The sequence below is a fragment of the Hyaena hyaena genome, unplaced genomic scaffold (genome assembly GCF_003009895.1).
Source record: "Hyaena hyaena isolate Hyena2069 unplaced genomic scaffold, ASM300989v1 scaffold_46, whole genome shotgun sequence".
Classification (NCBI taxonomy): domain Eukaryota; kingdom Metazoa; phylum Chordata; class Mammalia; order Carnivora; family Hyaenidae; genus Hyaena; species Hyaena hyaena.
The window spans coordinates 4,774,191-4,846,279 of record NW_024080678.1 but is presented as its reverse complement, the minus strand read 5'-3'; the positions used below and the strand labels follow the sequence as shown (position 1 = coordinate 4,846,279).

General features: G+C 42.0%; 2 long non-coding RNA genes across 2 annotated transcripts; one reads left to right on the top strand and one right to left on the bottom strand.

Moving 5' to 3' along the window:
- Positions 1–45,732: 45,732 nt before the first annotated feature.
- LOC120230749 lies at positions 45,733–52,599 on the bottom strand. The gene is made up of 3 exons (XR_005528150.1): positions 52,554–52,599; positions 52,345–52,468; positions 45,733–45,914 (listed from the first exon to the last, which is right to left on the bottom strand). It is a non-coding gene; the product is annotated as an uncharacterized LOC120230749 (long non-coding RNA).
- Positions 52,600–54,907: 2,308 nt separating this feature from the next.
- Positions 54,908–57,533, top strand: LOC120230748. The gene is made up of 3 exons (XR_005528149.1): positions 54,908–55,064; positions 55,667–55,791; positions 57,433–57,533. It is a non-coding gene; the product is annotated as an uncharacterized LOC120230748 (long non-coding RNA).
- The last annotated feature ends 14,556 nt before the right edge of the window (positions 57,534–72,089 follow it).

Genomic DNA, 72,089 nt, shown 5'->3' with positions numbered 1-72,089 from the left:
GTGACTCTTGGGGTGCCTGAGTGGCTCAGTCGATTAAGCATCCGACCTCGGCTCAGGTCATGATCTTGTAATCTGTGAGTTTGAGCTCTTCGTCCGGCTCTGTGCTGACAGTTCCAAGCCTGCTTCAGATTCTATGTCTCCCTCTATCTCTCTGCTCCTCTCCTACTCATGGTCTGTCTCTCTCTGTCTGTCTCTCTCAAAAATTGATAAACATTTAAAAAGATTTAAAAAAAGAACATGTGACTCTTGATCTCATGGTTGTGAGTTTGAGCCCATGTTGGGTATAGAGGTTACTTAAATGAATGAATAAGTAAAAAGTTTTTTTTTTTTAAAAGGAATATTCTTGGGTTTTGATAGAGAGAGACTTTGTTTATTCACTGGGACTATTGCATGAATTAACCTGGCAACTTATACCTCCAAATTTTATAATTCAGTTTATTCATTCATTTATTCACTCATTCAACATTATAGTAGACATTTCAGGCCTGTGTTTCTTAAGTCCTCGCTTTTTGGCAGTTAGAAATGACTTGACAGTTACCAAGGAAAAACTGACCAAAATTTATTCATAGTTTTTCACAAACTTGAACTGTAAAAATAACTGTGGTTTTTCACAGAGATTCCATTATATTTTTAAAGGTTGTTTTTGCTACTGTTCACTTAACTTGACTAGTGTGTTTTCACCTCATTAGTGTTTACATTTGCTAAAATCTCATTTTCCATCATCATTATGTGGCTTTATATCTACAGTTCTTATAAATAGACCAGTGGCTCTAAAGTGATTTGCTGAATGCAAAGTTAGTGATAAAAATAGGTGTACAGTTACTACAGCTCAAAATAGTGTTGTAAACAAGGAATACGTCTCAAGTATAAATGTGGCTATGTCTATGTTCACACAAGTGGCTAGTGTGATAAGGTAATATGTTTTTGGCAGCCTCTCCTCCAGATGTATGCACAGGAAGAATCAAAATGGATATCTGAGAGTGTATCTTACTATGAGCAAATTATACCTAAAGAGTCTTGACTTTCAAGGTGCCTGGGTGGCTTAGTCAGTTGGGCATCCAACTCTTGATTTTGGCTCAGGTCATGATCCTAGGTCATGGTATTAAGCCCCGAGTTGGGCTCTGTACTGATAATGCAGGGTCTGTTGGGATCCTCTCTCTCCCTGTCTCTCTGCCCTTCTCCCATTCACACACACACTCTCTCTCACAAAATATGTAAGATAAAACATTAAAAAAAAAAAAGAATTTTGACTTCTGAAATGAATGAACACATGGATGAATGAATGAATGAATGAATGAATATCTGAAAGTTAGATTGTATTACTCTCTAGCACCCAGAATCTTACTTATTTTGAAAATTTGTAGGGAGGAACATATAGTCAACAACATATTCACTTAAATTTTAAACAAAGCCTAGTGGTATCACGTGCAAGCACTTGAGAGTCTGAAGAACAAGGGCAAAACAATGCTTTTCAGTACAAAATGGATGAGTCAGTTAAGGTTGTGAAGAGACCAAGGACCTTGAAGTATCATCCGAATTCATACTCCATGAAGCAAAACAACTTAGTCACACTGTGACCAAGACCATTACAAGACTGGCCTCAAGCTAATAAAAAAAGTATTATGCCCTGGAAGAAGTCGGGATGAAGCTTTGGCAAGATCCCCTCATCCAATGACACTTTTGGGCTTCTTCTTCGTGGTAGTGCACCATGGAGAGAAGTTGCGGCTACTTTATTATAGGAAGAACCTATTTATATGCAGAATAGGGACCAACCCTTAGTGTATTTTTGCAGGGTGTATATGAGGGGAAAGTGCAAGACAACATCTTGTTCCATTTAATTGCTTTAAGGCTCTGCAACAGGAGAAGACATTTTTCACGCGGTTAGTAGTTATTCTGCGATCCATGTGCAGGCTGCAGAAGTTTGCTAGAAGCAGGTGTGATGGCCTTACCATGTAAATAAAAGACCTTACGCCCAGGACCTGCACACACTCTGCTTGATTCATAGAGAACTCGCAGAAACAGCTCCAAAAAATGGTATGTACATTGTGCTCGAGGAATATGATGGCAGTAGTAACCCTCCCTCCCCCCCAATTATGCAACAAGGTGGCTCTGACATTATGCCACCTACTCTTGAGTCGGAGTTGAAAAAATTGGCGAGGATTCCAAATCCAACCAAACCACTCTGATGAGTGTGTGTCTTTCCTAGTCTTTATTATTAACTGAGCAGCAAGTTGAACTTTCTGCTTTTTGGCACTAGAGTATGCTGGCTCTTGAGGGAGAATGTGATCTTACAATTCTTCTCAAATGAAGGATGAGAAAAAAATGGTTTTCCGTGACACTAACATACCCTTTTTAAATAGCATTTCAAGTGGCTTTCTCAAGTGGACTGTCTTAATAGTATATACTATGTATTGGGTCCTAAATGCTGTGACTTTTAATGCCAAGCACTTAGATAATGTCCTAGGAACTACTTAAGAAAATCAAACTGGTGCAAACACTTCCATTGCTGGGAGTTTAATTCATTCCCAGTGCTTGATGATTTCCTTTACTTATTGAAGATAATTGCTGATGAAATGTTACCGGGCATATTTTACAACCACATCCAAAGATTCTAATACACTACGAAGAAATACTTTCAAGAGCAGAAGGCAACAACATGGGTGCATTTGGAATTCACTGACCAATAAACATCCCCCATGTTGAAAAAGGCAATTTTCACCATTTGGATAAGATACCCTTACCAACTAGGTATTCAAAACTACTGAACACTTGCCACCACCGCCCCAGCAAACTTCCCCTGTGCCAAACTCACATGTAAACTGATACATGAATAAACAGACATATGTTCTTTTCCTTCTCATTCTTCTTATTAACAAACGGATAGGATTTTACCATATACTTTACTCTGCTTAGCTTTTTATTTCTAAAAATATATCATGGGTAACTCTCCAAGTCAATAGGCACAGAAAATTTACTTAGAATATTCTAATTTTTTAAGTAAAGTAATACCAAGAAACCAACTGAATGTGGAACTTAGATGAACAGTTGCAAATGAATCCCTCATTCATATGAGAAAACCCTATTATTAATTTTGAAAGTTTATGTAAGCTGATCATTTAAAAACCAGAAATATAAATCAAAACCATGAGGAGATACCACCTCACACCCGTCAGAATGGCTAAAATTAACTCAGGAAACAGCTGGTGTTGGTGAGAATGTGGAGAAAAGGGAGCCCTCTTACACTGTTGGTGGGAATGCAAACTGGTGCAGCCATCCTGTGGATGTTCCTCAGAAAGTTAAAGATAGAGCCACCCTATGACCTAACAATTGCACTACTAGGTATTTATCCAAAGGATACAAAACTGCTGATTCCAAGGGGCACCTGCATCTGAATGCTTATAGCAGCACTGTCAACAATAGTCAATTTATGGAAAGAGCCCAAAATGTCCATCGACTGATGAATGGATAAAGAAGATGTGGTATGAATACACAACGGATTCTTACTCAGCCATCAAAAAGAATGAAATCTTGCCATTTGCAATGATGTGGATGGAACTAGAGTGTATTCTACTAAGTGATATAAGTCAGAGAAAGACAAATACCATATGATTTCACTCATACGTAGAATTTAAGAAACAAAACAGATGGATGTAGGGGCAGGGAAGGAGAAATACAATAAGATAAAAAGAGAGAGGGAGGCAAACCATAAGAGACTCTTAGCTATAGAGAACAAACCAAGGGTTGCTGGAGGGGAGATGGGTAGGGGGATGGGTTAGATGGGTGATGGGCATTAAGGAGGGCACTTGTTGGGATGAGCACTGGGTGTCATATGTAAGTGATAAACCCCTGGGTTTACTCCTGAAACCAATACTACACTGTATGTTAACTAACTTGAGTTTAAGTAAAATCTTGGAAAGAAAAATATACATACATACATATATACAAACCAAGATTTAAAAAAAATTTTTTTTAAATGTTTTATTTATTTCTAGGAGAGAGAGAGAGACAGCATGAGCAGAGGAGGGTCAGAGAGAGAGGGAGTCACAAACCGAAACAGGCTCCAGGCTCTGAGCTGGCAGTCAGCACAGAGCCCGACGTGGGGCTCAAACCCACGAACCGCGAGATCATGACCTAAACGAAAGCCAGATGCTTAACCGACTAAGCCACCCAGGCGCCCCCAAACCGAGACACATTTTTAACAGTTATTGACATATAGGTGACATACCATAAATCGCAAATAATTAAAGCATACAACTTGATGTTTGGACATGTGAATATACCTGTGAAACTGTCACCACAATCAAGATAATGAACATATCTATCGCCCTCGAAAGTTTTCTCATGTACCTGTGTAATGTCTCCCTCCAGTGCCACCTGGCCCTAGGCTGCAGGTAAAATTCAAGTCTGTTCCAGATGTCTCACTTGGACCAGCAGCCACATAAGGTATGCTCCTATCCTGGTGCTCGTAGTAGTAGAGCATATAAAACTTCTTGTATTATGACCAGACATTCCGGTGACCCAAACGAATCACATGGCAAAGCCTTATATCGAAGTGGTGGGAAAATGTACTCCCACTCATTCTAGCAGGATGTCCTGCATCATTACCTGGCACAGGAGATCGGTGTATTCATCTTTATCAGAGAGGAACTAAAGCACTGGGAAGAATAGCTCAGGAATGATAAACAGGCAGTTGAAAATATAGAATCGATGTTCAAAAGCTGGGAAGTAAGATCTGGTAGTTGAAGCCATCATTGTGTTTGACAGCATACAGAAGGAAGCTCACTGAACAATAAAGCTAATCCTGGAATTTCAGGCCATGCCACATTTAAGGAGTAAGTTGCAGTATAGAAAGAATGAGAAGAGCAATCGGGAGGTTGGAGGAGTCTCAGAAGTGCAAGGGAAGTGTCGTCTGAAGTCATCTTTCAAGCATTCAAAGGTCCTGCAAAAGTTTTAATGGTCCTAACCATAGGCATTTTATGATTTATTCTCTATGCTCTCAAACTTTTTCTTTCCTTCTTAGCCAGATAAGGGAATCGGATGATTTGTGGAGTCTCCGATCCCATTTTTTTTTGTTTAAATCACTAGATTTCTATTATAACCAAAACAAGTATTATAAAGGGGCAGAGTTAATTCTAGATTTCTTTTAAGCCTTTAGCATTTACACAATGAGAGGCTATTCGCTCTTCAAAAGCCTTCTATGTACAAATATATACATAGAGGTCTAAATTTAATATATGTTTACTATGAAGGGTCTTAAATATCACATATAAATATATCATATGGTCAGTCTTCTGGAATAATGCGCGCTACCTCATTTTCTGTGACTCATCACTTCATGAGTACTGGGAGGACCCTGACCGCAGCTGTACAGAAACTTCCATAATAAAACCATAATGGGCACTGCACAAATTGCCTTTTTTAGATTTGGGGTTTCAATGCAATTGAGAATGTTGGATGAATTTCCTTGAGGCTTGGCTTGAGGAACTTCCAGTTGCTCTTTGCCCAGTTCTGAATCTGGAATATAGCTTTAGGTGGAAAATATGCTCTAAACTCAGAGCTAGGTGTGGTGATAGTGTTTTTGTTGTTATTGTGCATGTAGTAGACTCTATAGAAAATTAAAATAACAATGTAATTATTTATGGAAAGAGCTACTTTTCCTTTTTGGGCATGGACTGAGAAGAAAAAGTGATAGTTCATTTAAAATTTTCTGACATGATACGTGAGTCACCAACTTATGTCCTCTCATTTCCCCTGTTTAACCTACCATATGGTTTCTATCTCCTGATTGGATCAAAACTACTGCCCATGGTACTTAAGAATCTTCACAAACTGACCCCAGCTCTCCCCTAGCTTCATCTCCTGTGCCTCCTCACCTCAGATTTGACTCTTGAGTCAAACCTCCTCACTCGTGTCTGGCCTGGGTCAGCATTCTCGTTTTCCTGCTTTTCTCTTCCTACACATTTTGTCTCTATCTTTTAAATCTTTCTTTATTTATTTTGAGAGAGAGAGAGAGAGAGAATAGGGGAGGGGCAGAGAGAGAGGAAGGGACAGAGAGAGAATCCCAAGCAGGCTCCGCTCTGTCAGCACAGAGCCCAATGTGGGGCTCCATCCCACGAAGTGTGAGATCATGACCTGAGCCATATCAAGAGTCAGATGCTAAACTGACTGAGCCACCCAAGTGCCCTGACACCATTTGTCTTTAAATACCACTCATCCTTCATACGTCAGAAAAGAAACTTTTCTTCTGGAAACCATCTTTTGAACCAGCCAACACTGTGTTGGGTGTCTTTCCCAAGTGCTCCTATAACCTGCCATTAGTACTGATCACTCTGTATTTTAGTTGCCAGTTTACTTGTCTTTCTCCCTGTGAAATTAGTCCCTGGAAGGTGTGGAGTTTCTATCTTTCCCCATTACAACCTCAGTTCCCAGCTGGATCCAAATCCATGCACCCAGCTAGTACCTCATACCTGTTTATTGAATGAACCTCTGAATGACAAGGTATCTACCTTCAGGAAGATCATAATCTACCCCAGGGATTAGTGCAAAGGACACTAGATGAACTTAAACATTTAACAATTCTCTAGAGATCCAAGAAAGCTTGGTGGAGAAAGCACCATTTAAGCTGATCTTTTAAAGATTTCATGAGAATGAGAGAAGGAGTTAAGGGTGAAGGGAACAGAGTAAACAAAAGCATAGAGGAGAATCCATTTGTGTTCTGCGCAGGAGCAAAAATCCAGCTATTCAGTTGTCTGGGAGGGTCAGGTGCATGATGGGAAACCCAACTGTGGCAAGAGAGTGTGAGTAAGAGTCTTGGGGGACAGACACTGAAAAGCCTCACAGTAGATGGGGGAAGAGTGGTTATGCACACATGCTCCAGCAAGTATCAGCATCACATGGGAACTTGTAAGGAATGCAAATTCTTACTCCACCTCACACAGCTACCTGACTCAGGGGCTCCGAGGGCGGGGCCAGCAGCCTGTCTTTTTATAAGCCCTCCTGCTGATCCTGGCATAGGCTGGGGTTTGAGAACAACTCTAAGGTATTCGGCCTTTTCCTCTGAATGGAAGCCACTGTTCCCGTGTTTCTGTTGACTATAGAGCATCTTCCCTGAACCTCTGGAGCGACACTGTACTTCGAGGTTAATTTACCCAGATAAATAAAGTGTGGTGCATTCTGCTGGCTTCTGGATCACACATCAGATATCCCCAGAGAAATCTGACCTCAAAAATCAGCCCCAGTCCATAATTTCTGCATTAGCACTTCACATCCTCTCTCCAGCTCCCAAGTTTATCAATGGGCACTCTTCCCCTCCCTCCAGACGTTGTGGGATTGCTCTGCCTGGGTGTCTCCAAGAGAAGAGGCCAGACTCTCAGGAATGGTTTGTATTTGTTTGTTTGGGGGTGGAGTCATGGGATGCTGTTCTTCAATCTGGTCCCTTAGTACAATAGTTCTCATGCCGATGTTCGCACTGCCATTTAGAGAAACGAGGTCATCTGTCCACAGAATGCACACTGAGGTCAGTTCTCCCCTACCCTCCCTGTGGAGACCTAATATCCAGGATTGTTGAGACAACTGTGTATTAAATCTTTCTTTCTTTCTTTTTCTTCAAAGAACCTCCTATTTTCTTCAAAGATGAAGTTTTTGCTGTGGGCATTTGGTTTCCTGAATAACCCAAGCCCATTTTCCTCTCTCACACTTTTTTATTTTTTATTTTATTTTATTTTTTTTAATGCTTTATTTATTTTTGAGAGAGAAATAGAGACAGCTTGAGCAGGGGAGGGTCAGAGAGAGAGGGAGGCACAGAATCCAAAGATAGGCTCCAGGCTCTGAGCTAGCTGTCAGCACAGAGCCCAACACGGGGCTCAAACCCACAAACCGTGACAGCATGACCTGAGCTGAAGTTGGATGCTTAACCGACTGAGCCACCCAGGGGCCCCAGCTTACACATTTAAAAAAAGTTTTTATTTATTTACATTGAGAGAGAGAGAGAGAGAGAACAAGTAGGGAAGGAACAGAGAGAGTGAGAGATAGAATCCCACGCAGGCTCTGAGCTGAGCTGTCAGCACAAAGCCCGATGCAGGGCTCAATCTCAAGAACTGGAAACTCGTGACCTGACCTAAAATCAAAAGTCAGAACTTTAACCGACTGAGCCAACCAGGTGCCCCTCCTCCCTCACAGTTTTATCTTCTTCTTTCTTCCCTCTTCTGTTACAAAAATCTCTTACTTGCTGAAACCAGGTATGTCTTCCCACTTATAAGTGCTCCTGAGACTGGGCTTTTTGTTTCTTTTTGAAGTGCTCATTATTGTTATAATTATTCAATACGTGCTTGGATTGTGAATTCCATGAAGTTGGGCATCATTTCTGACTTGTTCTCTGCTACATCCCCATGTTTTAAAGCAGAGCCTGGATCATGGCTAAGTGCTATAACTAAATTCTATAACTAAAGGAGTGATGTGGCTTTATTTTATTCTTTTTTAAAAAATTTTAATGTTTATTTTTGAGAGAGAGAGAATGAGACAGAGTGTGAGTGGGGGAGAAACAGAGGGAGAGGGAGACACAGAATCTGAAGCAGACTTTAGGCTCTGAGCTGTCAGCACAGAGCCCGATATGGAGCTCAAACCCACAAACAGTGAGATCATGACCTGAGCTGAAGTCAGATGCTTAACCGACTGACCCACCCAGATGCTCTGCAGAATGATGTGGTTTTATAATGTCGGTCACAAGAATTTACCTCTTGTGTAAATAGTAACCCCATGACCTAGAGTCATGTCAACAGTAGGCACTAAATAAATGATGGTTGATACTTTTGCACATACTATTTCTCTCTATCTGGACTGCCTTCCATCTGCTTCTATACCTACTAAAATCCTAGTCTTTTAAGGTTCGAGTCATGGTCACCATGTAAGACTCCACTGATTGTCCATTTGACCACCCCAGAACTGCCATTGACATAGGCTGATGTGAATGGCAGCCTCTGGAGGTGTGCAATATAAAGATCCCTCTCAGCTCAAATGTTTCCTCTATTAGGGAGCCTTCTGGTCTCAGGCTGTCATCCTCATGAGGACAGTGATTTTTGTCTTATCTAGCACCTAGAATAGTTCCTAGCAAGCTCATAGCAAACAGTGAATAAATATTTGCTGAATACATGAATAACCTCCTTAATCATAAAGAGGTATTTTTCCTCTATGTATTACACCTGTCCTGGCTTCCAGTTTGGCAATGTTTTGTGTGTGTGTGTGTGGGGGGGGGGTTGATGCTCATAAGTTCCTCATGATTATGACCAAGTTTTCAGTGATTCTGAGCCATGTAGTTTTTTCTATTGAATGTGAAGGTTTCAGAGAGTCTATAATTATAAGATTGAAGGCCTTATGCCACATCTATACACAGGTGGATCAACTCTCCATGGAAGTTTCTGGAAACTGTGCACACCCATGTTTTAATGTGGTCTGGAAGTTTTACCTCAGGGTGTGGTACATGCAGTTTAGGCCACAAAACATGGTTTCTGAGAAGTATGGTTTTGAGAGTGAAGGCTCTGGAAACTTGGATAGGAAGCATGAATAAGCCCTAATGAAGGACAGTTATACTTGGAGGTTGCCAGCCCAGCCCTAAACATGAGGTACAACCACTAGGCACCACCGGGCTTGAATTGTACAAATGGGTGGCGTCCCATGTTCCGAAGAGCTGGGGGAAGGGAGGGATTGTCATAAGCTCGGGTCACCAGAACTCATGGCTTTAGCAGAGCCATCTGGGACATGTTATTTCATATTCTGTGTTTTTCAGGGTCTTAGATCACACAGGATCATTCGTTCTCTACCATACACTGCCAAGTCCAAGGCTCTGTCTACACTTTACTGGACACACCTCACTCGACCTGACACATATGCAAAGATGTCCTGTGTTGGGCTGAAAAACATGTTGTCTAGTGTCGCGCTCAGGATTTGTGCCAGCAAATGCCGACCCTGTGTCAAATCTGGCCTGCATCCTGTTTTTATAAATAAAGTTGTATTGGAACACAACTGGGCTTATTGTTTACATATTGTCTATGGCTGCTTTCACTCTACAAGTTGAGTAGTTGAAGAGGGAGACCATGTGACACACAAAAATGAAACTATTTACTCTCTGGCCCGTTATAGTTTGCCAACCTCTGACTTGAGAGGCGAAGCCTCCCTCTGCCAGTAGGACATTGTAGTTACCTGTTATTTTAACTCTTTCCCTCAATAGATCCACATTCCATGATAGCAAAGAGGCATCTGTCTCACCCACTGTCGTTCCTCCAGGAACTGAGTGCTTATTAGATATTATTAGTCAAATGAATTAACTAATTAAGGAATAAATGGCTGAATACAGAACAAGGGAAATAAACTAGATCTTTGAGAGGCACAGAAATTTTTAGTCCTTTATGATTCCCATTGATTTCTTTGATACTCATACATTAACTTTTGTTGTTTAATTTTTAAAGATGAAGTACTCAAGAAAGGGTTGCACATAAGGTAAATGTTTGACTATTGATTCATATGTATCTAATGACTCTTGTTTTAATTTCAGAAATGTTTGCACAGAAAATTTTGACCTTTGATATATAATGAAAAGTATACTTAGGAAGCCCCAAATAATTTTTCAGGGGCATTTTAACATCATTGCCTTTGTTTATTGTATTAATTTTCTAGGGCTGCCATAGCAAAGTGCCACAGCTGAGTGCCTTAACCAACAGACATTTATTTTATTTTCTCACAGTTCTGGAGGCTGGAAGTCCAAGATTAAGGCATCAGCAGGTTTGGTTCCTTTTGAGGGCTCTCTCCTTGCTTTGCGGAAGGCCACCTTCTCACTGCCTCCCCACATGGTCTTCCTTTGTGTGGCATCTCTTTGTGTGTGCAAATGTCCTCTTGTAAGTCAGGTTGGATTAGAACCTATCCTAATGACCCCATTTTACCTTACTTGCTTCTTTAAAGACCCTCTCTCCAAATACAGTCAGATTCTGAGGCACTGGGGCAGGGGTGGGTTAGGGCTTTGCCAGGTGACTTTTGAAGGGACATGCTTCAGGCTGTCATGCCTATGTATCACTGTGTACTTTCTTCTTTTCTTTCTTTTATAATTTTTGTTAATGTTTATTCATTTTTGAGAGACAGAGCAAGACAGAGCATGAACTGGGGAGGGGCACAGAGAGAGGGAGACACAGAATCTGAAGCAGGCTCCAGGCTCTGAGCTATCAGTACAGAGCCTGACATGGGGCTTAAACTCATAAGCCATGATATCATGACCTGAGCTGAAGTCAGATGCTTTACAGACTGAGCCACCCAGGTGCCCTACTTTCTTCTTTTCTATAAGCTGTAAGCACTTATATAACACCACATGTGAGGTGACTGTCATGTCACAGAGCACCAAGGCTGATGTGACCTGTCCTGCTGGTTTAAGCATGTGTCCCCCTCTTCCTCAACTTTTCCATCAGAGAAATTTAAACACTTTCTTTGGTCAAAGGCTTACTAATGATCATTTTCCCCAGTTCATACCTCCAACTAAGTTTTAAGGTCAAGTTTCTCCCAGTGTAGAGAAATAATTTAAATGCTTTCACTGCACTACATATATTTAAACATGGGGGAGCCACTAAACCTAAATGTTCACCCACAGGGGACTGATTAAGTATATTACAATGGAGCCATAATGTGGAATGTGATGTAGTCTTAAAAGAATATGCTTAGGGATCCTGAAAGTTCTATAGCATGTTGTCAAAGAAAAAGAAGACAAGTTACAAAAGACAATTTATTCACACAGTTCATGCTATTTATTGAACACCTACTATGGACCAGTCACTGTTTTATGTTGTGGAAACTCAGGGATGAACAGAACAAAACACCTGCCTCCTTGGAGCTTAAGTCACAGTGGAGAACATCCACAATAAACACACAACTCTGTGATACCGTAGGTGGTGTCATGCACTGAGAGTAAAGAAAGCAGAGCAAGGGAACACAGGAGCAAAAAAGGAAGCAATTATATCAGCTCGTTGGGTCAGGAAGTCTTTTAGGAGGACAGGAGCTGGAGAAGGTGAAGGAGGTAGTCATTGGAATGTCCAGTGGAAGAACATTCCATGAAGAGAGGACAGCCAGTGCAAAGGGCCTACTGTATTTGGAGGATGTCAAGGGGGTCTGTGTGGCTGGAATGGAATGGAGCAAAGACTTTTACATCAGCAGCGGCATAATGTCAACTCTGCAGAGATAAAAAACAAATGCAGAGAAAGAAAGCTTGGAGAGGAATGCATTAGGATTGTGACAAATAATCTTTATTCCCTTCCCTTTGATTATTATAGTATTTTAGATCTTCTTCTACATGTGTGTGTTACATTAAAAAGGAAAACACAAACTCTTTGGTTAGAAACTTGCCATGGGGGTCATTATCTTTGCCTGGAAGCTCTCACTGATATGACAGGGCCTGGGTCTCCATAGAGCCACTTGGGCTGTGCGTCATTCCAGGAACAGAGGAGAACCCCTAGTTGTAAAAGCTGGAGAGAGGTGTTTGGCAGACACTCGCAGACAACCAGAGCAGCCCTGATTTACAGTTAGCGGTAAAGGTGTTAATGTCTCCTCTCAATGGCATCTCTGCTATCGATAAGTGTTGGCTGAGTCTAATGACAACCTAATTGGCAACAGAGATCAGAACAGATGTCTCACCTAATAAAAAGGCTTTGTGTCCACAGGCTGACCCCTTTTGGTCTTAGCCGAGCTTTGGTACTGTGCGTGATGCTTTCTGGCAATTGTCATTAATCAAACATGCTCATTGATTGCTATTCGCTGTGTCCCAAGTCTACCAGATAAACCTGGGCCAACTGATCATGCGCAGACCAGCTTTCCCTGAACTCTGACCTAGGCCTTGTCTTCTGTCACCTCATTTAATACACACACAGGTTAGCCTCGTCACCCATTCATTTGCCCTGTGAGTCCTTGGATTTATGAAGGCTCCTCCATCCCCCAGACGTAGGTAGGTGAAGAGATTGGGACTCGTTCTAAGTGCGTGGGGGTGTGGGATGAGGTGAGCTGGCCTGAGGTTCCATCCTATGTTGGAAATGAGACCAACTACTTCCCATGGAGGGAGGGAAGAAAAGAAAGTATGTTAGAGCACAGCTATCCCCTTTCCCTCCTCCTGAATGTACCCCAGACTAGGGAAGATCAAGACAATGGTTCTCAGCTTGCAAAGGCAAAGGCATTTTACCTTCCACATTTCTGGCTGAATTAAATATGTTGAAGAACAAAACATACCGTGGGTAAAAAGAATATCCTCTTTGCCTATGGAGGCCTGAACAACCAGCTAGCAGAATTAAGGAGCATTATATTCAGACCAAATGCCCAGGAAGCAACATTCAGGACATAAAGTAGAACCAAAAGCTTAAAAAGTGTATCTCCTGTAATCCTAATTCAAAAATTCATAAGTACTCAATGAAAAAGGAAAAAAATTCCACAGTCAAATAAACTTGGGCCTTGTTAAGTTAGACAAATGTAACCAGGTTGCTTTTCTACAGGACATTATCAGAGCCTTCTATGTAGAACGTAATTAATGGAAATGTATTACTTTGACTCAACCTTTTTTTTTATAAAAAGTTGTATTAGGCAAAATACAGGATAGTCTTTATGCAGACACTGACAGCGTATCTTTTTTCTAATTTTTAGTATTTGGTGTTTCACACCTTTCTACTATAAGAAAAAAGGTTGGATTTTTCAGCCTCCCTGTTAGTTTCACCAGTTCTAACTATACTTTTCTGAATCAATCCATAGTTTTCTGAATCAGTGAATGGACAGAGAGATGGATGGAATGGAATGGAATGGGATGGAATGGAATGGGATGGAATGGAATGGGATGGAATGGGATGGAATGGAATGGAAAAGTATAGCAGCAAAATGTTCTCAAGAGTCCTGTTGCTTCCCCTCCAGCTCTATTTTTATTATTGTGTGATTCTGGGCCATTTCCTGTTATTATTACACTTATTGTTGTCAGAGGAAGCCAATTCATTTTAATATTAGCCTGAGCAAAACATAATGAGGAAGAGAATCTGCTACCAAAAAGGAAACATGTATGCGCTACTTTGCATTCCAAAGCCTAGTACTCAGATAAAGAAAACATCCAAAGTGCTCTCCACACAGTCTCAAAACATCCTGCTAGACCAATGAAAAACTCAGTCACATCAAGGAAAAACTGCCTGAGAACCAGATGATTTACCAAACTCTTCGCTACTCCTATTTTTATTTTGGAAGAGAAAGAGGAGATGATGGAGAAGGGGAGAGAAAACAAGGGAGCCAGGGAGGGCACATCTTGGAGCCCTGATGTCGCCAAGGCCCCAGACTGAAGGGTGAACTGCTGGCCTTCTTCTTCCCTTAAGTCTTCCAGCTCATCCAGGGACACTACTGACATTTTTCTCCTTTGAACAGAGAGCCTCTGAGAACTTGCAAGTCCATCATATCCATGGGTCAAGACTTCTTCTCTTCTCTTTCTCCTTCTCTTCTTTCCTGTTAGCAAAAGTATTTCCTCTGAATTTTGTGTGATATACAAATCTTGGAAGGATCACTCTTTTCTGGGCACGCACAGGAGATGTGAACGGAAGAAAGGGGAGAGGGACAGAGAATCAGCAGGTGAAGAGCCCAACTCTGTGCCAGGCTGGCTTAAATCTTTTCATATAATTTATTTAATGCTCACAGTTAATAGTCTGGCAGAAATTATCAGTATCCCCATGCTACAGTTGAGGAAATCAAGATTTAGTGAAGCTAAGGAACTTGCTTGCTTAAGGTTATCATGCTAGAAAGTGTTGGAAGCTGGATTTAAATAGAAGCAGGTTTGTTGACTTTGAAAACCAACACTTTTAACCACAATCCCCAATGTTCTTCACTTAACATTGTCAGACCTTAGCATTCTCACTGATGAAATAGACGTTATCCCTGTGTTTGCCCTTGTCTTCCTTATTGTTTATTTTCTACACAGAAAGGCTGTACCAGCTAGTGCTAGGCTTGCCTACCAGAAACAGACACAAAATAAATGTCTGGAGGCGACTTGTATGGGCATGCTCCATAAAGTCCTTGGGGACTTCAGATTCTTCCAACTAGCCACTATGCCATCCAGCAGGGTGGCCCTTGTCCTCATGGTCCAATGTAGCATAAAGCTCCAATCACCACATCTGCATTCCAGGCAGAGGATTAAGGACAGAGCAAGATGAAAAAGGGAAAGAGATACAAACTGCCCATCTTTTAGGCATGATTTTCTCTCTTTTTAAATATTTATTTATTTATTTATTTTGAGAGAGAAAGAGAGAGCGCACATGCATGCACAAGTTGGGGAGGGGCAGAAAGAGAGGGAGAGAGAGAGCAGGAGCCTAGTGTGGGGCTCAATCCTGCAACCTTGAGATTGCGTCCTGAGCTGAAATCAAGAGTCGGTTGCTTAACCAACTGAGCCACCCACGCGCCCCAGCATGAGTTTCTGAAGCCCCATACCATACTTCCACTTACTGCCCCTTGGCCAGATTTGAGTCGTGTGGCTAAAACCACCTGCAAGAGATGCTGGGAAATACGGTCTTTAATTTTATTCTGGGATGCCATGAGTCCAGCTAACAACTTGGGCTTTCCATTATTATGCAAGAAAGAGGAAGCGGGTGCTGGGGTGGCAGTGTAGGCTCTGCCAGAGGAAGCCTTTTGAAATGTCAGTTGGATCACATTGCTTGCTCTGCTTTCTGTTGTGGAAAGACTTCCCACTCCTTGGGGCTAGAAGTGCAAGCTTTTGCCGTGTGCAACAGGGCCTTACATGTCTTGTCTCCCTTATCTCTCTGAGCTCACTTCCTACCACTCTCTGCCTTGCTTACTCTGCTTCACCCACACCGGCCTCCTCACCGATTTTCTAACAAGCCAGACACATTCCTGCCTAAATGTTCCCTCTGAGCCTCTGGAAGCTTCCCCCCACCCCCCCACCAGACATCTGCTCATTTCTGTCCCACAGATCTCTGCTCAAATATCACTTCATCAAAGACCACCCTATAGAAAAGCATATCCCCCATGACTCTCTATCCCCTTTATCTTGCTTTAGCTTTGTGTTCTGCTTCTATCCTCACCTTACCCCATCTTACATACTCCATACTTGTTCACATTTGCTTATTGCATTTTCCTCCTATTGACAACAGAAGCACACCAATTTGAGAGGCTTCGTCTGCTGGATTCGATGCCTTCTATCCCCAGGACCTAGAATAGAGGCTGGCATCTGCTGTAGGCATCCAATCAACATGAGGAGAATAGATGAATGACTGATTGAAAAAATCCCACTTTCTCTGTCTTCCAAAATGTAGAAGACGGTGATTTGTGATATCTAGCCTAAAAGAGCTTGGAAAATAGAAAGAGTCAAATATAAACTAGTATTTTGCTATTCTTTGATGTCCTCCTGTTTGAAAAAGCCTTCTGTAGCCTTTTGAAGACTAATGCAAATACTGTTGGCCTTTGTTATTTTGAAGTCAGGCATAGTGCGATAGAATTTCCAGTCATTTCTTCCTAAAGCACCAGGACTACTTACTCTAAATCCATTTCTTCCCTGCCTTTAGTTTTGAATGAACCTGGCTTTTTTGCACATAGTGCCCTAATATATCACTTTGATGGCTTATTTCACCCTAAGTAGCATAGAATTGAAGCCTGAGACTGTATCAGGCGAATTTCAGGGTTCCTTGTCTTCCTTTTGTGCCACCGCAGTGGGGGAGAGTGGTCAAGCTGCGCTTGGCCAAGTTAAATGGGGAGACCAGATGGTCACAAAGAAAGGAATTGTGGTTCAGGTTTAAGAAGGGAAAAGGTGGGAGCCAAATTCTTGCATAGTTTTTGAGCAAGAGATTGGAATACTCGGCACTGGGGTGCATTGCTGAATGATGGGGTCCACCAGCAAATGTTTGCAAGATTGGAGTTCCTTTTCACGTTAATCTCCTGTGACTTTCTGCCAAAACTTCAAAATCATCTCGCAATGCTAGGGTTTGGGTTAAATGTTGCTTTTCATTTCTAGAGACAGAGGAAGGGGGATTTATGGTGAAACACAACAAAAAGAAAAGGCAGCACAGGAGGTAACAAAGTCACTTTGAACTTTTGCTCAGAGTAGGCAATTTTAGGAACAAAAGCAAACCAAAAAATCCAATATCGGGGAAGAGAGGTTTGACAGGAAATGATGGAGCGCTAGGAAAGGCAATTTTTAGGGGGATCTCTATTGCTCTAAACAGAAAAGGCAGATGGTGCAGAAGCCCAGAAGCCACTCCAAGTTGAGTGTAAACTCGTGTCTTCGTGGCAGGGACAGATGGAAGAAGAGATGTTTGGGTAAAACTGCTGACAAAGCCTGACTTCTTCATGTTCTCTGATAAAGTAGCTCATCTCTGGTGTTCAGCAGGCCTTGTTTTTTTATTGTGCTTATTATAGTGCTTGAAATAAAATGGCAGGGCCTTGGCTCTGTGATCTCAGAGCTTAAATGTTAAAAGCAGAAACACAAGGGGCGTCTGGGTGGCTCAGTCGGTTAAGTTTCGGACTTCGGCTCAGGTCACGATCTCACCGCTCGTGGGTTCGAGCCTGCTTTGCATTCTGTGTCTCCCTCTCTCTCTACCCCTCACCCATGTGCACACTTTGTCTCTCTTAAAAATGAATAAATGTTAAAAAATAAAATAAAATAAAATAAAATAAAATAAAATAAAAAGCAGAAACATGAAACACTGACTGGAGAGACTGGGGTGGCTGCAGGGCCCGGGCTGGCTGAATATCTCTGGTTTTTACCAGATTGTCTCTGGTGGCCAGGGTGATCTAGCAGCTATGTGCTATGTCTCTAGCTGAGACTATAAGCCACTTCCCCATCAGTGCTCTCATCTGAGCACACCAAGCATAGGGCACAGACACAGGATGAATCACAGCCCTCTCTGTAGGCATGAGAGTGCCCGGGCTTGGTGTGGCTGAGTGGCTTGCTCATGGTCTCTGGGCTAGAAGATTGTAAAACTCAGACTAGAATATGGCGCTCTGTCTCCTACCATGCTATCTCTCAATCACTTCATTTATGTGAGTTACCAGTGCTGATTGCATGTACACTTGGCTAGTTGCCATGGGGAGAGGTAGAAGAACAATCCAGGTGTGACCCCTCTCCTCAGGATGCTTCTGCTCTAGAATGGGAGACAGCCCAAAGGCAGACAAACGGATCTATGCACAAATGCTCCACAAATACACACTTAAGAAGATGTTTGGGCATGTTCATACATCCCAAGGGTGTTTTTGGAAGCTCTGGAGGTAAATGTCTGGAGATCTGAGGAGACTCAGAAAGCTGACTCATTGGCTTGGCTGTGAGATCATTCCAGGTATCGAGGAGCTACATAAGTGGGGGCCCAGATGGACGAAAGATGCATTTGACTGGAGGGAAGGGATTTGAATAGAGAGTTGAGTATCTGGGCAGCAAAGAAATTTAACAGCCTAATTTCTCTGGGGTGATTTCTCTGCTGAGTTAATGGTATATTTCAGACTCCTTATAAATGGGATGTAGATATAGAGAAATGTCTGGGAAAAATTTGTCCCAATTGTCATGTGGCTTCCCTTTCATGACTTTCAAGTATGGCATATGTCAGACTTTAAATGGCCAGGGCTCTTAGAAATTCAAATACCATCTGGGTCTGGATAATCCCCAAAACCCAGGGATGCTGTGGGAAAAGACAAGACAAACCCTCATCTCAGTGTTAGGGTTTGTCCTTGGACCACACTATCTTTTGCTGGACGTGCTCAGATTACCTGTCCAGAAAGTGTCTCTGGGTCAACACCATAAGACCCATCTTTTCATGACACAGCAACTTCATTATCTGGTAAGAAGATCCTGATTTCTCCTTGGGAAACCATCCCACACCAACATGGACAGACTCAAGGATCTGACAGTTGAGATCCTCATTTGTGTCTGGCCTAGGGAGCCTGAAAGTAAAGCAGGGCCAATGCCTCCCTCCTGGATCTCAGTCTTCAGCAGAATTACAACCAGACTGGAGCTGGCTACAGCTCAGTCAGGTAGACAGTGGTTCTCTGAAGAGACTGCCCATCCATGCTATTCCCTAACCACTCCCCCAACGCCTACATCTCCAGCTTTACCTTCTCTGATCTGCTTCCCATTCTCCCACCAATTCCTTTTTTGGCTTTGGACAAAGATTTTTTCTGTTGCTTGCAATCAAAGAACTTCAAAGGATAAACAAGCAAAATCATAAACATATTTTCAGATGCTCAGGATGTGTCTACCTTGGAGCCCATCTGCCTCAGAACCCCCTCAGGGGAAAAGAACCCTTCCCATGAACCAACATTGCCAAAAATGGAATGTGTAACCCCAAATGTTTGAAAAAATATCAGTGAGATACTGTATGATTCAGGCTTCTATTTCAGAATAATTACCAATTAATAACTGCCCCTTGACCTCCATGTCTGCCCACAAGTATGACACTAATCTCAGGGCTAGTTTAAGTCTCGGCAGTAAATTTATATGCCAACTGCTCAAAACTATTTCTAGCTATCCATAGAATATCTGTTTCTATTTCTATTTACTTATGTTAAAAGTCACAGCAGTAAAATGTATTCCTAATGCCACTATTACAACACTTACATCCTGAAAACTTAAATGATCTATACAGTAATGAAATGCCTGGAAACCTATAAAGTCTTTTGCTGAGAAAGCTGGCTTTTTACTTCTGCCACATGGAGCCCAAATGCTTTGACAGTGATTGGTAGAACACAAAAAGTTGATAACATTTTACTAGAGAATTGAATGGTGGCCAGAAAGGAAGGAGAGTTTCACAGCTCTGGAACTACGTGGAAATCTATTGCAAACAGGACAGGTGGAATCTGAGTGGCATTTTCAAAAACTGGAAAGGCTGCAGTGGGAGGGGACAGAGAAAGTCTTCAGATTAGGGTGGCCCTGAGTTTATCTTCCATTTATGTGTTTCCTTTGGGTCCAATTCTAGGAGATCTGTCTTTGAAGACCACAGCTTAACCCACCAAATCATGTGTCTGTCTGGCATGTGCTGGGCATGACTGGCATAGTTTATATACCCAAATATGCCAGTGGAAAGATGGGAGATAAACAGTAATGGAAAACTTCAATGAAAATAATAATTGAGTCTATTTCTAGTGCCCTTTATGCACCTCATCGGAATGTTGCTTTTTTTCTGCAATTCCATAGTTGACACCTAATGTCCCATATTGCTAACCTGGGAACCTCACTATTCTCCTTGTATTGACAGACAACTGTTTGCATGGAAATAACTTTTGTAATTCCATCTACATTGTAGGTTGTATTAGTCAGGGTTCATACACAGTAACAATGAATATGATAGGAAGAAGGGATTTATTATGGGACCGAGACCTTCCCCAAGTGTGAGAAAAGCTGGAAAATGAAAGATACGAAAAGAGAATAAAAGGAACAGAGAAAGTGCCACTGACCAGCTCTCTGGAAGCACAGGTAATTATGAACAAGTCAGCATTTGGAGGGGGCTATGAGAAGCCAAGTGTATCCAGCCTTTACAGTGGACAGCAAATGGAGAGCTCTGCCAGGAGGCTATGGGAAGTTGATGCCTTTGTGCTACTGAATCTTGGAACCTGTAGCTGAGAATTGGTCAGCAGGTCAGCATCAAGAATATTAGCTAGATGTGGGGCACCTGGGTGGGTTAGTTGGTTAAGCGTCCAACTTTCACTTAGGTCATGATTTCGCGGTTTGTGGGTTCAAGCCCTGCGTCGGGCTCTGTGCTGACTGCCAGCTCAGAGCCTGGAGCCTGTTTCAGAGTCTGTGACTCCCTCTCTCTCTGACCCTCCCCTGCTCACGCTGTCTCTCTCTCTCTCTCTCCTAGAAATAAATAAAAAAACATTAAAAAAAAAAGAATATTAGCTAGATGTGGAGCAATGAAGAGCAAAGGTAAACTAGGACTCACTGAGAATCTCTGCATCTCTCCAACATCATGTCTGAAGACACATTGTATGTCTGCTCAGAGTATTGGCCATTGACTTACTTCCACCTTCAAAATATTGAACGACTTCCTCTTTTGGCCAACTCTAATCTGACGAGATCGGGCGCGTTCAGCGTGGTATGGCTGTAGACTGGCCAACTCTAATCTGGAACCATGCAGATTAGGGAGAGGAAGGAAATGGAATTTTGAGAAAGTTTCTAGTTTAACCAAGTTGATAATGTAACACGTCAGGACAGCACAACTCTGATCAACTTGGTACATCTCTTTTTTTTCTATATTTAACTTCCAGACAGAGACAGTGTGAAATCGTGCTTTCTCTTAACATGATGCAACTATTCTTCATTCAAATGAAAACAGGCTGTCTCCAAGATGATATTGTTTGGTGCATTTTTGGGTTACACTCACTTTCATTTCTAGCTGAATCATACTCCTCTCTTAGTATCTTGCAATTTAAATATCAAGATATAAGGCTTACTACTTTTATACATCTTATATTGCACAGTAAATGAGTAGGATAAGAAAGAAAAGAAAAAAAGTATGTAAAAAAGTACACACACACATACATATCCATATTGATGCACACATATGTCAAAAAAAAGAAATTCTCATAATTATGATAGTCACTGTTTCTACCACTGGTCATATTATCATAGCTGATATTTATAATTTCTTCCTCCATGATTGTTTCTATATTTGCCCCCAGGAAGCCCCACAGCTGGTCCTAGTAGTTCCTGGTCTAATGGAATGATCCAAACTCTGATTCTACTAGAAGTCTTGTCTTCATTGAGTTGTAGCCTTCCATTGATTTTCATACAGAGCATGGGATTACTAAGAGGTGTCCCAAGATTGCCTTCATTCCAGACATACTCTTCTCTGCCCTGGATGTGTAGTGTTGATTCAGTTTCCCCTTGTTGGGGTCAATCACCTTGACCAGTATAGTAACCCCCTTCTTTGCTTCTTGATTTCCTAATAGGAGGACCTCAGAGTGGCCAGGTGGCAGTCTTAGTTCATAGTTAATACAACTATTCTGAGTCTCTGGTGGACAATCCCATCAGAAGCATCCCCAAGCCTGCTCATGTTTTAGCAGACCCACAGATGTTTTCTTGGATTATCCTTCAGAGCAGCTTCTAAATTCTGAAACATGAACTTGGAATCCAAAGCATCTTCGGTCTTTCACAAAAAAAGTTCTGCATGGAAACTACAGAAAGAAAAAGAAAAATAAGGAAGAGGAGGAAAAAGAGGAGGGAAGAAAGATGTCTCCCCCAGGGAAGATAGGCTTTTCCAGACAGGATTATGTCACAGTTGTTGTGATTCCACAGCCACCATCAAATGTGTTGCTTATGGATCTGTGTCTCTATTTTCAGGTTTGATATATCATGAAAAAAGCAAACATGAGAAATCTGTGTCTGAGTGCAATGAGATGATGTGATTCTTGGGAGCTGGAGCTGTATAAATTCAGAAAAATGAAATAAATTCTGGAAACAAAAACAGAGAGACTACTTTCTAATCTTGAGCAGGGCTTTTTAAATTTTAATTATTTTTATGAGGCTAAAAATAACAAAAATTATAGTTTGACAAAATATTTAACACGTAGTTCAAGACAGAAATTGGTAGAGTGGGGGAAAGACTTGCATTGGCTGGGTTTTAACCTATAAATCAAGTGAAATCAACAGAGAATTTAATCAAAACATGTGCTGCACATAGTTTCCACTGGCCTTGTGTTACCAAGGTTAGAATTATGGTCGAGTTCACTAGTGAGAAAGTGAAAAATTGATGACATCTGCCCTCTGAGGTCTTTTTCTTTCCTTATAGCTACTGCAGGAGCTTTGGCATTCTGTGATGTAAACTTCAGATGTAAGATGGATGCTGTTGCATGGGGGTTGAACAATGTGAAACCAGAACTCTGTCCATGCTTCTAGGACTCTTATAAAGCATCTTCCTCTTGCTGCTAACAAGATCAGATACCCTGGGTATTCTGTGAGAGAGTGTCTTCAATGATGGAAAATCACTGAGATGGCAGTAAGTCTTAAGAGTCATAACAAACCAAGGACAATTAGAACATCTTTGTCTTCAGCACCACCATCATCTTATTCATTCACTCATTCATTTATTTACTCAACAAACATTTCTTAAACACTGTAGCAGATGCTGGTGGTGCCTGCCCACATGCTTTGGACCTTACCACTTTGGTGAATTCCACACAACTTCCTCTGCCAGTACCTATATCTCTCTACCTGAAGGATTTCTCCGAAGTCACTGTGTCTGCACTCACTGACAGATGAAATGATAGCGAATGTCCCCTGGGAAGATCTTTCGGTCAATGACTAATGAAAGTTTACTTATAAATACCCAGCATCCTCATTCTTGAGGTGGGACAACACTAAAGCACATTTTCTACACCATTCTGTCATGTTCCTCCATGGGAATGGGCTGCAGGGGCCCATGATTTTAACTAGTCTGAAAACACACCCTTTTATAGGCTGCTTTCCCTGTATATCTCCCCAATTCCCACCAGGGTTTCCCATACCTCCTTCCCAAATGAACCACCTCCACTCAAATCCTTGTCTAGAGTCTGCTTCTGGGGAATCCACATACCTACTATGTACCAGGCACTGTACAGGGATTTATTGATTGAAGAACCACCAGATTATAAGATTTCAGACACCAGTGACAGGCTGGTAGGAAGACATTTGATGGAGGTTTGAGAGTGTGTTCTGTAAGCTTACTTTATGGAATTAGTGTGAGGTTTAATATCCCAAAGCACTCAAAATCCGACCGGGCATAAGGTCGAAATGAAGTAATTGTAAGTTGTTATAGGTATCATTCTGCTGAGCTAAGGTATTGTGTATCTAAAAGTTCCTTTTAATTTTTTTTAATTTAAAAAAATTTTTTATTATTTAATAAATCTCACAGTTTATATATATTTTTATATTTTTTAGTTTAAATTCTTTTTTTTTTTTTTTTTTACAAATAGTTTATTGTCAAATTAGTTTCCACATAACACCCAGTGCTCATCCCCACAAGTATGAATTCCCATTGGGGATTCAGGAGGGCATTTGTCATGATACACACACAGGGCCATATATGGAACTGTTGAGTCACTATATAGTACATCTGAAACTAATATAGCACTGTATGTTAACTAACTGGAATTGAAACTTAAATAAAAAAATAAGTGTGGAGTAAAAAAAAATCCCATGTAAAGGTGGAATATTGGGCTCTTGGCTGCCATCAAAACTCTGGAAAGAGTAGATTTGTCAGAAAAGCATCAGTCACTTTTCTACACAAAGGCCAAGTCAATTTTAAGGGTAGCAGTGAGAGAATGGAGACTAACTGTCAGGGCAGGAAGGTGGGGAAGCTTGGGACAGTCCAGTGGGGCCTCCTGCTTGGCAAGGACCAGCCTGGAGTTCTCTCTTGATGGCCTGGGTGGGAGGCCCATTCCAGGGCAGGTGAATTCAGGCTTCTCTGAGTGCAAAGCCCTTGACAGAAAAAACAGTAGTGCCAAGATTTGAACACAGGTCACTCAGTTTTTGATTTTGATATGTTTGTTCAACACATGATTATTTAAACCAGCATTTCAAAGACTATCGAAGGACTCCCAGTGGGAGAACATGTAGTCATAGACCAAAGGTGTGCAAATAAAATATCTCAAGTGCTTTGGTATAACATGTGTATGGATCAGAAACAAGGAAATGGCAACTTCCATCCCGGTCAGGAAGAGAGAGGCCTGACCTACTTGTGACAGGCAGCTGACCCTGCAGATCACAGTGTCTCCACGTTATTCCATTGCCTCCCAAGTGCTGGGATATGGACACATCACTTCATTTCTCTGCACCTCACTTGGGTTCCTCAGCTGTACTGTGGGGGGGATCCTGACCCCAAGCTCACAAAGCCCTCTGGGCATTGCACTGTTGGTGTGGGTTGCAGCTCAGCAGCACATCTACAGATACCAATTTCCTTCCATCTCTCCTCCAGCCTGCAAAGAGCAAGGTAAGGCAAACTGCTCATCAACAGAAGGGCCAACAGTTCTGAGAGACCCTCACTGGGCCCGAGGGAGCCCAGACACAGCTGTGTGAGGACATCAGCAGGAGAGCACGGAGAGTGAGCGGTGAGCTCTTGAGGCAGACAGCCTTGGTCCAAATCTTGACTTCATTCCTTTGAGTATGATCTTGGTCATGTCCCTGAACTCTGTGAGCTTCTATTAGTTCATCCACGCAACACGAGTGATGCTATTATTAGTTCTTACCTCCAAGTGTTGTTATTAAAATGAAATTAGATAATTAACTACCTAGCAAGTCGTAAGCACTCAATAGATGTAGTTGTAATTTAGAAGGGATTCCTGGCAGAGGAGAAATCATCTGCCAAGATTCTAACTTCTGTATATCTCGATGACCATGATTCAGCAATCTCTAGGAGGAATGGATTAGGATCTGACTGGTCAATGCTTTAGTTTCAGGAAGCTTTGTGTTTTGACTTGCTGTCTGCAGACATTGGCAATGCCATGCCCACATGCCCTAGACATTGTCCTCCACACTCTCATGCCTATTTACTGACCACACCTGCAACTCTCAGCCCAAAGAGGATGGAGCTTGTTCTGCATTCCTGGCAGACTGAATGTGCCCTCAACCCATAACAAAGGAGAGCTAATGATGAATAAACACACCAGTTTCCTTGCCCTCTTTTTGGGGTGTGACCCTGGGGCATTTCCACAATGAACTCAATAGTCACCAGGAAGGGTTGAGTTCCAGTTGCTTGCAGTGGTAGCTAGCTGAACAACACACCCCTTTATTAACTTCTTTCCTTTCTTATTCTCACTCCTTCACTTCCTTACCATTATATTCAAGGATCACTTCCTTAGAAAATTCATTGCACTAAAAGCCTTCATTCTGAATCTGTTTTGGGGGGAACCTAAACTGAGACACTCATTGATAGGCACCTTTAACAAGTTCAGCACAGGCCAAATGAAGTGCAAGGTCGTACCTGTGTGCAATCATGACTGTCTAGACAGCCAGCTCAGGTCCAAGCAAATTTTTGCTTGCCTGAATTATTTGGGTTGGCTCGCCCAGGCAGCCCTGGACTCTCTCCAAAATTCTTCCAGCCCCCGCTTCCCTTTAGTTTTGGAGACTTAACCTCCAAAGCTGGCAGGCCTCAGATGGGAACGGCATACAATTCTGTGAAAGGCAAATGTGGGCTGTTCCTATGAACAAGCACAGGATAGAAACACAGCTCTTCTCTTGTTCTTAAGCTGGAACACCCAGGCCCTCCCATCTCTTCTGGGCCTAGAGATGAGACTCAAACTGTTATTTCTCTGTAATCAATGCTATTATCAAAGATAAGACATTTACAAAGCATTGGAAGTATGCATGGAAATGGGGGCAAGTTGTCACTATTTGGAAGTCACTCATAGCAGGCCCACCCCTTATCTGTAATTCCTATCTAGGTTCCTGAGATACGCTAGGAGCTCTGTTCAGCAGAGCTGATGTGATCCATGCATTTATAAGGTGCCCAGGATCTCATGAGAAAGCTTCCAGATAAGCAGATGGGGAACACCAAATCAATCTCAAGTTTGGAGGGGGGAGCCAATCCTGAGGTCAATACTAGGAGATCTTTCTCTGCCCAAAAGCCCCTTGAAGAAGAGTGGAGGGAAGAGGAACTGAGCACTCAGCATTGCAGATCTGGAAATGAAAGGGCATGGATTTCCGAAGAGGACAGAAGCCAATGAGACAGTAAATAAAGGTGAGTGTTTTTTGAGGACTTCACATGGGCCAAACATTACATTCAGAGACTTTGACTCAGAACAACCATGGATTGTGATTTTTCTAGTCTTCCTCATTACTGTGAATGGCAACAAATATTTGTGGTGTGCTCAATAGGTGCTAAGCATGATTATGGAAGATACAAAGATAAAACATTGACCCACTATCTTTGCAATCACTTTGAGTTTTTTCTTTTGACCCTTTACACACCACAATTATTCCACAAGTTTCTTTCACAAAGAATTCCAGACTTTGCTCTTCCTCTTGACTTTCCCAATCACCAGAGAGTGAGGTCCTCATCACCTCCCTCCTAGACGTACCATAGCCTCAGCCTCTTGCCTTTAGTTTTTTGGGAAACCTTTTGAAGTATGACCTTCATAAAGTCACAAGAAGCAGGAGTTTGCATCCATTTCTTCCATTATTGCTGAGGCATGTATGGAGGGAGGCCAGGCCTGGGGAATGAGATGCACAGAATCAGGACTTTGCCTGCTATTGACTACTGGGTGACATTGGGAAACATACTCCTCTCTTGTTTTGGGCCTAAGGTCCTAATCTGAAAAATGGAAGAACTGGTGGCTTGGGGATTTTTAGAAGTGCTTCATAGGCCTCATCACAGGATTCATTCATTCATTCTTTATTAAGCTTCTGCTGTATGTCAGGCATTATTCTAAGCACCAAGGATGGAGTGGCAAACAAAAGGAGTTAAAGTTCCTGTTCTGGCTGAGCCGACTTTCTAATAAGACAAAAGGCTGATAAACAAGAACTATATGTCAGATAATGGTAAGTGCTAAGAAAGAAAAATAAACAGGATAAAGACAAAAGAAGATAGTGGCCCCATGCTAAAGATGCTGGCCAGGGAAGGACTAAAAATGGGGTAATAAATAAAAAGTGGTCTGAAGGAAGTAGGGGAGAAAGTTCCATGGGTATTTGGGCAGAAGGCAAAGCCAGTCCAAGAGCCTGATGTGGGAGTGAGCTTGACATATTTAGGTAAGAAGAAAGGAGGCTGTTGGGTTGGGGTTGGGGAGTCAGTTGTAGAAGTGGCAGGAAATGAAGTCAGAGAGTTGGCTCGGTGCAGGTTCATGGATAGCTTGCAAACCTAAGTCGGGCTATCAGATCTGACTTACTTTTGGAAGTATGAGGACTCGGTGATAGGACATCAAGCTGGGGAAGTAGGGAGTCCAGTAAGGACACTCATGCAGAATCCAGGTTCAAGCTGTGGTGATCTGGACCAGCATAGGAGCAGCAATAAGAAAACAAAACAACCAGAAGTACAGTAACACTAACAGGATTTGCTGACAGATTCAATGTGGGATGAGAGAAAAGGAGGCCAAGGCTTGTGGCCTGAGAAGTTGGAAAAATTAATCACCCAGGGAGAGAGAGGAACATGTTTGGGTGGGGAGGTAAGGAGTTTGGTTCTGAACATGTTGAGTTCAATATCTAGTGGAGATGTGGTGTAAGGCATTTGGCGTACAGATCTAGAGTTCAGAAAGCAGTCTGGGCTGGATATTCAAATCAGTGAGTCATCAGCAAGGAGATGGTGTTTAAAGTCGTGACACTGAATGGGCTCAAACAGGGCACAAGTGTTCACAGAAGACAAGGACAGAGTCCTGGGTATGTCAGCTTTCAACAAGGGCAGAGAAGGGGTAAACTCAGTAAGACAGGAGGGCCAGAAAGTGGTATGCTGAAAGCTAAGGAGAGATTTTTTTTTCAAGGAAGAAGACGTGATGAGCTGTGGCCAGGGCTGCTGACAAGGCAAGAAAGAGAAGGACTGACCACTGATTGACCACCAAACTGAAAACTGACCCCTGGATTTGGCAACATGGCAGTGACCTTTTGTAGGAGTGGTTTCAGTGCACTGGGTGGGTAGTAGAGAAGGCTAGGCATGCAGGGCTCTGGACCCCGTAGTCCCCTCCAGCCAGAACTTGTACACACCCACGCACACACACCATCCAGAGAAACACAGAGAAAAAATATCTTAAAGTAGTCATCTTTGTTTTCTGTTTCAACACTCCTTTGTATGAATCCATGGCTTTTTTTCTAACTAGTCAAAAGCACCCGAATTGCCTCCTGGAGTATTGAGAATGTAGCAGAAATTAAAAGTAAAAGAATCTGTCAATGTTCAGTTTAATTTTAGGACGTCAAAGCCCACACCAGAAATATCAGTTTAGAAAGCCAAAGCCTTTGCATTATGAAGCCAACTTTTTATCCAAAGAAAACAAAACAGTCTTAATAATCAAGACATTGGGATCAGAATGGAGACTCTGTACTAGGACATGCATTGCAGAGAAATCGGAGAAAATCTCAGAGCTCTGACTCTCCCATCCTCAGGAGACTACCTGAGGGTCAGTGGGCTAGAAGAGGGTGAGGCATGGCCTTGGGGGACAACTTTAAAGTTTTAGACAACAGGACAAAACCTTGACTGTGAGGTGGAAGGCACATAGAGAGGACCAGAGATCAATACTGAGAGGATGACCAGCACCAAGGAGCTTTATGGGGGACAAGCCATAGGCTGAGAGCCTCGGCCTTCCTTTCACGGGCAATATGAACCACCATCACATGGAAGAAACCACATGAGCCTCTCTTCTCATTATTATCTGGTGGGGTTCTTTCACCAACTCTCTGACCATTTCTGTTGGATTTTCTAGCTAAAAAGTCTCCTACTCATGCCCGAAGATTTTGCTGAGTCCCATCCTTACTTCCTCAACATGGGCACTCCATTTTAAAGAATCTATGGCATTCATAAGTCTCCTGAAACACAGTGTGGGTGAAGAAGGAGTGCCCTACATCTCTAACGGGACTGTGGAAGTGTAGGTGGGAAATATTCCAGCACTAGTACTCGGATTAGGCTAGACAGGGAAGAGACTCACCCAGTTACATAACATTGCATTGGAAAAAAATTTCTCCTTTTAAAAATGTTTCAGCCGCAACATATAAAGGGCTAGAAGTCATCTCTTCCAGCCTTACAACAAGAAAAATGTTGAACAAACTGAAGACCAATAACTTTTCTTAGATCCATCGGTAAGCTGGGGTTGCTGGGGTAACCAACCCCTTGAACTTGGGAGATTTCTGAGAGGCGTCCTCACAGGGCTTCAACAGAGGACACAAAACAAGAGCAGGATAACCTGAAGCCTGTGGCCCCTACAGCTGCACTGAACATTAAACACAGCCCCACTTGCTTCCAGATTAACAAGAATCCTCTTACTATAGGCTTATTTGCCTCAGTTCCCATTACCTGATACAACATAACCAGTTCTCTCTAAAAAATTATAGGTCATGTTAAAAGGCAAGGAAAATCATAATATGAAGAGTCAAGGTAAGAATCAGAACCAAACTCAGATTCAACACATGTTTTGGAATTCTCAGTCAAGGGATCAAGATGGACATTATCTGTGATGAGTTATGTTGATAGTTTACACCCTTGACATGATGTGACAGGGCAGGCACTTTACTTCCATGGTCTTCCTCCACAAAACATGCAGCACCAGTCCAATCTGAGAAAACCACCATCTATCACCATCCTGAGGGCCATTTAACAAAACCTCTGACCAGTACTCTTCAAAACTTGTGAAGTCACCAAAAACAAGATGAGCATGAGAAGCTCTCACAGTCAAGAGGGACCTAAGGAGATTTGACTATTAAATATCAGTGTGGTGTAGGGGCACCTGGGTGGCTCAGTGTGTTGAGTGTCCGACTTCAGATCAGGTCAGGATCTCACAGTTCACGGGTTTGAGTCCCATGTCGGATTCTGTGCCGTCAGCATGGAGCCTGGAGCCTGGAGCCTGCTTCAGATCCTGTGTCTCCCTCTTTCTCTGCCCCTTTCCTGCTAGCACCTTCTCTCTCTTTTTCTCTCTCTCTCAAAACTAAATAAACATTAAAAAAATTTTAAAAATGGGGTGCTGGAACAGGAAAATGACATTAGGTTAACAGTAAGGAAATCTGAATAAAGGATGACCTTTTAGTTAATAATAACATGAATATTTTTCATTCATTGTATCATAGGTACCATACTGATATAAGATGTTAAAAATAGGGGGCCCTGGGTGTAGGGTATATGGGAACTCTCTGCCCTAGTTTTGTAATTTTTCCAGAAATCTAAAATTGTTCTAAAAGTAAGGATTATTGAAAGAAAAAAAAATGTATGGTAATGCCTAGGCTAATGATCGCTAAGGTATCTTTAGCTTTAATAAACTACGTTGTTTTGGGGCACCTGGGTGGCTCAGTCAGTTAAGCATCTGACTCCTGATTCCAGCTCAGGTCATGATCTCATGGTGTGATTGGTGGAATTGAGCTCTGTGTCAGGCTCTGTACTAACAGCACAGAGCCTGCTTGGGATTCTCTCTGTCCCTCCGCTGCTTGTACTTGCTCTGTCTCTGTCTCTGTCTCTCTATCTCAAAATAAATAATTAAACATTAAAAAACGCAAAACTATGCTGTTTTGCTTTGCCTATCATATAGAGAACCCAGAGGCACAACTCATCTTGGTCCACCGTAGAAAACCCTGGATATAAAAGGATGGCTGAATGCGAGCAGTGGTCCGAGAAATCCAAAGGCTGTCAAAGCTGAATTTCAAAAGACAGAGACATCTTGTGTCTTTGTGGTGGTCAAGAACACAGCTCTTATTATTTATTATCTGAGTGACCTTGGACAAGTTATTTAATCTCTCTAGGCCCCTAGTTTTCTCACCTGTTAAACAGAGATAAAAATAAAAGTACCTAGCTCATAAGATTAGTATCAGGATTAAATGAATTAGCGTTTGTACCTCGCTTACAACAGTGTCTGGGACTATCTACATCCATGTACTATCTACAACTATATACTGTCTACATGCATATTAAATAATTAAAAGCAATTATCTGAAATTAGCAACTATGTGGAAGCAGTAGGATCTGTGGTAGTTTATGTACTGTTTTTCCATTAAAAAGCAAACAAAGAAAACAACAACAAATGCCCATGATTTTCCTGAGCATTTATTTAATACCAGTTGAGCCAATTTTATTGTTTGGCACTGTGCTAGCCACTTCACATGCATCAAATGCATTTATTCATGAATAGCTTGCAGTTTTTGATACTTTCTTGTTTTTGTTTTTTTAACAACCGGAAATGTCTATCCAGCTCATAGTGAATCTACCTGGACTTCCCCCTGAACCTGGACTACTCTGAAATGCCCACCTTTCCCTGGTACAACTGATTTTGGAGATGAGCAATGAGTTCACTAAAGGCACACATGTTTTCAGGCGCATTCGGTTGAAAACTAGCAGGGGCACTTTTGAGAAAAGCTCATTTCCAGGCTGCTCTGTCTTTTTCTATTTCTTTGAATCCGCTTTGCCTGTCGCATCCCGGGAATGAGGTGTCATACCCGGGGAAGTTGCTGGATTATATTCTGATGATGTGTGGGTTCAGGAAGTTGGAAGTAAAGAGGCAGGCAGAACTGACTCCGGCACCACTTCCCAACAAGTCTGTTGGCTGAGGTTGTTTTCCTGACCATGAGCTCCAGCTGAGGCTCCTCTGTTCTCATGTCCCAATTTATTTTTCTAAGCTGAAGACTTCGTCTTAGTGTCTGGAAAGCAACTTGGATGTTCAAAGTGGCTAAAGCTATCGAGAGGAAAAAATTAAAAAGTCACCATCAGGTAATGAGGCCAGACTTTTGGGTGTCTCATATCCTGGCTCCAAAGGCAGATGCCAAAAGGGACTTCAGAATGGATTTCAACAATGGCAGCATTGTTGGAGTAAGTGACACTTTCCCTTGGTGACTTAGAGGCCAGCACCTATTTGGATGTGTGAGATCTGGTATTTTAAAAAATCAGTCTGCTAATGTGCTGTCTTACCTGATACTTCCAATATGGCTGACACAGGAAGTTGAGAGGATCACCATAACAACGTTTCGGTTCATTCCCTACCATGCTGTGCTTTTCTTCCTAGGCCTGGCTCAGCAAATAGTCCCAGATCCCAACAAATCCTATGCTACTTGAGGGAGTAGCACTGCTATTTTTAGTGAATGTAATGGGCTCTCCACTTGATTCTACCTTCTAATTGCTGTCATAGCTGCCTCATCTACTGCCATTTTAACAGTCCCTGTCTCAGGCTCTGCACACATTTCTCCTATGCTAATATAATCCCTTATTAGTCTCTTTGTGTTTAATCTTACTGTCCCCAACCAATCCATTTCACATGTTGCATCCAAAGTGGGATTTTAAAGATACATCAGAAACATACACTGACCTCTTACTTATGTAATTAATTTTCCCTGATGCCTTTCAAAGTGTTTGAAGTTATTGACATTGGCAGGTCTTTGTTTGCTGAGTGAGGAGATGGGAATGGAAGCATGGGAATCACACTCTGTTGTTCTTCATAAGTTAGAAAGAGAAGGTGAATTGGAGGAGGAGGGGAGACTGATTCCTGAATAAAGACCTAGGGTCTGAAAAATGAAAGGCTTTGCAGGGGAAGGGTCCCGAGAGGTAGGAACCCTGTTGGCAGCCAAGGGAGGGATTAGGGAGAATGGGGATTTGGGGGAGGGAGATTTTGTGCACCCTGAAATGTGAATCCCGCCACAGCCTCCCACATGAAACTTTTAGTTTCCGTGGAGATATAGAAAACTCCACATGTACAAATGTAGAGAAAAATCTACATTTCTCACTCATGTTTTGTGGAGGAGATTGGGGGAATGTGTGGAAGCACTGAGTCATGCTACAAGAATGGCATTTAGCAAACAAAAACCACAGCAGGATGCAGAGTTAGCCAATCTGCATAATGCACAAATCCAATCTCGCTGCCTCTCTGATGAAGTCTTTTATGGATCCCCACCCCCCAGGGGGTGATCATGGGGGCCTGGAACACTTCAGCATGGAACACAAGATCCTTTCTGATCTGGTCTCCATATACCTTTCCAAATGTATCTTTTAAGCACCAATTCACTCACACACACACACTCACACACACACACACACACATGCATGCACGCACACACACATGCACACAAACACACCCTTTACATTCCAGGTTACTGAAGTGTAATTTTAGCACAGATTGCCTTGATGATATATGTTATTTCACCTTGCCTAGATAGTTCTTCCCCTGCCCATGTTTGCCTGAAAAATGCCACCTTTCTTCTCTGAAGCACACTGAAGAGCTCCCTCCTCTGGGCTCCCACTTTGCTGTGAAGATAAATATTTTTATTATATTATCACACTGTTTTGTAGTTGCATATTTGCATACCTGTTTCTCTGACATGATCATAATCTTCTTTTTTTTTTTTTTTTTAAATATTTTTATTTAGTTCTAGGAGAGAGAGAGACAGCGTGAGCAGGGGAGGGTCAGAGAGAGAGGGAGTCACAGACTCTGAAACAGGCTCCAGGCTCTGAGCTGGCAGTCAGCACAGAGCCCGACGCGGGGCACGAACCCACGAACCGCGAGATCATGACCTAAGCGAAAGTCGGACGCTTAACCGACTAAGCCACCCAGGTGCCCCGATCATAATCTTCTTAAAGCCAGGTTTAGTCTTCCCTCTATAAAGTATTTCTAGCACATAACAAAAGGCCGGACATTTAGTCTGATGTTTGATAAATACGTTTACCTTCTGTAGCTTGCAAGTGTTCTATAGAGAAGGTACCAAAATAATTAGATGGTGAGAGAGGAAGAAAAATTCTTGTTGGTTTTCTAAAAACTTGTCCAATACCTTTCATGCTTCTCATTATGAAGGCTACCACGTTGGTGGTCCTCAATAAACCATGACTCTCAGCTTTTAAGTCGGCCCTTCTAACATTGATGGGGCTTTGTCACATGAATAGCTTTGGCTAATAAAAATTTGGCAAGCATTATGCAACAGTGGTTGCTTGATAAGTGCTTGCATATTGGGTTTGTCAACTTGGAATGCTCTTTCTTGGAGCCAAGGCACCATATTAAGAGGAAGATCAAGTGCCCATGTGGAGAGGCCCATGTGGATAAGAACTGAAGCCCCTGGATGATTATCCCAGCTGAGCACCCAACCAGTGACCACCACTGACTTCTAACCATGCGAATGAGGACATTTACAACTTCCAGCCCTATCAGTACCCCAGCCATGACCACCTGAGGCAGAAGAACCATGTAGTCAATCAGCAGAATTGTGAGACAACTGCTGTTGCTTTAAGACACTAAATTTTCAATTCTAGACATTTTATATTATTGGAATTATTATGATGTAGTCTTTTGTGACCCATTTCATTCATACTACAGTGTGTTTTCAAAGTTTATTCATGCTGTAGCCTGATTCATTTCCTTTTAGGACTGAATAGTACTCCATTGTATGGATATACCACATTTTGTTTATCCATTCATCAGTGGCTGGGCATTTGTGTTATTTCTACCTTTTCACTATCATCACTATCATGAATCATGTTGCTATGAACAATTGTATTTAAGTTGTGTTTTGTTGTAATTGTATTTACATGTGTTTTTTTGTGTATTTACATGTCTTTTTATTTCCCTTGGTTGTATGGCGATACACCTAGGAGTGGACAGGCTGGGTCAAATGGTAACTCTATTTTTAACCCTTCAAGGAACTGCAAGACTATTTTCCAAAGTGGCTCTCCCATTCACATTCCCATGAGCCACACCACCTTATTTTTTACAGATTCTCATGTTACAGAAAAATGAGGATGGAATTCTGTAATGGTCCTACACTTAAAGAGCCAATAAAGAAGATCTGACAGTAAAAATTGAACTACAACAATTGAAAATAGCAGGAGAGGGAGAAATCATCATCATGCAATTGGTAGAAAGAAAGAAGGTCAGAAAGGTCAGTGTGAAAATAATCCCAGGCAGCAGAAAAGTAAATTACAATAATTACTGAAGAGAAGATTTTAGGACGTGGCCAGTAGATGGTACGTGGTAACTCTTACCAGTTTCAGGGAGAAGCCAGACTGTAGTGGGTGACAGGTAAACAGTGTGTAGGCAGAATCATTTTGAAATCCAGCTGTGGCAAGAAGGACGAAGAAGAAATCCTCCATCCTTAGGATAGAGGGGACTTGAGCATGTCTGTAGAGATGAGGGTGTGCAGTGATTGAGATGCGAATGCAGCCGGTAAGATGGCGACGCGCTGCTTTGGAAGAGCCCAAGAAGGCATAGCTTCAAACAGGAGGGAAACCTCATTCTCTGTGGCCAGGGATGGAAGGAGACAGGGGAGTGTACAGATGAGAGTGACTTGGGGACATGTTCAGGTCTGATGACGTCTTGTAGAGTTTTCTGTGTTGAGAGGTGCACAAGTCCTGAGAAGATGCTAGGACACAAACTGTTTTCCTCCCCCCTCTCTCCTCTCCTTGTCTGCAGAAAGTCATCTGTGGGGGGAAGTCCAGCCATTGACAGGCTTGCCCTCACACCCTTCAGAGCAGTTTTCAATGCAAATGATAAAAAGACACTGAGGGGCATTCATGTCTTTTAGCCTACTCTACCATTCAAGGAAGATTTAAGTCTTGAGCCAAATGCATAGAGTTTGAAGTAAGTTGTCTTGTGTTTTCTGGAATTTGGGGTATTCACTATAATATTCATGGAAGGTCGATTTACAGAGGCTGCCAGTAAATGCAGATTCCTGGGCTCTAAGGCATCAGCTCAGTTGATTCCTTTGAATTGCCATGAATCATGCTCGTTCCTTAGTATATTTATTATACATTACACTTTTTCCTTCATAGTCTGAGAAAGGCTTCCTAATTGAAAAACCAGGAAATAGTTCATTGTTTCTTAAAAGCGGAAGGGATAGCGCTTACTTACAGTAAGTCTCTGCCATTCCAGTTAATAATACTGATTTACAAAGCCTGCTGGGACTTTCCTCCCAGGGAAAGGAAAAGCCCCTCTTCATGTACTAGCTGCAAACTTACCACAGCCCCTGCCTGGTATAAGAAGCATTTTAATAAAATCCAGCACAGAAAGTAGGTTTTGTTATGCTGGCTCCAACTGATAATCAGCGGCAAGAGTTTGACAATCTCAGGAAAAAATGATCAGCATGACTACGTATGGTTTCAAATCCAGATTACACATTCTGGGGGTGGTGAGGGGCGGAGAAGCCTGCACTTTCAAGTAACATGAGAACCTTTTCTGTGGAACGTCGGGACACCTCCTGGGCCCCAGCAAGTGCCCATTTCCGGGCAGCTGGTGGAACCACTTACATTGACTTGTGTCTTCCTTCTGCAGAGAACAATGGCTTATCCCAGGGGCCATTCTCATCCTCAGTGTGGTCCCACTCGGTTCAGGGACATGAAAATAGACCTTTGCATGAATAACTTTCCCTCGGTGTCTACAGCCCTTTCAGGATTTCCAAAGACATTTTGCATCCAAGGATGCATTTGCTATGTTGCTTTGTTTGCTTTAATCACAACCAGTGGTGGGGGCAGGACAGGTGTTTTTATCTGGAGTTCAGAGACATTAAGAGATCTTTCCTAAATTAACATAAGAAGCCTGGGTGGGAGAAAGATGGCTCCAAGTTTCTTGGAGACCTTGTCTGGAAATTTCCCATCAGGACATACCTGGTAGGTAGAGTTTAAAAGCCTGTAGCCCCATTGTGTGTGTGTGTGTGTGTGTGTGTGTGTGTGTGTGTGTGTGTGCTTTTGATGATGAAGAACTAACAGAATAGCTTGAGTTTCTGTGTGACAGGAGGGGATTTCATCTGAAAGACACATCTAACAAGGTTAACCTATAACACAGATGTTGACTTTTGAGACTCTGATCCTCCAGCCTGCTGGAGTCACCCTGTCCTATGGTGTTAAAAGAGAAACTGCTTGTACATCTACCTCACAAATGGTGGAAACCCCATTGCGCCTCTCCCCACCCCTCACGCCCACAGGGCTTCTCCAGGTACTTAACGATTTTCCCGGTGACTTCAGGAATTTACAGAGTTCCCAGGCTCTTACCAATGCCTCCCTGCACAGTTCTCTTTTTCTAACCTTCCTTTTTGGCCCTTTCCTTTGAGTTTTTAAAAAAATCCCACCCACACAAGGACATTCTGTAGAAGACAGTTTATGTGACTATTTGAGGGCAATCCCCAAGAGCCATGAGCTGGAAGGGCTACATTGCTGGAAATGTCAAAGTAATTTTACATGTTCGTGTAAAAGTGAACGGTGATTTTCAAAGTTTCCTGGCCAATGTAGTCCTGCGGGTCTGAATGACTTTGTGTGAGAAGGAGGAAAGCCCATCTTCCTTGAGACCTTCTTTACCATCTGCTCTGAAACTGCTGTAATAACTGACAGGTGGATATTTCGCCCTGGAGTTGTGCAATACATAGTCGACACAGCAGGAAGCAATGGTCATTCCTGACGTTGGGAGCCTCTCACTGGCCACCACACCTTCTGAGGGCTCAGTCCTCTGCATCTTCTTCCCATTCTCTCTTTCTCTCTCTCTTTCCCAAATCCCATCTCCTCCTTTAATCTCCCTCAGACCCCTTCTATTCTAGCTACTTCATGCTCTTCCTTCTGAGATTCTTTGCAGAAATTTATAATTCTTACTTTATTATGTACTAGCAGCAATACAATCTTATATTATTTGAATATTTGATTTTCTACTTCTCTCTTCTGCCCAGCCCAGCCCTGACTCAAGGGTTACCCTTCTTAACTGAAATGGCACATTGTGGTATTTTGCCATTAATTCCCTGAAGATTTCTGTTTCCAGCTTTTACATTAACTTTCTTTCCCCACTTTGTCACATGATTTTAAAAAAAGGACTTGGTTAGTATTACAATCCCCATTGCACCTCTTAACTCTTCCTTAAAAATCTTCATATGGGGCACTTGGGTGGCTCAGTTGGTTCAGTGTCTGACTTTGGCTCAGGACATGATCTCATGGTTCACAAGTTCAAGCCCTGCACTGGGCTCTGCACTGAGGGTGTGGAGCCTCCTTGGGATTCTCTCTCTCTCTCTCTCTCTTTCTCTTCCCCTCCCCCACTTGTCTGCTATCTCTTTCTCTCAAAATAAATGAAAGAGCTTTAAAAAATCTTCGTATTGTGGCACATAGTGGATGCTCACTAAATATTTGCCAATGGACTGTTTATGATGGAACATATAATACTATGAAATTTTGTTTTTTTAGGTTATATTAGATGTGACTTAATATCAGTTCTTAGCATATCCTTGAGTGGATGCTCAAAAGATGTTTGTTAAGTGATCATCCTCCAACAACAAAACCTGTTTTCTATCTAATTCAGTGCAATCTGTTGGGCTGACCACCATGATATTAAACAAAAATATTGGAGTATAGGGTCATCTTAGGGTGATCTTAGTTTTCTAGTTATCGTGGTTGATTAATTCATTCATGGGACAAAATTATTTAGAATGAAAACAACTATATAGCATGATAATCCCTCTTATGGATATACCATTTCTAAAAGTCCTTTTGAGAACATTATTTTGGGGGCACCTGGGTGGCTCAGTCAGTTAAACGTCTTACTCTTGATTTCGGCTCAGGTCATGATCTCATGGTTTGTGAAATCGGGCTCCTCATGGGGCTCTGTGCTGAGAGTGTAAAGCCTGCTTGGGATTCTCTCTCTCCTTCTTTCTCTCTACCCCTCAACGCCTTCTCAAAATAAACAAACAAACAAAATAAGAACATTATTTTCAAGTCCTCTCCTCATAACCCTATGAAATAGATAGTAGCTGCCCCCATTCTCCCCTGACTCCATTTTACAGATAAGGAAACTAAGACCCAGAGAGACTTAAGCAACTTGGTTAGGCTCACCCATCCAATACCTGATCAATCAAGAACTTGAACATAAATCTACTAAAGCCAAATCTTCAACATTTTCTGCTTTATTACAATTTCCCTGGTTCGGAAGCATAAGACCATAACTCCAAAGTTTTCCTTCCAGTGTAGATGTTTAAAAAATATGTTCTTTTACAAAAGCACAAAACACATTGCTCAATATCAATATAAGTGTTCAGTCTAGAGTCCAGACCATCAAGTGTACATCACAGCACACGTTGAAAGAGGCCTCGTAAAAACACAAAGTTGGAACTGTCTCTAAGGAGTTTAGCTAAGTAGACTGAATCAAGTGGGAAAAATAAAATCTTTTCCCAGAGCTTCACAAGAGTGGAAACTGGAAGATTGAGAGCTTGTGAGAAATAACAGATACTTTTAAAAATGTTTGATTAGAAACAAAAGAATGGCAGAAGAGTTTTAAGAAACAAAACCAAAAATAGTACAACTGTTAGAATATCTTTTAGAATCATGTAATTTTAGGGCTGAAAGGGACCAGAAAGAACATCTAAGACTACCTTTCAGGGCTCCTGACACTCAGTCAGTTGTGTGTCTGACTCGATTTCTGCTCAGGTCATGATCTCAGGGTCATGGGATTGCGCTCCATGTTGGGCTCTGTGCTGAGCATGAGGCCTTCTTAAGATTCTTTCTCTTTTCTCCTTTGCCCGCACCTCTATCTCTCCCTCTTTCTCCCAATTGCACTCTCTCTCTCTCTCTCCCTCTCAAAAAATGAATAAAAATAAAACTCCCATTCTTTGACAAAAAGTAGCAATATTTTGAGTCACAACCAGCATTGGCTACATAATTTGTGGGGCCCAGTGTGAAATAAAAATGTGGAGCCCTTGCTCAGAAATGATTAAGAACTTCAAGATGGCAACCACAGATCATTAAATCAAGTGTGAGACCCTCTTAAATGTGGGGCCCTGTGTGACTATGATACAGGTCACATACCTGTGAAGCCAGCCCTTGTCAAAGTACTTTTAATACCAATATTTTACACTTATATGCCACTTTACAGTCTTTTCACAGATATTTACTTTTGGTTTCACAAGAGCTCAGTGGAGTAGAATGACCATTGGTTTAACTTTAAAACACTTCCTCACAAAAAACAAAATAAAACAAAATCCATTTCCTCTCAGAAATGAATTTACCAGGGCAGCTGGGTGGCTCAGTCAGTTAAGCATCTGACTTCAGCTCAGGTCATGATCATGCAGTTCATGGGTTCAAGCCCAGCATCAGGCTCTATGCTGACAGCTCAGAGCCTGGAGCCTGCTTCAGATTCTGTGTCTCCCTCTCTCTTTGTTCCTCCCCTACTCACATTCTGTCTCTCTCTCTTTCTCTCTCTCTCTCTCAGAATAAATAAATAAATAAAAACATTAAAAAAATTTTTTTTAAAAAAAATGAATTTACCAACCATGACATTCTGATCAACTAAAACGATCTTATATCTTTTCTACCATTTATATTTCATATTATGGTGAAGTTAGCAGCTTATATTATTTTAAATAGGAAGTAGTTAATTTGCTCATGGAGAGTCAGTCATTCAACAAACTCTTTAGAACTTACAGTGAGATGGGAGCACTTTAGTAAGCATTTCAGATACCTAATGTGAATTTCACAATAACTCAGTGAAGCACGTAAATCATTTCCAATGTGCTGCAGAGTATGCTGAGCATTTGAGAGGTCAAGGTCACAGATTAGTGAATGAACTATTTGGGCTTAGAATATTAGTTGTCAGACTGTTCTATGGTGCTGGGTTTTGTTGTTTTTTTTTTTCAATTTATTTATTTAAATTCAATTTAGTAACATACCGTTTAGTATTGGTTTCAGGAGTAGAATTTAGTGACTCATCATTTACGTACAATACTTAGTGCTCATCCTAACAATTGCCCTTGTTAGTACCCATTGCCCATCTAGCCCAACCCCCTTGCCTCCAGCAACCCCAGTTTGCTCTCTGTATTGAAGAGTCTCTTATGGTTTGCCTCCCTCTCTGTTTTTATCTTATTTTTCCTTCCCTTCCCCTATGTTCATCTGTTGAGTTTCTTCAATTCCACATATGAGTAAAATCATATGATATTTGTCTTTCTCTGCCTAACTTATTTCACTTAGCACAATACACACTAGTTCCATCTATTTTGTTGCAAATAGCAAGATTTTATTCTATTTGATGGCCAAGTAGTATTCCATTGTATGTATACATACCACATCTTCTTTATCCATTCACCAGTTGACAGATGCTTGGGCTCTTTCCATAATTTGGCTGTTGTTGATTGCGCTGCTATAAACACTGGGGTGCATGTGCCCCTTCAAATCAGCATTTTTGTATCCTTTGGATAAATACTTAGTCTTGTAATTGCTTGGCCATAGGGTAGCGCCATCTTTTAAGTTTTTGGAGAACCTCCACACTATTTTCCAGAATGTTTATAGCAGTTTGCCTTCCTACCAGCAGTATACAAAGGGTTCCCCTTTCTCCACAACCTTGCCAATACCTGCTGTTTCCTGAGTTGTTAATTTAGCCATCTGACAGGTGTGAGGTGGTATCTCATTGTGATGCTCTCTTAAAAGTCCTGAGGTCCCTAAAATGAGATACAAATGTAAATTTCAAGTAGTCTGTCAAAGAGACTAAAACCAAGTCACAGAGTAAATCACTATTCTCCTTTTTCTACCTCTTTTCTCTCTCTCTTTCTTCTTCTACTTCAGTTTATACAGTAGAACGCACAGAAGTATAAAAAGGAAAGTTTCATACATTTTAAAAGATTGCCTAGTAAGTACATTAAAAGTAAATTAATTGACCTGAACCCTACCCTCAAGGCAGAGCGCTTCCTCTTTACTTAATATGCAGGAATTCTTCCACACTTTTGAGTTGCCACCCAGGTTGGGCACAGCTTTGTGACTGTTTAGGCCAAAGGACTACAAACAAGTGACATGTATCATTTCTGGGCTGAGGTAGTGAAAAGCTCCTTCTTAACTCTTTGCTTCTCTCTTTCCCCACTCAGTGACCCCGGAAGCCATGTGTTGAGATATTGGAATCACAAGACAGAAGCATATTAGCTCCCTGAATCATCACTTGAAAGGGAGTTTCCTGGAGAGCGATGGGTCTTGCAGTGGACTTTATGTGAGTGAAACAAATTTTCATGTGAAAGTCCCCGGGCTCTTGGAGTTTGCTACCGTAGCATAAGCAAGTATCACTCTGACTAACATATAATATTCCTCTCCTCTGGCTTAGTTCCCCTTCCCTCTTTTTGACCCTTAGGGTCCATAATTAACATATATAAAGGCATTCAAAATTCCTCCTCAAGCTGCTTTTTGTTTTACTGGAAACTTCTGACATCTGGCCAGTTTCTGTTATTTTCAAAGGGTGCTGCCTCAAGCTGTCTGATTTTACATGAAAAACAGGCATTACCTGAAAGATTGAAGGACTTGAGAGCATCCATGAGTCAAAGACTTTGATGATTTATAGGTCTTTGTAAAATAAGTAACTTTAGGGGAAAAAAAGGGGGTTAAACACTGAAACGATAAGCAGAGAATTGTCTATCTACTAGCCCCGGTGTTTGTTTTCAGGGACAGGTTAAGAGGGGAAATGTATTTGCTTGTTTTCTTTAGCTGGGGACGGTACAGGGAAAACAGAATCCCTAGGCATGACCATCAATCTTACATTTAAATAGCAATATGAAACAATTATTTTTGGAAACAAGATCATATAAGATGTGCCCGTGATGTAACAGTGAGATTGTCTTATATACGAAGTGTAGAAGGCATGAATCTTCCTCAGGAAAATGGTCGTCCTCAGAGGCTAAGAGTTTTGACCAAAGAGATTTCTCCAGAAAGTTAGCATGGACGATGCCTGCTCCCCTTGCTTGTTTTGTATGAAACTGTAGCATGTTTTGAGTGGGAAGCACAGGCTTTAGAATCAGAAGCACTGCCTGTTTCTAGCAATGTCCCTGAGAGGAAGTCAGCTGTTGGCTGAAGGTAATCACAGGGTCTGCTTCACAAGGTGATTGTGAGGAGTTAATGAGACAGTGCGTGGAAAACTTTCATCCTGGCACAGAGGAAACACTCACTAAACACTAGCTATAATTCTGGAAGATTCTCAGGACTGGAAATTCTTTATCTAATGAGGAGGATGACTGGAATGTTTGGAGACAACAAGTTGCCATCTGGAGTCAAACCTGGTGAAAAAGCAGAGCCAGCCATCGAACTCACAAAACTTGAGGCAACAGAAGGCAACAAGAATGGTTTCCTCATGCGTGGGTTAATTCCATGGTGTCGAGGTGGCTGGAAGGGAAACCATCTCTACAACATCAGAATTAGTCATGGTAAAAGTTAGCTCCTAACAGGAGAGAAGGTATTCAAGGCAGAAATAGAAGCAGAGCAAATGTTGGGGTGCCTGGGTGGCTGTATTGGTGAAGCAACCAACTTCAGCTCAGCTCACTGCTCAGCTCGTGAGTTTGATCCCCACATCAAGCTCTGTGCTGACAGCTCAGAGCCTGGAACCTGCTTCGGATTCTGTGACTCCCTCTCTCTCTGCCCCTCCCCCACTCACTCTGTCTCAAAAGAAAAAAATAAATAAGTGTTAAAAAATTTTTTTAAAAAAGCAGACAAATGTGAGTGCAGAGCAGACAAGGTATAGGATGTAAACTAGTCCAGCAGGAGCAAAAGGTAAGTGAGGCCAGAGATTTGGCCTGCAGCTATTTTGCAAAAGCAGTTTGAATTTGACCATGAAATATTTTTACTTGATTCATTTGGTGGCGGGGAGCCACTGAAAGTGTCAGAGTGAGGGACTTAAGGGCTGGACTGAATGGGAAAGAGACTGGTGGGGAAGGTAACAGATGGAGGACCCCAAAAGTAACACAGGAAGGTAAGCAGTCCTGAATTGGGGTGATGGCAGTAAAAGAGAATGGATTTGAGATGGAATGTTCATGACTCGGGAACAAAGGGAAAGGAGTTTAACGTGATCACAAGGTTAGGGCCTGGTGCCTGGGACAATGTTGGTGTGATTCACCTAAACCAGAGAACCAGAAGAAGGGCCTGGAATTGGGGAGAAAGGGGAAAGGGAGTTTGCTCGGCCACACGTTCACCTCGGGATCATGGCGCATTTGTGTGGACGTGTCCCAGGGTAACTGCAATATAGAAAATGTCCCTTGTTTGACAAGATGGCACAGTCAGACTTGGCGGGGTGAGGTGGGGACAGGAATAGAGTCTATATATAACTTGTTGCTTTGACACCATTCTTGCACTAGCAATTACTTTGGACCATGAAAGCTTTGCAATCTTGTAGCAACTAGTCACTTGTGGACACAGTTGGCCACATGCCCTTTCCCTGGCAAGGAGAGATGAAACAGATCTTTACCGTACCACTTGGACACACAATTACTAATAATCCTAATTTTGCATAGATACAAAATATCTTGCATGGATACCAAGTATCCAGGTAAGAAAACTTACCCACAGGAGGACTAGGGGAAATCATCTGGAAACTTGGCCCAGGAAAGAAAAAAAAATAGAAGAAATTAAGAGCTTCAAATAGGAGGCTATAATTTGACTTCTAAAAGAAGAGGGAAACATGGGAGTGAATCAATAATTATTGAGTTCCTTTTATGTCTCAGAATTTAGTGCTGGAAACACTAAGATAAATGAGACACATCTCTCAGCCCTCAGTCTAGAGAGAGACAAGTCTGCCATCAGAAGCTCTAAGAAAGTATGCTGAGTTTTGTAGTAGAAGGGAACACATTTGCTTTGGATGCACCCCCACTTAAAATGGAGGCATGCGGGATGGGAGTCCATTTTTAGGTGAAAAAACTGAGATTCCAGGAAAGTTAAATGAGTTGCCTAAAGTCACACAGTGTGATTATTAAGGCTTCATTGGTTACAAGTGACAGAAACCACATACAAACTAGTTCCAGGGTTTAAAAAAAAAACCCCACCGAAACCATCGTGGCTTATGTGATGAAAAAATACACATGCGGGTGCAGGGGTTGATCTGACATTTTTCCTGGATCTGGGGTTCTATCCATGCCCTGTCTGTGACTCTGATTCGTTCTGTGTGGCTTCATGCTCAGAAAGCCTCTCCTCCATGGGGAGGGAAGATGGCTCCCAGAAGCCAAAGGCTTCCATGGTCCTTCCAGCTTGTAGCCCATACTGACCTCCAGAAGCATTTTGCTTGGCTCTGCTTGGCCACCTTGGCTCATTCACTGAGTCAAGTGAGATTGCATGCTCTGATCACATGCCTTCCACTGTGGTGTTGTGGGTGGTGCCACTTGATTGACATCTCAACCAGAATCACCTTCAGCAGGGAAGGACATTTCCACGATGAAATATATGAGTTCCATTCACAAAAGAAGGAGACAGACACAATCCATGTCCATTGCACACATGTTAGAAAGATGCAGAGGTGAGCTGAAAGCCCAGGCTGCATTCCAAAGTCTGTGTCTTTCCACCATCCACAGCGCTCCTGCTTCTGATGAATGAGAACAGGAAGAAGCTTGGGTGACAGGCCATCTGAAAGGCAAGGCAGAAATCATTTGGAGAGGCCAACACACTAAAGAAGAAATGGGAAGAGGAAGCAAGAGAAGTGGGCTGGTGAGAGACTATGGGAAAAAAGAAAGCAAGGATTAGGGAGATGAAAAGGACCAGGGAGCCATCCCGCGGCCCTCAACCCCCTCCTCTGGGATCCCTGCCCAAAGCTGCTGCTATTTTTCAGAAAGCTGATTCCCTCCTCCCTTGTTAAGAAGCTGAGAACCAAGTGCCCCATTAATCTTTCAGAGGCCACTTTGGCTTCTCAGCGGCAGAGCCGCACACACTGGCTCGGCTCCCTCACGTTCATTCTCCTTCCCAGAGGCAATGAGACTGGCGAGAGCCTCTCCATGCCTGTTAGGATTGCAGGGACCAATGGCTGTTAGCACAGTGGCTTGGTTTCTACTGGGGAGATAGTGGTCAGCCCTGTCATTTGCCCAGCCAGGCTCTCCCATCCCATATTCTTTTTTCTCAGACTTGGGTGTAGTGACAGGAACTCAGAAGTCAAAAATAAACCAAGACCTTGATTTTCCACCAGCTCAGCAGGCAGCTGCTATGTGCCTGGTCCCATGCAGTGTAGTCAGGGACCCAGGAAATTCTTTCTCTTAGCAGTTGGGGTGGAATAGAAATAAAATAGATACGTGTGCTAAAGAGCAACATGAGACAACAGTGGTGCAACCAAAAAAAAGAAAAAAACAAACCTTAAGAAATATCACAAAAGAAACTGTTTTGTCTTGTGAGTATCTTCCATGAACCAGGACCTGTGTTGGGTGGTGAGGATACAGGGCTGAACCAGAAATGGAGTGTTAGGAGGGGGATATTTTCTCTTGTTCTCAGTGTCTCCTCCACAGGGAGAGAGTATAGCTGGTGTGAAATGGTTGCTGTTTCTTCAACCCTTCACCCTCTCCTGCTTGGAGAGGCTGGAGGCCAGGCCATCGGTCAATTTGCAAGGGGTGCCATTTCCAAAGACTATAATGGGACATATTTGTCTCACATCCACCATTTTGGTTCTTTGGAGTCGCACTGCCAGTTGCAAATCCTACTGTTATGAACTGAATTGTACCTCCCACCCCCCACCCCCAATTCATCTGTCGAAGTCCTAGCTCCCGGTACTTCAGAATGTGACTATTTGGAGATAGGACCTTTATAGAGGCAATTAAGTTTAAGTGTGGTCTTTGGCAGTGGGCCTTCATGCAATATGATTTGTGTATTTATAAGAAGAGGAGATCAGGACACAGACACACACAGAGGGAAGACCATGTGAAGACACAGGTAAGAGAAGACAGCCGTCTAAGGGCCAAAGAGAGAAGCTTCAGAAGAAACCAAGCCTATTGACACTTCTGGCTTCCAGAACTGTGAGGAATGTAATTTTTGGTTCTTGAAGCCACACAGTCTGTGGTACTTGTTCCAGCAGCCCTCATAAACATGCATTCAGAAAAAAACTATGAGACTTAGCTGAGCCAGTGTCCCTCACCACCAGCACACCCTTAGTGGGGAAGATTGCTTCAGTCCAGTGTTCGCTGGGTTAAATTAATAATAGAGCTGAGAGTTTGGCCTTCATCTGCTTTTCTTTTTGTCTTATTTCACACTTTGTTCGGATGTTGGGTGAAGGAGGCATGCTTTTACTGGTTTTCCTTAAAAACATCAGCTTGGACAATGGCACTCAGAATAAGCCAACTTCTGCTGTGGTAACAGATAACTTCAGATCTCGGTGGCCTACCAAAACAATATATTATTCCTTGCTCACAATCTGTTATCAGCCTGCTGAGGTGAACCTTGGAATTCTACATACAAGTACAGCTTAGGAGGGATTCTACTCATCCCAGTCACTCAACTACCCAGAACCCCATCTTATTAGTGAGATCCGTGGCCTCTGTAGTGGGAGGAAACAAACATGGTGGATTGCACTCTGGCTCTCAAGCATCCCTCTAGAAAAGACACACGTCCAATCATATTTCATTGTCCAAAGCAAGTAATTTTATCAGGGCTAACAATGAAAAGGGGTGGAAAAGTAGAATTCTATCCCATTCCAAAAGGAGGCAATCTAGAAATATTTGTGAACAGCCCTAATAACCACCATATGAATCATTGTTCCTGCCCCTGAGGAGGTTATAGTTTAGAGAAGGATGACGAATTGCTCCCAGATTGGCATGCTTTTCTTTTTCAAGTTTAAAAATGTTTATTTGTTTATTTTGAGAGAGAGGGATGGAGAGTGAGCAGGGGAGGGGCAGAGAGAGGTGACAGAGAAGAGCCCAGTGTGGGGCTCAAACCCACGAACCATGAGATCACGATCTGAGCTGAAACCAAGAGTCAGACGTTTAACCGACTGAGCCACCCAGGCACCCCCCAGATTAACATACTTGAGGAAATTGCCTTACTTGTATATGTGCACGACCCACTTGAAGGTCTTCAGATGAGATGAGAGTTACTTCCCTCAGAAGTGAGTCCTTACATTGGAGAACTATAGCCATAGTTCTGCTCATTCAATAAATAAATATTTGTTAAGCACCTTTTAACAGGCCAGGCATAAGCACTGTCCTGAACCTTGTGGAATTTGAAGGATTCCTGACCTCCCACCCACTACAGGCCAGTAGGATCCCCCCAATCGTTGTGAAGACAAAACATCTCCACAGACTTCCTGCCTAAAGCAGGGTAGAATTACGGCAGAAGTGTCTTTCTTGTTAACTTTTCATAATAGAAAAAAGAAACACACTATTTTGGGGGCAAAGTATTCATTTTATAGCAGGTTTGGTGGTCGTGGGGAAGCGTTTGGGACAAAGAAAATAATGGGTTTCCATCTTGATGCTCCAAAAATGAGTCACGGGATGATCATCATCAGAGCTGCAGGCACTTCAGAGAACGTTCAGGTCTTTTATTTCACAGACAAAGATTTGGGACCTGGTTACTGTGAAATCTAGGTTTTTAGGTTTTTTTTAAAAAATCAGGACTTCAGATAGGGAAAGAAAAAAGAACTCTCTCTTACTCACTACCCAGATCACAGCGCCCTCCTTCTAACACCTCCTACCTTCATGAGTCCTACACTCCATCTGCCTGACCATGACTTTGGACTTGGGTGGGTGGGGCAGCAGGTAGGGAGGGGGAACAGAGGATTAAGAGGCAGTGCAGAGAGGAGAAGAGAGAGTGCTTGGAGAGCAAGTGGTGCACTTCTAGATATGGGGAAGGGGAATTCAAGTCACCAAATAGTAGAGTAGGTCTCTGGCCAGTACTCATACCAACACAAGTCAGGGAGGAGAAAAAAAGCATGTGGTGATCGCTGCTGAGAGTCAGTTCTGATGTAAATACCAAGCAGTATCATTATTGCTGTTCATATTTATAGCCAAGTTTCTAAAAGTAGCTACCGAAGGGGTCAGCAGAACTATCTGAGAAGGAAGGCAGGAAACTGACTTATAAGCGTCATCAAAACTTGGTTGGTTTCCTCTTCCTCTTTCAGACTGACAACATGGTTTTAAAAAGGATGAGAAAGCACTTAGTTTGTCCTGGCAGTTAGTTACTCCAGATGTTAGATCACCTGCTTCAAGATTTCAGCTGAGGCTTGCAAATTTGTTTCATCTATGTTCTTAAGCTACTTTCAAGCCTTGGTCCCTGAAGCAACATTGAGGGTTATAAAAATAACCCCCCGGTACAGCTCCCAGGCTCAAAGACACGCTGCCGGCCTCGGCTACTCTCATGGTTAGAACTGCTTTTACTTTGGGGCCACCCCAGAGTTTTCAGAAATGACTGGGAGGCCCTGAGGGACATTAGGAGCACTTTGCTTCTTCTCCCTGAGCAGCTTATGGGGATGCGGAGGGACCATGGGAGGGCCCTGTGGGATGGTTGCCAATGGCACCAGGACACAGGGGGTCAATTCCTAAGTCAGTGCCTTCCTGTGGGAGGATATTCCGCAACCCACCTCCACATAGACAAGCCCGTGGCTGAGCAGACAGGCCAAGTGGAGGAAGCCACTGACCCTCTGCCACAATCTGCAAGCAGGCACACATGTGCAGCTTAGGAAGGAAGTCGAGTGGATGTTCCCATGTTCCTCGGGGTGACAAATGTTAATGCTCTATGTGCAACTATAACCAGCAAATACGTCAAGAGGTGTGTCTGTGTGTAACAGCACAGAGAGCTCATTTTATCTGAGGATGCTTTGTTCTAACTCTGGGCCACCTTTGTTTCCATGCCAAAATGGATTGTCTAGGACCCCGAAACACCAGATGGTGCAGATTCCTTCATCTCCTTTGGTCTAGCAAGCAGAGGACAAAAATGAATACACGGCATCCATTACAAATTTTCTGACAGCCCACAATGAGACATACTACCCTTATCCATTATTTCTATGCTGCAACAATTAGGAGAAAGAGAAAATCAGTCTTTATCAGATGGAAGCGGATTGTCTTCACTTGGAGCAGCTCCTTCCCAAACCCTTCCCTGGGGGTCCTGCCAGTTTTCCAAGTTCAGAAGCAGTATGGTACTGTGCTTCCGACACAGAGATGAACTTGAATTCTGCTTTTGCTGCTTAATAGCCACATGGCCTTGGGTAGGTTACTTTAACCTTTTTTGAGCACCTGAAAGTGAGAATAAGAACTCCTACTCACTTGACAGAGTTACCGTGGGATAACAGAAAATCATGTTTATGTAATGCTTTGCCCTGGATTCCATAAAAGTCTTTGCTACTAGTAGGGACTGTGCCTTCATGATCATGTGGGGACCCAAGCCACAGTCAGAGGCCAGGGTTTGGGAGGCAAAGTGGGTTTTGGGGCTTGGGTGGGACCAGTCAAGGAGCAGCATCTAAGGGAGGGCTGAAGCACAAGTCCAGGACCCTGGTCCAAGCAAATCAACCTGAACGGACTAGGAGCGGGGGTAGAATACAGTTATGGAGCAATTGGTTGGAAAATAAATAAATCAAATCTGAGCACATAGACTCCCAGTGATTGGTAGGAAGTAAGGCCTATAGTCTAGTCGCTGAGGCCCAGAAATGCAACAGAAAGGTATATTTTATACATTTTTTATATGGTGTCTGTAGACTGGCTTCCAGCGAGGAGGGCATTATGAACAACACTGAGTCATTTCGGACAGTCATGCGGGCTCTGTTGTTAGTGTTCCTTCCTCTGTTCATTCACAGGAACACAGTACCAGCATGCAGAAAATCTGGCCCTGGGCAGAGCCAAGGTTCTCATTATCTTGTCACAGAAGTCCAAGGTTCTATCAAGAACCAACTCAAGAAAACCTTGTGAGGAGTCTCATCCGCCCATCCCATGAGGGTCTGGCTACATCCAGCTTCACATCTTTTCAACACGTATAGCACAGGATGAGACAGTGATGTGCCTCCCCTATCTGTCAGAACCCCTACTGAGGATAGAAAATCACCGTCTACCTGGAGAATTGTACAGGCAATAATGTGGCCCACCAATCACAGCAGCTCAGAATTACTACTTTGAGGGAGAACAGCTTGAAAGACTTGCATTCACAGTGCTTGTTACCTGGTGAGGGGCTATACATGTTATTAGTGTAATTCCCTTACTCACTGACCTTACTCACATACCTCACGTGTCTCTAGGGCATGTGGCTCTTGATTCTTTTAAAGGGCAATGACTCCAAGGACATCCATTAGAGCACAGAGCCAAGTTCAAAGTGGACACTTGAATTTAGATAAGCCAGAGCCTGGCTTATCCCCCAGGCAGCTGGGAGTATATACAATTATATCTGATGCTGACAGTGATAGCGCATTTTGTGAAGCAAGAATGAGTCTTCTTTGACCCACCTTTTGAGACTGGACAGTTCTAAGATCATTTCCCTCTCTTTGTTTGCTCAGTTGAGGAGCTCCTCAGTTAGGGGGCCATGGGTATAGGCTGACAGGTGGCAGTATCCCCTTTTTAGCTCCCTGGCTCACCAGTCCCTTCTTGCAGGAGACCCCTGTCCCTCTTTTCCACCCTGCTCTGGGTGGCTGACACCAAAAACCTTCCTTTTCCCCTGGCTTCCTGTTGAATTTGGCTAAAGGGAAGCACCAGCAGAAAATGTGAGAGGAGAAGGAGGTCAGGGCATTTCCCCCAGCATCCTCCCCATCAAGTAAGCTGGGGCTGGCCACATCCTCCTAAGGGTTTCCTTCTCTTCCCAGACTTTTTGTTTTTGTTTAAAAAATGTTTTAATGTTTATTTACTTTTGAGAGTGAGAGTGAGAGAGAGCATGAGCAGGGGAGGAGCAGAAGGGGAAACACAGAATCTGAAGCAGGCTCCAGGCTCTGAACTGTCAGCACAAAGCCTGATGCAGGGTTCGAATTCACGAGTCATGAGATCATGACCTGAGCGGAAGTCAGATGCTTAACCGACTGAGCCACCCAGGCGCCCCCGCAGCCTTTTTTGTTTCCATGGTCAAGGAAACATACTCTCCTTGCCTAGGAATGATGGCAGAGACTTACTGTTGCTAGTTTCTTGTGGGAATTCACTGTCCTTTGTGGTTCCCCCTGCTTGACTTTATTATAAAGTCTGTTTATTTGACCCCTTCTGGCTCCAACACCAACAACATTCCATAACTTCAGGAACCTTCAAAAAAGTGAAACATCAGCATTTTGCTAAAATAGGTTGTGAGCCTCTGAAGAGTTTGGAAGTCCAACCCCTTCCTTATCACCTCATCCCCTCTCTCTCTCCTCCGGTAGCTCGATGGTGGCTCATGGATGTCACCCACCTGTGTGGGTCTCAAACGTGGGCCTGGGCACACCCAGCAGAGTGGCTGCACCTGGAGCTCTGTGCTGAGGAGTAAGATCATCAGGGTCCCCTGGGATGTCAGCCAGGCTGACAGTGACTTGTGATGAAGAGAAAGCCAAAATCACAACTGGAGAGTGGTACCAGGCACTGAGTCTGCAGGATGAAATGAGGTACCACCGGGAGATGAATCAGCAAAGCAGAGGGTAGGAAGAGCGGAATGTAAGGCAGCTTGAAGCAAGTTGATGGGAAAAGAGGCCATGAAATGTGTGCAGGTGTCTGAGGCCCATTATATTTGATGGAGATGAACTCTTGAGGAGGCGTGCAGAACAGGTGGCTCATGAGCCAATTCCTTTAATAACTGGCTGCATCAATATCATCCACCTCACCCCTTGTAGGGTTTAGAATTGAGTCAGGCTCCCAGCCCCAAGATTTGGGGGTGTGGCCATGACCACTTAGCTCCAACAGAGACCCTGTGATTCTCCAGGTGGCTGAGTAGACCAGGGACTTCTCTGCTGGGAGGAAGCCTAGATGCTCAAATCTCAGTTCTCCCAGTCTCCAGCTGGGCCCAGGCCATAGGATTGTCTTCTGTCACAATGTCCTCACTAGTCCTGAGCTTTTGTACTAGTTTCCAGCTACTCCAGCCACCTTAGCAGGACCCTGCTCTGCTGACCAACTCTGCCCTCCCTGGGGGCTGGATTCTGCTTTAACAATCCTGCTTCTTCTTCTTCTTCTTCTTCTTCTTCTTTTAAAAATGTTTACTTATTTATTTTGAGAGAGAGAGAGAGAGAGAGAGAAGACAGAGATTGAGAGAGAATCCCAAGCAGGCTCAATTCTTGGTATGGAGCCCAATATGAGGTTTGATCCCATAATGGTAAGATCATGACCTGAGCTGAAATCAAGAGTCAGATACTCAACTGACAGCCACCGAGGTGCTCTGACAATCCCTCTTCTAAGTATCTGTCAGTATAATTTCTAGTGGAGAGTCTGGGCCCCATCTCTGTGACTCCTGAGCAAAGAACAGGGTTTTACTTCAACTTCATCGCCCTTCTTTTGGGCAATGTCCACGTTGACAAGCCCAGAGTTTAGGTAAGATCATTATACAGTAATCTGCAAGTCCTGAGTGTCCTCCAGAGGTTGGCCTTTTGTAGTAGGTTAGTATCTCCACTCCACACTGGATTTATGGAGTGGATTTTCCTTAGTCTCCTCCATCCCTGTGTGGCTGAAAATTTAGGATGCCTTGGCATCAAGCCCATCCAGGTGAAAGTAATTTATACCCTCCTTCCATCTACCGCTGTAAGCCTCCCCAAGCCTCCTGAGAGCTATGTGGGATGTTTTAAATATTTAATGGAGAGCTAAATGAGTAACTTTCAAGCTCCTGGGGTTCCTTCTCTGTGGGACCTAGCTATCCCAGGTATGGAGTATAGGGAGGGTATCAACTTGCATTAACTTTTATGCACTATCCACACTCTAGCACCTAGAGAATTTGCCAGCAGCTACTCTCTTGCTTTAAGATGTATAGCAATCATAAAGCATCTATTATTCTACCTATTCAACAAGTCCTTTTTACAGAGCCCAGAAGCAAAGTCCATTGGATAGGTAACATTCACACCCCAAATCCAAAGAGTCCTGTAGGAATCTCTAAAAAGAGAAAAATGTCCAAGGGATGAGGCAGGTACATATCTGTCTCAGTCTGGTACATGGAAGATCACAGAAGGCTTTGAGGTTACGTTTCTGTCATGGCTACCCCTTTGGCATGTCCTTTATAGCTCTTGAATCCACACTATCTATAGAGCTTGAGGGATGGTTAACAAGATAGCTCTGGTTGGACACTTGTCTCTCTTTCTGCTCACTGCATTATGTAGAAATGGATTACCTGGCAACCTCAATCATTTAGAACACAGCCCCAAACCAGGGAATACCAACAAAGATAGATGTGTAATCACTTGCATGCATGTACCCCATTCCATCTCCCTGGAGAGAGATTTTTTCCTTCCAGGATACATAAGAATCTTATTTTTATTTATGTCATCTAGAGACACACCTGCCATGTTGTGTCATAACGCAGCTGGCAGGAAATAGAGATTTTCAGGATGATGCTAGTGGAATCAAAGCCTTCCTTCTGGTAATGTCTACTTACCAAATGTCACAGGCCCACTTCCTGAAGCCATCCAGGGAAAGCTTTCTCCCTCCCCCAGAATGGTCTTTGTTTTTTAAAAATAATGCTTTTCCCCTTTCTGTTTATAGACATCATAATTGCTTTTGAAATATTTGAAACAGTAATCATGTGGACTTTAAAGTAAAACAGGCTGGGAGTGAATCCCAGTTCTGCTCCTCCGTGGCTGGAGCTGTGCATCCCCTTAACCTTCCTTTAATTGTCTTTAGAACTGGAATAACAACCAGGAAGGCATGAGGCTGTTGAGAGGAGATAACACAGGTAATCTGGTTCTGAGGAAGACTTGGTGATTATTTGTCAAATTTAAACAGAGTGAACCAAATTTTAATCCCACTGCATTTTAAGTTTGGTTTGTTTTTGCTCCAATGAGTTACCACCAAGCCCAATCAAATTGACAGAAAATGTTCTGTGGTTACTTATTCTTCTAACTATCCTTTTTCTCTCTTTAAAAATATAATAACACATCTGGGATCTATTATGTGGTGGTATATATTTCAGTATATGTTTCTGCTAATGCTTTAGTAAACAGAAACTGCGTGAATGTTGACTGCTCAAATACAGTAGCCACTAGTCTGCCTTGAGCAACGCTCAGTATAAAGTCAAACATTGCAGGATTTTCAAAAAGGGGGTCCATCTAAAGCAGAATTTGAGTTGGATCTGAATTCCTTTACATAGTTAGGAAAATGCTTTTAACCATTTCCTACTGCTTAGAATAAGGAAAGTTTTGAAAGTGTATGATGTCCCTATTTTCATCAAATGCAAATGTATTGGGAATACTTCTGGCTGTTAATGTCAGTATACTTAACTAATGGTGGATTAAACATATAGAGGGGTATTTTGTCATTGTTTTCATATTTTCTCAGGCAGAAACCTTGATTCAGGGCCCATATCTCTGGATATTTTTGGTCTCTTCCTCATGGTTGTAAGATGGCTGCCCTGGCACAAAACATCAAAATCTCCATCCAAATGAAGAGTAAGGAATGAGAAGGTAAGAACAGCCACATGCCACATGTGTCCTTTTTATCAGGAAAGCAAGACATTTCCCTGAAGCACTGAAAAGACTTCTATCTCATGGCCAGAGTGGTGTCACAAGGCCACCTTTATATACAGGAGACTGGAAAGGGAGATTTTACCTATTCCAGTCTCTGTCGTGGAGGCAGACGAGAGAGAAAGAGATGGAGATGGATGTTGGATTAGCCAATCCTTAGTGTCTGTCATCATGAACTTTACGAAAGTTGTTTGTGGGCTGAGGCCCACTGCAAATATCTTCAAATTAACTCTGAAAAACAATGGAGGTATCAGGCTAGGGAGCAAAGAAATTTTGAATCAGTTTTAGCAAAGTTTAGGTCCTGCCTCTGTCGCTTACTGAGTAGAATGGCCCTGAACAAGTCACTTCTTCTCTTTGAACCTCTACTTTCTCATCTATAATAATAGTATGTCCTAGGGTTACTGTGAAAATCAAATGAGAGAATATGAAAGCACTTTTTATGCTGATTAGTCCTCTGCACCTGTACATTATTATGGTCAAGAGAACAGTGATGATAAACAAATAAGCAAAAGAGGAATGTAAGAGCCTGTTCTGTTCTTCACAGAAATTCCAGGTCCATAGGTCTATGATAAACACACCTTTCAAACACTTTTTTTGCTCCTTCCTTTTATGCAAGTCACCATTTCACAGCTGACACCCCTAAACTGTGACCTCACTATGTCATGTTCAATTTTGTGTCTGCAGTGCCTAGTGCACAATGGTAGGGATTCAGGGAATGTCTAATAAATGAATGAGTTCCTCCCAGAAGTACTTGTGTACTAGTTGGAAAAAGAGGAGGTTGTAGTTCAATCATACATGTTCAATAAAGACAAAAGTTTTCAGAGAATTATTCAGCAGCTATTTAAGAATAAATGGGCAAGACAACACTCATATGAGGACTTTAAGATACAAAACAGATGAACATAAGGGAAGGGAAGCAAAAATAATATAAAAACGGGGAAGGGGACAAAACACAAGAGACCCTTAAATATGGAGAACAAACAGAAGGTTACTGGAGGGATTGTAGGAGGGGGAATGGGCTAAATGGGTAAGAGGCATTAAGGAATCTACTCCTGAAACCATTGTTGCACTATATGCTAACTAACTTGGATATAAGTTAAAAAATAAATTAATTTAAAAACTAATAAATTGGCAAGGAATTATGAAAAAAAGGTGGTAGCATTGGATGTATAGTTTTCAGATCTCAAATTTCCACAAAGCTGCCAGATATGAATCAATAGCCATGGACTCCATGTACAAAAATAAGGTGTCAAGGTATACCTTCATACCTGAAAATATAGTGGGTGATGAAAAAACGCCAATGGAACTATGAGATCTTCATTGGCTTGACAGTTGAACTGGAAGAGCAGAGGAAGTAATAGGATAATTCAAGCACCTAAGAAGAGCAGAACCCCGACTAGACAATAGGTGTTCATTGAGCGACACAGAGAAGTGATGTGAGAGCAGCAGCTGAAATAGATGTTCCAGTAGTTTGCCCTTTGGAATGGGGTAAGTGTAAGAGGGCCATAGTAAGAACTAAAAATCCTAGGACAGTCTAGCCCTTATGAATGTTGTAAACAGACAGTCATTTCTCCATTTCAGGACAAGACCCCACACTGAGGAAAAATGCTGGGAGTGGAATCAAAATCTAGCCCATCAGAGACAATAGTGATGAGGAAAAGGAAGGTTCAGATAAAAATGGAAGAGAAAGGGGAAAGAAACAAGAAATTTCAGAAAGAAAAACTTTATATTTTTAACACTACATTAAAAACCACAGAGTGATCTCTGTGAAGTTAAAAATGTTATCTGAAGAAATCTGCCTTCCTCTAAAAAGTAGTAAAAATCAATTTCACATAAAAATGAGCAGTAGAAAACTATAGAGGTCAAGCTCCATGAAAAGTTATTTTAAGAAAAAGAAGACTAAGCCATAAGTAAAGTGGAAAATGAAAACATGCTAGGAAGATATATTCATAAAACAGATTAAAACTGTAATCTATTATTTCAAAATGAATAAAAGACCTTAAGAAAATGACACAAGAGAAGATGAACAAAATAAATCATAATTAGAAAAAAACAGACGTTGGGGCGCCTGGGTGGCTTAGTCGGTTAAGCCTCCGACTTTCGCTTAGGTCATGATCTCGCGGTTCGTGGGTTCGAGCCCCGCGTCGGGCTCTGTGATGACTGCCAGCTCAGAGCCTGGAGCCTGTTTCAAGGTCTGTGACTCCCTCTCTCTCTGACCCTCCCCTGCTCACGCTGTCTCTCTCTCTCTCTCTCTCTCTCTCTCTCTCCTAGAAATAAATTTAAAAAAAAAAAGAAAAAGAAAAAAACAGAAGTAGCACTGAAGAAGTAATTCAAAATAAGAGAACAAATTATTTTAGAAAAGAAGACTGAACTATAAGGAGCATAGGACAAGGAAACAGAACAAACGATGCTTCAAGAGAAATAGAAGGTGAAAAGAGCAACTTTTTTAAAGTTAAAAATAAATGAAGAAAGAGCTGAAAGTATTCCAAAGAACATGACAAATATTGAAGATACTAAAGAAGCTCCAATATATGAATAACTAGAGTGCCCATGGGAAGAAAACCAAAACAAGGGAACAGAACAAATTCTAAAAACTGTAATTCAAAAAAAGTTTACTGAAATGCAATAACAATTGAAACTTCATATTGAAAGAGAGCATTGTGTGCCTCATATTAAAAGAAGATATTAATACATACTTAGCAATAACAAGAAATATTACTAGATTTGAAATAAAAAGATAAAAATCCCTAAGATATCCAGCTAAAAATAGTTATTAACTTATCAAGCAAAAGCATAGATTACCCTCAGATATTTGGGCCACATTTTACAATAGAATAAAGTAGAATAACATATTATAAGTGGTAAGTTTAAATTTAATTATATTTACACTAAATATAAATGGTGTAAAAAATGGGCTTTTAAAAGTTTGCCTTTTTCAATATTCCTGCAACTCCCACCTCTCATTCAAACTTTACCTTGTGATGGTAGACGTTCTTGGATGAGAGTGATTTTCCTGTCCATCTCCAGTGACAACAGACTTCTGCTTTTCATCATTGTAGCACCCTGGGTGTAGGTGAGTTTTCTTGTCCCTTTTCCAGCAACAGAAGGGTTTTCCTAATTTCAGTGCTGCCAATGAGGGCTTGTTTTCTACCCCTTCTCCTGTTGCAGCCAACCTTTGCCTTGAAGCAGGGGTGCAGTTCTCCCCTTGTCTCATGGTGACTGCTGATCAGGGTCCCGCGTATGGAGAGGCTATCCCAAGTAGTCCTGCTCCACCTTCATACTTTGGCAGAGCCTACTCATCCTCACTGAGGAAGAGTGAAATCTTACTCTCAGATTCCTTTCCTGTCCCTGATCATTCTCATAAGCATTCAGTGCAGACTAATGTAAAGAGCTGCCAAGTACATATAGGACTCCCCTGTGTCTGAGACTCCTACATTGTCATGCTAGCCCACGCCTGACATTTAAGAAGTTGTTACAATTTTAGCTGCTCTTACCTGCTGCTAGGGCTATTACCTCTTCCTCCTGCATTCTATCAAAGGTAAAATATTTTGTGTGTCTCATATCTTCTCAGAGGGGTTTCTAATGTTTGAAATTCAGCTTATCTGGTTGTGTTGAAACCTCAGATCCCTATTGGACTAAAAAACATGACTTTGTAGGTTATATGGCTTTTTGTTGTTGTTTAGGTGTGAGTGATGTTCCCTTGTGACTTTCTATACCTTAAGTGAAAGTGAAGCTTCAGTTAAAAAAAAAAAAAAAAAAACAACTCCTGGGGTGCCTGGGTGGTTCAGTTGGTTAAACGTCCGACTTCAGCTCAGGTCATGATCTCATGATTCATGGGTTCGAGCCCTGCATCGGGTTCTGTGCTGACAGCTACCTCAGAGCCTGGAACCTGTTTCAGATTCTGTATCTTCCTCTCTCTCTGACCCTCCCCTGTTCATTCTGTCTCTCTCTCTCCCTCAGAAATAAATAAAACATTAAAAAAATTTTTTAAAAACTGCCTTTGGTAATTATAATTTGTAGTGGCAGTATTAGTACTGTTATCCTGACTATTGCATGCATTGTTATGTAATGTGGGATAAAGAAAATGAATAATGATGGAATATTTCAGTTCACTCATTCACTGTGTCCTTGAGGACCAAGGCTTTTGGTATGAAAGAAAGGAGACACATATATGATATGGAAGAAATTAAGTAAAAATCTTGCAACTCTGAATTTGAATTGGAAACACTATTATGAATTTATAAGCTATTTTTTTAAAATTTTAATTTATATATTATTTTTGAGAGACAAAGAGACAGAATGCAAACAAGAGAGGGGCAGAGAGAGAGGGAGACACAGAATCTAAAGCAGGCTCCAGGCTCTGAGCTGTCAACACAGAGCCCGACACAGGGCTTGAACCCATTAACTGTGAGATCATGACCTGAGCTGAAGTTGGACGCTTAACTGACTGAGCCACCCGGGTGCCCCTACTTTATATTTAAATATATAAACCCACCAAAATGTCTAGAAATATGACTAATCTAGTTGCAATAAGCATCTGTAGTGCCCAGATTGTGATCTTCAAATATAATTTTCTATTATAAGAAACCACGGTTTCTTGGAGAAATAGCTAATTCCAAGTTTGAGGTAAGAACTATGCAAGATGAACCTAGGATATTTTGTCCTACCAAAGAGAAAAGATGCTGTCAAAGACTAATCAGGTCATGTCAAAAGGATTCAGTTGCCAATGCTAAGAAATTTCTAGTGGCCAAAAATGGAACAACTTAAGTTTGAATAAAAATAAGAAATGTAATATATTTAAACCAATTAAATATATTTAAATCCATGAGTCATAATGATATATTTTCTGTTTTCTACATTTTTTAAAAGTTTATTTATTTCTTTGGAGAGGAATGAGTGGGGGAGGGACAGACAGAGAGAGGGAGGGAGAGAATCCCAAGCAGGCTCTGCACTGCCAGCTCAGAGCCCAGACACAGGGCTGGAACCCACGAACCATGACATCATGACCTGAGCTAAACTCAAGAGTCAGATGCTTAACCAAGTGAGCTACCCAGGGGTCCCAAATAATATGTTTTTAAAAAATCAAAGTAGGCACTTTTGAGGATCATAAAGAACCAATTCATTATGTTGAAAACAGGTAAAGAAAAAGAGTAAACCATTTGTCCTAGCTTTTATATATAAACTATGCAACTGCATAACCAAATAATAAGTGAGGGAAGAGTCCCTTTATAAATTACTCCAACTATAAAGTAAAATAAAATGTTAAGTTAGCATGTCACCAATTCTCAATCTCCAACAAATTAATAGGTCTAGGCAATGAGCCTCAATGGCCGTTGACATAATAGAGAGAGAGACAACCAGACATATGCTATCTAATGAAATAACATGCCACTTCCTGCAGTCCTGCCAAAATGACTGAGTCAAAGTTTTATTGGTCTCTGGATCCAGCTTCTGATTTGCAGATTACAGAGAGGACAGAGAAACATGCTGAACAGCACCGTAAGTAACCAATCAGCAAAATCCAGATAAGTTGGACATTCTACAGGTCAAACCACCAAAGATCTTTAACAGATAAATTATATGCAGAAGCAAGGGATGGAAGGAAAACCAGTGGATCAAAAGAGAATTTTAAACTTATCAAAATTTTAAGAGTGAGTAAGAATAAACGGCAGTGCTAAGAATGTACCTGTGGGTAACAAAATCATAAAGAAACAGAGAAGTGATTACTCGAAGAGTCAAGAGAGTGATTATTTTTGGAGAGGAAAGGAACACATGTGAAGAGCTTCTGGAATATCTGGAAAATTTCTATTTTTTGGTCTATGTGAGTTTTAGCCTTATAATCCAACTAAGCTATGTGCTTGTCTTCAGGCTGCAGACTTCTGGGATTTGCAGATTTTGTAATGTGGTACTTCTTTTTCGTCTGTGGGTTATTTCTCCAAGGGAAAAGGCAATAATTCCCTAAAATCCATATGAATGTGAAGAAAAGCACTATGTCACTGGTTGTTGTTGTTTATAGTGCAAAATAAAAAGAGTAAAAAGAAAGAAAAATGATTTACTGTAACTGTGTTTTATTTTACAATAAAAGCTTTCCCTAAACCTGTTTGACTTCAGAACAGCCTCTTGATATCATTCCCCAACCGGGAAATTGCACGTGTCTATGTGTAAAAATGGAAAACACTACACAGTTTTAAAATAGAATAAATAGGCAGGAAGTATATTCTTAAGAATATATTTTAGATTGAGTTATATTTCCTAAGTGCCTTTATTAAAATCCATTTCACAAAATCCTTTCCTTCCTTAAAAAATCCTTTCATTAGATTCTGTGTGCCTTTTTTCTAGACTTGCCAAGCTAAATAGCTGGAAAGAATTTCCTTTTCAAAGTCCAAGGAATATGCAATCTTCTATATAATAATAATAATAAAGATGTATTAAAGTTTCCATCCCCCATCCCTTCCTTCCACTTGAGAGGGGGAAAATATATATGTATAAATATGCACATGCACATATGTATGAAGCACTGTGAATGCTGTAATGTCCATGTAGCAACAGCACTCCAAAGGGAAGCCATCCTCATGAAAAAGATAAATATCTTTTAAACAAGAGTTTGAGGGTGAAACAATTTCATCCAAAGTGTAAATACAGGAAAGAGTTTTGTCATCTGAACTGCAATTTCAAAGCCAATATGAGAGCCTAATGTGGGAATTTTAGCAACAGCTGAACTTTCTGACTTCTGAAAGGGGGTTCCAGGCCTTCCTAAGTCTTTTGAAGTTCCATTTTGCTTTGTCTTCAAATGTCTTGACATAATCAGCCCATTGATGCCTTGTGCTGTCTTGTGAACGCAAGCATTCGCTCACAAGTCCATGTCAGGGCTGGAGACAAGGAGAGGTTCAGATCCCTTTGACACTAGGGCGGCTGGTCAGGAAGTTCTCAAATGTGCAGCGATGTGAACTTTTAGCTGAACCGTTGCCCAGTGGGATGCCTGTCTTTTCAATTCCTATTGCCTCAGGTCTTCAAAGGCTGGGGGGCATCTGTACCCAGTGACCTGTGTGACTGGCCTGACACATCTTTTTCCCATGGAGTGTGGGGGTAAAGGGGCTAGACCGAAATGGCTTACCTTCATTTCTCAATGTGAGTGACTCCCCAAGAGCAGCAAGTTTACCCCCTCCTCCCGTCCCGCATCATCGGTCACTGAGTTCCATTGGCTACTGAAGGAGCATCTCCTTGACCAGCTTGAAGAGGCTTGGTTCCCACACTTTGGGTTCACACTGATTAGGATAGTAATGCTGACACACACTTACAAGAGTGTGAACATTGTCCTTGTGTAATCATGACAACAACCACAGAGGTCAATATTATCTCCAATTTCCACACGAGGGCACAAAGTAAATTCACTCAAGATCACCTATATGGTTAGTTGCGGAGCTGGGATTTGAGCTCAGGCAGCTCTCCTGGATGCCATTTCCCTCACCACTGCTCTACAGAGCTTATGGCCAGGGGATAAACACAGCCCTAGACATAACTACATAGACTACTGCTGACAAAACTACCATTTGTTGAGTTCCTCCACGTATTAGGCACCATACTGAGTTTTACAAACACTTCATTTAGTGATAGACAGGTAGATAGATAGATAGATAGATAGATAGATACAGATATATCTATCTATATACAGATATAGATACAGATACAGATAAATATATGTTACATATGTAGGTACATAGATATACCAAGGCCTAACAATTAAGAGTTAGCCTCCAGTCAGACTGTCTAAATTTAATTCCAGCCCAAAGTTTACCAGCTGTGTGACCTTGAGCAAGTGACTTAGCACCCCTGTGGCTCAGTCTGTTCATCCAAAAAAATCCCCTTTATAGGGTACTGCAAGAATTAAATGAATATATACATAACATATATAAATACATTTCCTGACACAGAAGTTAGATATTATTATACAATAAGTTAGATATTATTATTATTAATATATTATATGTAATATATAATATCACATATTCTTAATTATAATTATTGTTATGCCTTATAGAATTAATATCAATAATCGATATTATTATTACTATTCTATATACATAGATGATCTATTTTCTCAATTCAGAAAGCTTGGTAAAAAGAGTAGCATTCTTCAAAATTCATCAGGGTCAAAGTTTACAAGAAAATATTATGCTGAGCTGACTCATTTTCCCCAAGGAGATCAATATTTCAAATACAAACCACCAAAGTAGATTGATGAGGCTACAGCTGAAAATAAGTCTTAGGATTGTAGACCACCCACGTTGCACACAGGCTCTGTTCTGAGTAAGACAGGCTCCCAACACTCCAGAAAGAAGACCACGTTTGGCTCTCATTGCCACAGCATGTGTTGTCTGTTTGAGGATGCATGAAGGCCAGGTGATCCTCTGACCACAATCCCCACTTTGCTGACCTTTCATCACCTGGACTCCAGTACTTCTAAGATCAAGTCTATTTCTGTCGTCATGGGCTCTGCACAAGTATCTAGTATCCAAATCCTACTTGATGCCTAAACAATACATCCTATGCACAGCAGATATGACCAAATGACAACACAGATAGAGAGAGTACTGAGTGGGTACTCTGAATTGGGTGCTGTGTTAAACCGCACAAGCATTACTTCTCCTGAACCTCATGGCTTCATATGGTTGTGTTGGATGCCCATCAGACCCCGTATTCAAATCTCCTAAGTGGAAGAGGTGTCCTCAAGCCCAAATTCACCCATCTCTAGGATTAAGCTGTTAATTCTTACATTCCAAGCTGCCCTCATTCCTTTCTAAATTCTTGTTCACTTCATCTCTGCCTTAATCATGATCTACACTCTACCTAAAGAAAGTTGCCTGTCACAGAAGTTCCTTCTCTGGGTATTCAGATCCCTTTTCTGGGGATTCTCTGGGGGAAAAATAGCCTCTGAGCCCATTTTTCTCCTCTGAGCATGCATAACACTTGGTACCTGGTTTCACTACAGCACCATGCTGAGCATGAGCTTTCTCCCTCATTAGGCACTGACTCTTTGAAGGCAGAAACCTGTCTTATTCATCTTTCTGACCCCAGCATGTAGCACAGTGCCTGACACATACCAAGATCTCAATAAATATTTGCAAAGAGAATAAATGATTGAATGGATGGTTAGATGTATAGGTGAAGGGATGCTTCAAATGATCTTACTTTCTTTTGTTGAGAAGTCACTCTTAAGTCTCATGTTGTTCATCACCAAGAACCGATTCTGTTGCTACAGCACTTAGTACAATGTCTGGTGTGATTTGGTACCCAGTAAGTATTATTGAATGAAAAACTAAATGCATAAATTGGGCCTTAAGGAAATAGAAATTCCATAAGAAACATATTTCAACACTGTTTATTCTTCCAGTTCTGATATCTGTCACAAATGAAGCCAGATTAACAGGATGTTGGGGACCTGAGCTATACCACATGAGGGCCTTAGCTGGGCTGCCATCGGCCCATACTGAGGAAGCTGCAGGCCTATGACATTTAACATCGTGTCCTCTGTCAGGTTGCTGTGGATGACATTGTTTCTTCCATCCAAAGCTGGGGTCCTTTTTCCTTTCAATACTAAACAGAGTTCTACTGCTGAAAACCAGGTCAGTTTTTATCTCATACACTTGATGAAATGTGTAATTGTCTTTATTAATCTTCTCTTGCCCTTTATTGGCCACTAAAATTGGAGTTGATTTTGTAGCCAGTCATAACAAAGGAAAGGTCTTTTTGTAATCTACTTTCTCAATGTCAGTTGTGGATCCCTCTCATTTCCTTGCTACAAATTCCTTCCTTCCTCCCTCCCTCCTTCATACCTTCCTTCCTTCCTTCATCTTTTACTTCTACTACTAATTTTATACCTTCTCATTTATTTATGAATGATGGCAATTCATCAGGGATCATAAATGAAACTAAGCTTAAAACATCTTATTTTACTGTCTACCTACAACCAAGCAAATGTATTCAGCAAATGTGTTATCTGGATACACAGTGATTTTTACCTTTCTCTGATGTATTTAATGTATCTGTGTCTAAAATCTTCTCTGGAAGAGAAGTACACCTCTGGATAGAAGTATAAAATATTAAGTAAAATAGGATACTTTAATAAGTCTGCTGATATCATTCTTTGTGTGTTGGGAGGCTGAATTACTGGGAAGATGATCTTGGTTCTCTTCTGGCTCATGAAAGATAGTTACCAAGTGTTTGTTGCAAAAGAAAAAGAAAGGGAGGTGAGGGATATGCAGGAAGAGATGAGGAGTAGAAGGGAGACAAGGAAAGAGGGAGAGGGAGAAAGAAGTGGGAAGACAGAAGGAAAGTACAAAAGATAAACTAACAGGTGAGTTTACCGCATCCGCGAAGACTGATGCTTTGATCTCACTTGTCTTTGAGAGGCTGTTTGGTGGCCAGAAATAAGAAGGAACATCAGAGGTTATATCACTGTTTGCACTTACCACCTTCTGCTAAAGAAGGTGATGGGGGGCGCCTGGGTGGCTTAGTCGGTTGAGCGTCCGACTTTCGCTTAGGTCATGATCTCGCGGTTCGTGGGTTCGAGCCCTGCGTCGGGCTCTGTGCTGACTGCCAGCTCAGAGCCTGGAGCCTGTTTCAGTCTGTGACTCCCTCTCTCTCTCTGACCCTCCCCTGTTCATGCTGTCTCTCTCTCTCTCTCTCTCTCCTAGAAATAAATAAAATATTTAAAAAAATAAAATAAAATAAAGAAGGTGATGGATCCACCCTAATCCATCCTATTTAACTTTAATTCTAACTGAGGAGAGAAGTCATCATCCAATTTTAGAACCACCACCTAAGACCCCCAGCGCAGAGCCAGTCTTCTTATTCAACCATTTCCTGCTCTGAGAAACACAATCCAAGGATTTTCTTGTCCGCTTCTCCGTGTGTGAAAAACATGGCCAACTTTTCTAAAGAGTAACCTCAAATCTTCACAGTTTCTTTTTACATTTTTATTATATATTTTTGAGAATAATAGTAAACAAATTCATTGCAAAAAATATGAAGACAAAATTGTATTGAAATAATATAAAGATGTCCTTTAATAGCAGAAGATGGTAAGTGCAAACAGTGATATAACCTTTGATGTTACTTATTTCTGGCCACCAAACACCCTCTCAAAGACAAGTGAGATCAAAGCATCAGTCTTCGCAGATGCGGTAAACTCACCTGTTAGTTTATCTTTTGTACTTTCCTTCTATCTTCCCAACTCTTTCTCCCTCTCCCTCTTTCCTTGTCTCCCTTCTATTCCTCATCTCTTGGTTCTCTTCTGGCTCATGGAAGATAGTTACCAAGTATTTGTTGCAAAAGAAAAAGAAAGGGAGGTGAGGAATGTGCAGGAAGAGGGACCTTAGCCAGGTTCATAGACCACTAACAGAGTAGTATTATTATTCATATTTGATGACAAATAAACAGACTTGGGAAAGTTGTCTCACTTACTTGAGGTCACATATCCAGCAAACAAAGGAACCTGGTTTCATACACAAGTTCATCTGATTGATACCAAAAACTGTGTTGTTTCCCCTAGAGAATTCTCACATATCCTCGGGAGAGGAAAGAAAAGATCAGAGCCTCCTTTGGAGGACAACAGAAACTGAGACACAGGGGGACCAGCCTGAGAGCCACCAGAGCACACATTGCCTGGGCTGAGAGGTCCACAACAGGATGGAAAGCAAACATGCAGATTGTGCAACCATGCCCTCCAACGCCAGGAAAATGGAAGTCAACCACCAATCGCAGTGATTCTGGCCACGATGACTTCTTCTCTCAAAATTTTCTGGAGACTGAAAACTGTTAACGCAGAGACGTGGTCCCCAAGTACGGTTTCCAGACCAGTAACATCAACATCATCTGAGGACTTATTAGAAATGCAATTTCCCAGGCACCCCAGACCTTCTGACCAGAGACTCTGGGGTTTGGGACCCAGCAGTCTGTGTTTTAACAAGAGTTCTGGGAGATAGTACTGGAAATTCAAGCTTGAGAGTCACAGAACTAAAGCATCTGGCTTCATCTGACCTCAGCTTTTTATCTCTGAGTGGTCCTTTCCTGAATGAATGTTGTATAATCCCGACAGCTAGCCAAGTTTGGACAAACGAGGAAGCTACTGCTGAAGCTGGATGAAAGCTGACTTTTTCCCCTGTCCGATCCTCTTACATAAATCCCCATCCAAAAAGGAAATAGCGCCCCCCCCCCCTCCGCTTTTTTCTTTTTTAAAGGGACTGTTGTTTTGGGGCAAAAGGAATGCTTTGCTAATTTTAGGAAGATGGCTTCATGGCTTCAGTTATGGACAGGAAGTCTCGAAGGGAGGGAACATTTCTGCTTGAATTTTTAAATATTATGTTCTTTTATTTATTTATTTTTCTTTAGAAAAAAAAAAAAACACTGACAGAAAAGAAAATACAATGAACAAATCTCAGCTTACTGAAATCCCTGACTGAGAAGAGGAGCCATGGGGGAGTCATTTGCTGGGGCCCCTCTACTCCAATTGAGTAAGCCTGGAAGACAACAGCACTCAAGACTGTGCTCTGAATAGAGAATCTTTGCAGTGTAAATTAGTTCTAGGAGGAAAGGCAGCACCTGGCTTCTTGGTAAGACTAATTCTCAAGAACATTCCTCATCCCAGCCAACTCCTGAAGTACAGGTGTACCTTGGATTGGTCCCCTCAGAGCTTCGACTTGGTAACCAAGTGCTCAGGAGTGCATCAGGCTTTACGGTTTACAAAAGGCTTCTGCATTTCTTGTTTACTCTACAGCAAGTAAGTCAGATTATATTACTTCCGTTTCACAAGTAAGAAAACAGAGACTCGCAGAGAAGAGACGTGGGCCTCTCAGATGAATAAAAATCATGAGCCATAAGAGTTTTAGATATTTTATCTCATTGAATTATTTTTTTAATATAATTTATTGTCAAGTTAGCTAATATACAGTGTATACAGTGTGCTCTTGGTTTTGGGGGTAGATTCCCAGGATTCATTGATTACATACAACACCCAGTGCTCATCCCAACAAATGCCCTCCTCAAAACACATCACCCATTTCCCCCTCTCCCCTGCTATCTTGAAAAGAGAAAAAGTCTTATTTTCATTTCACAGGTGAGGAAACTGAAGGCTTAGAAAGTAGAAGTGACTTACCATTAAAAAAATTTTTTTAAGTTTATTTATTTTGAAAGACAGAATGGAGGAAGGGCAGAGAGAGAGGGAGAGAGAGAATCTTAGTCAGGTTCTGCGCTGTCAGTACAGAGCCCAATGAGGGGCTCAAACTCATGAACTGTGAGATCTGAGCTGAAACCAAGAGTTGGACGCTTTACTGACTGAGCCACCCAGGCGCCCCTGATGTGACTTACATGTAAAGTCACAAAGTGTGCAAGTTGGGAACACTCTATAAACTCAAGGCTTCTTCTGACACCCAGCCTTCTGCTTTGGGTCAGATAAGTACTTTAAAGTAGTCAGTCCATGAACTTTCATGGACCTCATACTGATCTCTAAGAAACTGAACATTTCAAAATAATTGCTTAGTTAAAATTTAATTTATCCCAACAATGGTCCTAGCCACTGAAACATAGCTGGGTGAGTCCTCACATTAGGAACTTTTGCTCTAGTAAGTATAACATTCAGAAGCTCACTCTGACAGATGTGGGTGTGTGGGGAGCAGGCTGGGGGATGGGGATAGGTCCATGGAGGAGAAGTGTTCCTCCCGGGTCTGAATCCCCTTCACAGCTTCTTGCATCTCCTAGCTAAGACAAGCATTGTCGAACCCTACTTGGCCACTCAAAAATCCCAACCCCAATACCCTGGAGAGTGTAAAAGAAGTGTTCTTTCTCATTTTGGTACAGAGATGTGACCTGTGGCCATCTCTTGCATTGCACTGTGTGAATCACCAATGGTCAGCAATCAGAGGCTGTTGGGCCTGGGGAGAGGATTACTGCTCATGAAGGCTGCACCTTCGGGCCATCTTTGCAAGCCTGGATTGGTCCACATGTCTGGCAGGCAGGCCTATTCAGACAATCTGCCTCACACAGATTTAAACTGCTTGTCCCATGAGGGTATCTTAATGACTTTGGCTTCCCATCAGCTTTGACCCACGTGAGTCATTAGAATATAAATGAGAGTCAGTCTATCACTTTCTGCTTAGAAATGTTTGATGACATCCCATTGCCTTTAGGATAATGTCCAAAAAAGACTGGAAATGAGAAATTGTGAATTATCTATTAGCGAGAAATCTGTCACGCAATTGTCATAGATTTTCTCCTTCTTGATTCATTTGTTTAAAATATCCACCTTCCAGATGATGATGATGATGACAATGAAAATGGGAACCGTGGGGAATCAATTGAATAAAGCAGCAATGCTCTGGAAGAAACCTAAAAATGGAAAATGAAATGGCTTTTTCCAGCAAGTTCTGGCTTTTTACGTTGCAAAGGAAAGATACTCCTTCCAGCCCCCTTTTTTTTAAAGAAGGGAATTAGGTCTCTGTCAATCATACTATGCTATCTCTCACCTCAGAAATGGACATGTGTCTCAAGTTGGGCCACTGAGACCAAGGGAATATTTTGTTCAGTCTTCAGGAAAATAAAATTTTTGTTTGTAAGGGAACCTACTGAGAAAGATGCTCTCTTGTCCCTCAGGGGTGGTCATGTGTGGACTGGGCCAGTCATCTCTGTATAAACCAGAGGACAACACCAGGCCACAGAGAAGGACAGAGTTCAGTGAGTTACAGAGAAATGACAGAAGGCCGCACTGGTGTGTGATGTGACTCCTTTGCCCATGTGATGGCGAGGGCCCCGCAGGCAGGAGCTGGGCCTGGCACAGCCTCTGTCACGGAAGAGACTAACTCAGGAAGTAGAAAATGAGCAAATAGCAACTAAACCTGAAGTTTTCTCAATACTTTCAGCTGAATTGCAAGCAGAACCTTATGCAGGTGATACACTTCCCAGGGTGATATTCAGGGACGTACAAATGAATTTTTCGGAAAAGAGACTTAGGTAGCATGTTGGGGAAGAAGGTCGAATGACAGGATGGGGGCGGGGGGTGGGGGTGCAAAAGGTTCTTCCCTTGATGCAGTGTGCCGGCCAGATCACATGTGTGGCTCTGTCCAAGCCACGGACACAGCGTTCTCCTGTGGGTTTGTGCATGCTGAGCCAGTGAGGAGCTTGCTTGTACGGAGTCTGGAAGAAGCATTAGAACTTTATTAGCTTAAGTACTTTAGCAGAGTCTAGATTGTATCCCAACCTGGAAGTTTTCAGCAGCAAACTTGCAGTGGATTTCCAAAAGCTTGAGGCCTGCCTTCCTTTCATTCAGAAGGCAAGCTATGCAGTGAAAGCTGAGTACCAGAAAACAACTGTGAGGATTTTGAAACTCGTGTTGGATAAGATTTTTCATGCCTTTCTGCTCTGCAGACATCCAGCAACACTACAGAGATAGGTCACATCCAACCCACAAGCTCTGGCTCTTTCTGAATTAGTGGCTGCCTTATCTTAAAGGAGCTTCAAGGTCTGATTGAAAATGACCCTGGGCTACATTTAGCTTGAGCACTAATTTGACTTGGACAAGATGCTTGGCCTCTCTGGGTTTAGAGGTTCTCATCTGTAAAGTGTGTGGTAGAGCTAAACCAACACGGGGTTTCTCTGCACTGAGAAATAGCATTACATGAAACGAAAATCCAAACAGCATTTAGAGAGAGAGAAAAAAAAAGCATGGGATCTGGGAGCTAAATATAAGACCACAGTTAATTCACTCTACAGCTTTGATTCTCAGTTTTATTGTCTATAAAAAAGAGAGAATTTCATTTTCATTGTCTATGTTATGGGGATTTGGGAAGGTTTCAAAGAGATGATGTAGTAACTGACATGGAGCAGTAATTTAATAAAAAAATTAATCCAGCAAATATTTATTGGGCACATACTATGTGCCAAGTCCTGTGCTAGCCTCAGGAAATACAGTGATAAGCAAACTAGGCATCACCCTTACCCTGTATGGGTAGATGGACATAAACTTAGAAATCACATTTATGAATATATAATTGCCATGTTAGCTAAGACCTATAGGCAAGTAACAGGGGACTGTGACACAGACATAATACAGGCTAATTCTTATCTCAACTGTTCTTTTTGCTCTGAAATGCCACCAAAGCCACTATTCACCAAATAGTTCCCTCATAGCCCTGTCCATGGCTCACCAGGCAGAACATACCACCCCAAACTAGATTTCCCATTGGGTT